Source organism: Suncus etruscus, chromosome 17, assembly GCF_024139225.1.
Source record: "Suncus etruscus isolate mSunEtr1 chromosome 17, mSunEtr1.pri.cur, whole genome shotgun sequence".
Taxonomy (NCBI): Eukaryota; Metazoa; Chordata; class Mammalia; order Eulipotyphla; family Soricidae; genus Suncus; species Suncus etruscus.
Genome location: NC_064864.1, coordinates 57,458,327 through 57,530,415, shown reverse-complemented (window position 1 = coordinate 57,530,415; position 72,089 = coordinate 57,458,327).

Sequence of the window (72,089 nt, the reverse complement as noted above, 5' to 3'; positions counted from 1 at the left end):
AAACTACTAATTTGGCCTCAGTGGAATCAAAAGGAGATACATGTAAGGGAGTTTCACAGGTTATGGTGAGCTGACTCTAGCATTCTTTTCAGAATTAATTCCATGTGGACCTTATGATAAATAGAAAATGGTGTTTTGAATAAAACATAAGTTTATTAATATAGAAAGATGCAAAATTTTACTAAAATTATATCAAAAAATTTTTTTAAAATAAAATGTAACTATAAAGGGTTTTTACAGCCCTGAAGTTATTGCAAATGATACTGTAATGATAAATTTCATTATGCTTAAATTTTTATTTTATTAAGTAAATATTATTTTATAGATTGTAATTATTTTAAAAATTCATAGAATGCATAATGTAAAGGCTAAAACTTAAAATAAATTACTGACTCAGTAAATAATAATTTATAAATATTGACACATTGATTGTAACAAGAAGGGGCTTGAGAAATAGCAGAGTGAGTAAAGCATTTGCCTTGCATGCAGTTGACCTGAGTTAGATATCTGACATTCCATATTGTCCCCCAAACCTGCCAAGAATTATTTCTAAAAGCAGAGCCAGGAGTAACCCCTGAGCACTGCTGGGTGTGGCTCCAAAACAAAAACAAATAAACAAAAATGATTACAAACATACCACATCAGTACTAACGATAGTAGAAGTTGAAGAAAGATATAGGAATAAAACTCACTGTAATTTCTGCTTCATTTCTCTATAAAGTTAAACCACTAAAATCAATTTATTGTGTATAATTACTATGTATACGTATAAATAAAAATGCACTTATATAAGTATGTGTATGACAGATGCATATGCACGTCTGGATTTTTGTGTGAGAATGGAAAAACCTTACATATTTGATGATGGAAAACAAATCAATTCAATCCCTTGTTGCTCTCTCTCAGACCTGCAGAACAAAATCAAAATGTAATCCTGAGGGGGGGGGTGTTCATCTTTCTTTAGTGAGCATGCTGTGCTCATCGAAAAGTCACTGATTTGGAGCTTATTAAAATGGACCTGTCTAAAATGGTATTTTTATAGACTAGAGACATTTTCAATGAGAAAAAACACTGTATGTCAGAAATTGGTCGACACTGTTCCTTTACTTGTTATTCTTGTTCTGTAATCTTACTTGAAATAGCCATCTTACATGTCTTTTATCTTGGGACCAGGGAAATATCAAACTATAATATAAGAGGAATTACTACCTGAAACACCCTGTCCAGACCTCATAACCAAAAAAAAATCAAATAATAATTAATCATCTCCCCCCAATAAGTTTTATTGCTACTGTATAATGGTAAACTGAATGAAGGCTCCCTAAGGATAAATATGTAATAGTTTTCAGGATATATTCCTTCTTTGGCAAAGAGGATTTTGAAGAAGTAATTAAAGATATTGAGATGAGGGGCTGGAGAGATAGCATGGAGGTAAGGCATTTGCCTTTCATGTAGGAGGACGGTGGCTCAGATCCTGGCATCCCATATGGTCCCCTGCCAGGGGCGATTTCTGAACATAGAGCCAGGAGTGACCCCTGAGCGCTGCCGGGTGTGACCCAAAAACCAAAAAAAAAAAAAGAAAAACAAACAAACAAACAAAAAAGATATTGAGATGATATTAGATTATCATATGGACTAAATGCATCACACGTTACATTTTAAAACAGAAGGCAACATATAAGAAGGGAAAAATCACTGCTTGCCTTCAATAAGACCCAGAAAAAATAATTTCTAGTATTTATGACTAATTACACTAATTATAACAGATATATATTATATTATTGTATTTATATTATGTATTATAATTATATATTATAATATATAAAATTATATATGATTTTAATTATAATTAAAACATATCACTTAAAAGTTGCTGTTATTAAATTTATAAAATATATGGCAGTAATGTTTGACACAATAGGTAGTCCTGGGAATCTGTTTTGTTGCTCTATAAAACTACCCAGGTTATCTTTTTTTTTTTTTTTTTTTGGTCTGTGGAGAGAAATATTTCTCTTATAAGAGTAAGGGCTTACTCTTGGATCTATACACATGGCTCATTTCTGAAAATTCTCAGGGAACTGTATATGTATATCCTTTTTTTTCTATAGTAATTGAATCTGTGGTTCTAGGCTGAGCCCAGGCATACACTGTAATCCTACTACTCTATTCTTATCATTTGACGTAATTATTGTCATATGAAAGAAGAAAAGGAAGGAAGGAAGGAAGGAAGGAAGGAAGGAAGGAAGGAAGGAAGGAAGGAAGGAAGGAAGGAAGGAAGGAAGGAAGGAAGGAAGGAAGGAAGGAAGGAAGGAAGGAAGGAAGGAAGGAAGGAAGGAAGGAAGGAAGGAAGGAAGGAAGATGGGAAAAAGAAAGAAAGATAAAACAAAAGATAAAGAAATTAAGTAAGGAAGAAAATAAAGGAAGGAAGAAAATGAAGGAAAATGAAGGAAGGAGGAAGGGGTGGAAGGAAGGACAGAAGGAAGGAAACACAAAAGATGTTAGAAAGGGAAGGAGAGAGAAATAATTTTCTGAATTAACATATAAGTAAAAGGCTATCACAGGTTTCTTGTTTGGTTTCAGTGTTTTTGTTTTTTTTAAGTGAGCTGTTTTCTTAACTCTACTGTCTATCCCATAAGAAACTCATCCCCACATAATGCTTTCTAGCTTTAAGTACATATGAATTTATTTTCTTGATTGTGATCTGGTCCCATGAACTGAGTACTTTATGATTCTTCAGTTACCAAGACTTACTACTGGTAAATGGAAATCACAACTTCTTTTCATGTGAAGAAATAATATAAACTAGAATTAGATGGGAAACTCTACAGTGTTGAAATAAAGAGCCATAGTTTGGGGTCAAAAGGAGGTAGTGATTGTCTGTGAAATAGGTAGTAATGAGTATGTGGAACTACTTAAGGATACCCGGTACTTGGATTTTGTACTACCATTTCAGGTCACTAAGAGAAAACCTTTCTACTTTATAGATCTACCCCTAAACTAGCTGCCACCTCATATATGCAGTGTAGAAAGTTACAAATAGACAAGACAACAGATTGCAAACAGATGATATCCTATGATGAGAAAAATCCCAAACGATGTCTCATTCTAAGGGTGAGTCATAATCTTTCCAAGTATTAAAAACGTATTGTGAAAACTAAGACCAGTAGATGAACACTGTCTAAAACTGGCTATATCTTCTAGACTTTGGTTTGTATAAGACCACATAGACAATCAGTTGTGGATTGAGCTTTGGCAGCACAATTAGGAGAGCACATTGTTTTTAATTTAGGATTAGCCATAATAAAATAAATTGATGAAATGATAACATCAACTTCTCAGATTTTCTTATTAACTAACTCAAAGCAGAGAGGCCTTTGAAATTAGCTGTACATGCATGCTTCTAGGAATCATACTGTGCTGTTGCACTGAGATAACAAAGAATGTGGGAAAAATCAGCTTCCTCCCATGAGGTCTGTTTGATTCCTTTCCATGAAGTTAGGAAATGCCCAGGGTCAAATATTCTTAAACTCCATGAGATACAGTTTTTCTTTACTCAGAAGTAACACCATGCTGTAGACTTCAGAGAAAGTGTCATTTCAATCTCCCAATGAGATTTGTCTTTGGTGGGACCAGAGAAAGAGGAGGAAGGTTCCAATTAAACTGAACCCTCAGGCATAAGACATCTCATTGGAGGCTAATGTCAAGAACAGACCACTTAAGACCACCTCAACTGAGTTTGATCTCAGGTGAATACCCCCTCTTAAAATGACCCTAAAGCTAATGATAGAACATCACTTCCATTGCCTCCAATGATCCCCTATTACTGTTAACCAATATTAGACATTTTATAGTTACTCTTTTAAGATGCTTCACAATGATAATAAGTAGAAAATATTCCATCAGCTTAAATACAAGGAGAGCATCTAAACTGATCTATCTGTAAGGAGGACAGGCAGAAAAGAAGGTTATCATGTGGATATTCTGTTATATTATTTGCAGAAACTTCTCATAGAATTGTATGTTCAAGGTAGTCACTTCCCATCTCCAACTACAACCCAAAGAATGATTGTTTCCTTATAGAAAATATTCTCTTAGTTAAAAGCCATATGGAGAGCATTTGATTCCACTTTTAACAAATGATGTTTACATAACAGTGATAAACTATTCTTATCTATAGGATTTTATAAATTATATACCAATGCTGATAAAGTTGAGATGCAAGAAAACTTGTCTTAGTGTCTTAATAGTTTTAATCAGAGTATTTTAGGCAAAAACTTAATCGTTTTAACAAATAACACTTTGAATTAATCATACCATTCCTCGGGTCAGTTAACTGTCTTCACAAAATTCAAAGCATTACTTGAAGCAGCAAAAATTAAAGCAGAACTGTATAATTTTGTCATGTGACAGAATATTATGCTTTCCTTAAAAGCAGCATATGAATACCTTAAAACATTGTAAAAGGTAAATCAGTCATGTTAAATTTAAAGAAAAGGATAAAATGTGTATGTAGTATCCTTATATAATAGCTTCTTTGGGAGAAAAATCTAAGATTTAAATAGGCAAGCACATCAAGCATAATAGGGAGTGAGGTAGAGAGATAGTACAGAGGGTAAGATGCTAGTCTTGCACACAGCAGACCCAGGTTTAATTTCCAGCACCTTGTATGGTCCCCTAATCCCTGCCATAGTTGATCTCTTAGCACAGTGCCAGGAGTAAACCCTGAACTCACTCAAGTTTGAACAAAAAAACAAAACCAAATCAAAAGCAAAAAAAAAAACAAAACACAATTGGGTTGTAATATTTATTGCAGAAGGCATTTTTGTTATTATTATTTTGCATTTTCCAAGCCTCAGAATAATCATTTGCTCATTATAATCAGGAAAATAATAATAAAAGTAAGCTGCTTTAAATGTAAGCAAAAATACAAGTTAGGAAAACAGCCCATTTATATCTCTAGGGAACAGAAACTGTAGGAAACCTTATATCCTGCTTTAAGACACATGCAAATAAAGTTCTAGCTTTTACATGCAAATATTCATGAATATGTAGAGTGTCGCTGTGCAAGCTCTGATGTATGCCAGTGCATGGAGGACTATTAGAAAGAGGATATGTGATCATCTTGTTGACACAACCCAAAGCTTTACCTTTTCCAGAACTCAATTTAAGCACAAACATATCATAAAGAGCTAATATAATATGGGATAATATAATAATATGGAATAATTTAACCATTAGGGGGATTGAAATAAATGAATTGGATGATGAGATTGTTTATTTCTGTTTCCAATGTTTCAGTAACTATTTCCTTAAAGGGTCAGAGAGAAATAAAACACTGTAAACTAATATTTGCACTGGTATACATTAAGGAGTAATGTATGTCTCTCACCATGTTAGAAAAGTTGGAAAAATAAAATACTATAATAAATTATTTCAGACAATTTGTTGTCTTATCTGTAAAAAGATAAGCAACAGCACAGCAGGGAAGAGATCCTTTAGAATGGTGCTTTGTTGACATCCAGTGGTAAGCATTTTTGCCATAATAAATTTAAGGAAATTTACTTATCTAGCTCAGTTTGGTATGCAGTCTTCACAAAGGTATAGCCCACCGAGTTTGCTCACTTAAGAATTTTAATAATATTTAATAATATTTTGCCCTTAAATATATAGAACAATTAGAGGATATATTTTAGCAATTTGTAAAAATCATATATATAAAGAGGATAATTTAGTTTAAAGGCCCAATGACCAAGTAATATTATGATGATCACTGGGTTTGGTCCCATAGTACCAAGTTGCAGCACTATTTATACATATTTCAAGTTCCTCATTTTTTTTCTCTCTGAGACTTTCTTGGCATAATATGTAATCTGAGACAGACGAGAAGATGCACTGTGATGGTAGAAGTGACTTTATCTATTGATGAATTCTGAGTCAGAATTATGAAAAATCTTGCTTTGGAGTAGAGGGAGGCAGCATCATGCAAAAAGATTATGCAAACTACTCAACTTATTCAACCAGTGTCATCCATATCGCTGATTCTTAAGGTTAATGATGTTGCATAGTATCATCCAGATGGCCTGATGACGGTGGTTTTAACTGTACCAATACTCAGGTGCTTGCCTGGGAAGTCAATAAATTGCATTGTCTTCCAGACCTCAAATAGCACATTAGTTCAGAATACATCCCTATGTTCTCAACTGCTAGTGGCCAGATTGCCACTCCTTCTGTGGACAGAGAATTTATTGGAGGCCATGGGCAGATTAAGATTCGGCCTATCATCAGACTGCTAATGTACTTCACAATTTCCACTTGGGCATAAGTTTTTGGCTGATTCCTATATCAGAGCACATGTGCCATTGAATATAGCCTTCCGGTATCAGAGAATATAAAATTAATTTATATTAAATATATATTTTATATAATTTATATCTATATTAATAATTAATGCTCCAAGTTATCAATACTGATCAATGAGTTTAGTTACTTGAAATTCAGTCTCAAGTTTGGCATATATTTAGGAAACTTATATTACCTGTTATTTTTCCCAGATCTTGATTTATTTTGTTACTGAGGGAGTATTTGCTACCTATTTGTGATATTTTTTCCCTCTGTGTGTGAGTTGTGTGGGGGTATTGTTTTAATCTAATCTTAGAAGCTATTAAAATCCCCTTTTAGAATAAGAACCCTAAAATTGAAGACTTTTTGTGGTCATGTGCATTGTCTGTTTTGTTTCTTACTGAGAAAGAGCCATGGCCTTCATGGAAACTCAAAAAAAAAACTTTTTCTACATATTATGCTACATATTAGAACAATAAAATATTTTTCTCTAAATCTTATATCAAAGCAGGAAGATGTAGTGTGCCTGTGCTGTTATGAAATTATTTTTGTAGTAAACGATAGTGGCACTACTTTTTTTTATTTTAATTTTTGGGCCTTGGTTTTTGAGACCAGATGTGCTCAGGAATTATTCCTAGATCTGTAATCAGAAATTATTTCTTGGAGGCTGGGGGGACAGTGGTAGAGGACTGCTGGACACACATATGGAATACCAGGGATCAAACCTGATTGGCCACATGCAAGGCAAACATCCTACTTGCTGTATTTTCACTCCAGCCCCAATGTTACTATTCTTGAGAATGACTTTGAAATGAAGGAAAGGTCTCAGCACTTCAAACATAGCTGACTGATTTGATAGTTATTTCTATAAAAATCTCCTTCTTACCTCTTTACTCTGTCTCAATCTCATTACAAATAAATAACTGCGGTAATTTTACAAGCCAACTCATTTGAAGTGGTAATAAGAATAAGGTATTGAATAAATTTAAAACGAAGTTAACAAACTTTGCCAGAGAGAAAAGTTTGATTAAATTTACATATTCCTGCTTTAAATAATGATGGTTTCCACCTCGGGCTTATACATCAGCATTCCTGGAGGTGTTAACATCATTACTGCAATGGAATAATCCACAAGAAAACACACAAAAGCAAGAGAATATAATATCCAAACCTCTGCTGGATTGGATGATGTAGAAATCAGCACTAAGTGTCTGATGGCACATCATTAAATAAGTGATCTTGCTTCCCCTTAGGCTTCCCTGAGCCTGGTATTCAGAAAACTATTCTAACCTTGAAAGCATAAATGTACCAAAGACTATGTTTCAAGTCCTAATAGACCATTGTTTAGCCATAATGAGATCCAGGGAGAGTTTCCCAAATTTTCATGTGATATTATTACATGACACATACTTGAAAATTCAGAATAGCAACTCAAGATGGTATTAGGACAGTCAGTAAACTGATAATCTTCAGGTGCCACCAAAGACACAGTTATCACTACAATCAGATGGTACTCAGTGGAACACAATGGGAAAATTTTGGATGTTCAGTATTGGGGTAAGGGGTGGAAGTAATCAACTAATTATATAATCTGAAAGTAATCATGATACTGTCAATAGCAATTATACCCATAAAAATATTTTGGACATCATAAAAATCTTATAATGTATTGAATAAATAATGACCCAAGGTATATGGAAGCACAATAATTGAACTGAACTCACCAGTAATATTTGCTATATCTAGTCTCTTTCTAATTGGCTTTTATTTTCTTAATTATAATTATGTGTTTAAAAAAGCAACTAAGAGTCAGAATATGGCCCTTTTTGTAGGTAGAGTTTTTGTCTAGCATGGGGGCATGTGCTCAGTTTCTAACACATGTCCCCCTTCCCTCAGACCAACTCTACCAAGTATGTCCTTAGTAGTCTCCAAGCACTTTGGGTCTGAACACCAAACCATCAAAATTAAAGCACTGGAGCAAGCATAAGGTATTCAAGCATAAGCTTGAATCCCCAGTAGCATTAGATGTGACCACTATAAAATTAAGTAAGTAAATAAATGACAAAATAAATACCTTGGTCTTCTTTCTAAAGAAGAAAGTACATTTTAGAGTTGTTAAAAACTTAAGTGATCATCAGTAATAAGAAAATGTGCTATGTATATGCTATGGAGTAGTTCTCAACTAAATATTCTCAATTTATATGAAATAAAACAAACAAAATGCAAACAGATGCTTAAACTATAAGAAGCAAATAGTGGTTACCAAAAGAGAATGAAGAGGTGTGGAGAAAAAACATAAAGGGGCTCAATTATCTAGAGACAAACAGAATCTAGCCTGCCTTGGTGGTCCTTTCAGAATCAAATCATCAAAGCTTCACAGCACATAGAGTTTATGGACTGGCCTTGAACCTCCTGAGCCCTGCTGAGTGTGTTCTCTATTTAAAAAAAAAAAAAAAGATAATGCAAGAAGATTAAAACCCGTTTAAAAATAACTGCTTAAAAAGTCTATTAGGACAAGAGAAATAGTATAGAGTTCAAGGTGCTTGACTTGCCTTGCCTTGCCTTGCCTTGCCTTGCCTTGCCTTGCCTTGCCTTGCATGTGACCAACCTGATCTGATCACTGGTACCATATTTTGTCCCCTGAATAGTCAGGAATATCCCTTGAAGAAGCTGGGTGTGGTCCAATCTCCATCACGACCACCAGCCCCCACCAAAAATAGGAACTAGTTTGACAAAGATTGATTAAATTTAAAAACTGCAACACTGAATTTCACCAGCATTTAAATGTGATAGTGACATTTGAAAACCATATGCCTAAAAGACATTAATTTAGACTTTTTTTTGCCATAAACAGAAATTCATCTCTTTTTGTACATTTATAATATTATTACCTTTCTGGAAAGAAATTAATTGCACTCTGAAAAAAAGACAGCCTGGACTCTAGATAATGCTGTAAAATGATATTTGTTCTACATAGATTTTTAAAAATTAAATGTTCATCCTAAAATAGGGAAAACATATCCTCCCCTTCCATACAACACACACACGCGCTCACACACACACCAGGATAATAGTAATCTGTCTTACCCAATAAACTCAGTATGGGGCATCAAGCCTTGCTGGCAAGGACTTCCAGATCCTTGCCAACACTCTCACCCCGTGGTTTCTTCAACTTCTCTGAGTTCCAAGGCAGAACACAACTTCCCTTGTCTTATTCCTAATCAGTAAATTTAGGCACAGTATTGGGATCCAAATTTTCCCAATTTGTGACCTCCTAATATCACTGATGTTATCTGTGACTGACCTCTGGAAGCCAGACTGAAACACAATATATGTTAGAACTCTGAGAGTGGAAATAATTATAGAAGCAGGATATCATTTTCCCTTATCAGTGGCTGGTAAACCAGATTGTGAATATTCTTCTATGGACAATTTTTGATTCTCTGGGTCAGAAACATGATGAACAAATTCTTTTAAAATCAGTTCTTCTGTTATGAGATGTGTCACTTTGGGCATGTCCTCAGACTCACTTACTCTCGATGTCTTTGCCTGGGAATTAATATCTACCCTTTGACATTCATTGAAAGTGTGATATTGCATGTGTAGAATGCTGGAGCCATGCAAGTTTATTATCAGACATATCTAAGGAAAAGTATGGACCTGGTGTTATTGCTGCAGAAATGCACAGATTCATAAGACACAGCATTTATTCATAGTGACCTGAAGCCCACCAAAAAAACTAATTAAAAAAACTAATTCAAGACAGTCTTTAATTAAAGGCTCAAATTTGAGGTGCCAATTCCATATGGAATGTCTCTAAACCCATATACTCATCCCTGGCTACAGGCGTTCTAGAATTACTAACTACCCTGCAATAAAATCTAAGGTGGTAGAATCAGTGGTGCCCTCTCAAGCCATAGCACCCACAATATTGGAAGGTCCTTAGGGAAAACTGTGTGTCAGATATGTGCTGCCATGACATGCCCCTTTTTTCAGGGACCACCAGTGTAGTTTTGTATTCTACATTCTCAGCCCATAAATCTCAGGAGCATCCATGGCATTGAACAACTCATTGTGGCCTCCATCATTGAGAAGTCCTCCCATGAGCTCATAAAAATGGGCAAAGTGTCACAGGCCACCAGCACTCACCACCACAACTATGAAGTAGGGTAATTGCTGATGCTACAGGTGGACATCAAGCACCAGTTGAACAAGGCACTGTGGTAGCTAAGCCCTGTGGTGGCCAAGCTGCAACAGAAAGTGTCCTAAAAGAACAAGAGCTGGATTTCAGAGGTGGGAGTTAGGGGGCTGAGGGAATGGGGCAAGGTACAGTGGCAAATTCTGGTGCCTGTTCTATTCTGGCAGCCATACTGGACTGTAGCCTCACCTACGTGCACATTGATAGTGGGGTAGCTTCGATGCCCTCTGTGAACCACACCCTGATGAATCCCTATTCTGACCTGCCATTTCTTACTGGTACTCTCAGTGCAACCCCAGGAGGAAAAAGAGGCTGAAGTTAGAGTGGAGACAGAGCCTCTGTCCACATACCGAGTCTCCCTCCACCAAAAGCCACTCCCAGCAGCAACCCCCAATTGGAGCCTTGAGTTCTGTGTTTGGGACCCTTAAACCCCTTTCACAGGATGGCAGCTCTGCTCTTCTCGAATCTCTGTACATCTCCAAATGTGCCACCTTTGCAGAGAGATATGACCATTAATTCCTACGACTCCTGAGTAGAGCTTGTAGAACTATCCCTATGAGGCCCTGAAACCCTATGAACTTAGCTATGGCAATGCCGGCTCCAGCATGACCCTGGAAGCTGATTTGAGTTGCCTTACATGGTTGGCTGACTCTGCCCCTGGGACCTAGCTTCCAGGACTTTGTACCTTGGCACAACTCTAAGCCCAGCCCACTCAGAACCCTTTGCTGCCAGTGGGCCTCACTCTAGAACTGAACTCTGCAACTTTGAGTATTCCCCTTCTTATATGTCCCCTGGCCCCAGGGCTGAAAGACACTCATGGAATAAAATGTTCATTTTCTAAAGGAAGAAAATATATTTGCTTAATTTTTTTCTCTTCCAATTTAGTTGTCTTTTGATATGGAAACTTCACCTGACAGTATTCAAGTGCTTATTCCTGGCTCTGTTCTAAAGAATTACTCTTAACAGTACCAGACATCTCCAGTTTTTACCTCGTTAAGCTCCTTTCTTTGCCTGTGTTTCTTTTTCATTTAAAGGAATTCAGAGATAACATCCCAAGGGAGCTTGATCAGAAATAAAACTATAATAAGAATGGGAATATTCATAAGTTAGCAATCTCTGTGAATTATTATGATATGTCTCTAAGATATTAGATGTCTTTTTCAGTGCGATGGTTGAGAAAAATATTCAATAATCTCAGAAAGTGACATATGCACAGATCTTGAAGGAAGAGTTGGAATTTACTAAGCAGACTAGATATGTATGTAGAGCATCCTGGACAAAAAATTATCTCACTGTAGGATTTTTATTGGGAGAATGGTGAAGCTGTGACACAAAAGGGATGATGTGGATCATCTGAGTTCCTTCAAGTTTAAGAGAGACTTGGATGCCTCAATATGGCATTGGCACTTGAGTCAGAATGCAAGTTAGGACCATGAAAGGATGCAAGACTGCTCACAGAGCTATTCAACTGCATTGGAAAAATCACTATGAGAGTCAGTAAAAGCAGGAAAAATTCAACTAACCCAGTAGAGGGAACTAAGGTCAGACAAGGTTATGTCTTTTCAGGCAACAATTAATGTCCCAAGCCTTGATAAGATGGCATAATTGATTTGTTTGATGAATTGTATATAAAACAAGAGATATTTATGGATGATGGTCAAATAACTCATTAGAATTTGTTAGAGAAATGCTTTGCTACATACACTTATTCATTTAATAATTAATTTCTTAATCTTCAAATTAAGCTGAGTATCTCATGTGATTCAGGTACAAGATTAATAGGGAGTTGAGCATCAAACTTGACTCTGCCAATATTCTAGAAGCCCTGACTTTGAGAAGGAAGCTCAGAGGAGTTAATCCAGTCCAATTCTGTTCCCCAAAGTTGCTGTTTGAAAAAAAAACTTAAAAGGAAAAGGGAAATGGTCCAGCTGAAAAATAGGGAAGGATGGTCCAAGCAGAGAGAAGCACAGAGACAAAAGTCTAGAAGCAAGTGAGACTGAAGTACAATTAAAATATGTCACACTAGACTATAATGTGGTCTTCAGTACTTCAAGAAGTGGGTAGAGGGAAAGACCAGTAAAGTAACTGGTAACATTTCTGCAAAAGAAATGGAGAAATGAATGAAGGTGATAGACAGTGGAAATTTTGACACCCAGTTTTTAAATTTTGAATCCCTTCTTGTCTTTGGGCAAGATAACCACCATGTGACAAAGGAAATAGGAGTTACCTACTTCCCTCCTCACTCCTTTCTTTCCTTCCTTCCTTACTACTTTTTATCAATACTTAAATCAATTCTTTCCTTCTTCGTTTTTCCTTCTTTTCATTTTTATTTTCTTATTTTGTTTCTATTTCTTTTCTTTGTTTCCTCTTTATCTCTTCCTATCCTCTTTTCTTATTTCTTTTCCTCTTTTCTCTCTCTTCCTCCCTTCTTCCTTTCTTCTTTCTTTCCTTTACTTCCCTCATTTCCTGTATGCCTTAGTTCTTTCTTCCTTTTTGTTCTTTCTTAAAAATGATAAATATGTTTTGTTTCCAGAAAAGTCTCTCTCTCTCTTTTGAGTACACTTGTTTTATAGTTCAAAATGTGTGGCTGTGAAAATATTACTCTTCTCTTGATTTGAGTCCATCTTCTTCAAGGCTGGTTGCTGCTCAAGCAAGCAGAGCTACTTTGTCAGATAAGATTAAATTGATAGACTTTCTTATGTCCTGCAATTTTACCTGCTATAAATTCTAAGAGGAGAAAAATATCCATCATTACCCAAGAGATAAGCTCTGCCATCAGTACTTTCAGGGTTGGGAGAATATACAAAAAGTAGAAATACCACTAAGACAACTCAGAGTCTTTAAGAATTGATCCTGGTAGGTGGAAATACAATTACTGTTTATTCTTGAACTTATTCAAGAATTTAAACAATGTCTATTTATATTTTCCTCTGAAACCATTGACCAGTGTATAGGTAAAAAATAAAACTAGAGAATTTGGATAATGAAAATCATATTTCTTCCCCCTTCCTGCAGCATTCATTTACAGAGCAAGGCATCAAGAATAAAGAATGGAATCACTGGTTCACAACACGTTTTTTGTTTTTTATTTTTCAATAGTTTTTATTTTGACCAAATGAATTACTATTTCACAGTAATATTTTAGGTGCATAGTAACATTGAATCAGGGGAATTCCCATCACCAAAATCGTCCTCCCTCCACCTCCATTCCCAGCTTGCATCTCTTATCCCCCACCCTTACTCCTGTGGCTCCTAGATAAGTTGCCCCCTCCATGTCTAGCTTACTACTTAGTGATCATACAACTGTTTGGTCTTGGTATCCTCCATTATTCCCCCCTCAATTTGAGAGGCAAAACTAGATGGTTCAAGTTATGAGGCTTTGTTTGAAGAAAAGCAATACAATGGGGGTAAAAATCAAATAAGACAAAAGTGGGCAGAGTCCTTCTAGAGGCTCTCAACATCAGTTTGAGAAAAGATAGGGAAAAAGGAAGAGAAACACCACAGCAATACAAAGAGAAATATCAAACAAAAAATCCAATGAGCACTATAGCAGTAAAGACAAGCACCACATAATAACCACGGTCCTGGAATTAAAACAAAACAGAGCACATAAAAAATGGAAACAACAACAATATCAAAACCAAAAAATAAATAAAATATAAAAATAGATAAATAAATAAAAAAGATTATGTTGTGCTGATTTTTTTCCTGCATAGGCACAGAAAATATTGGGGACCTTAGAAAGGGAATTCCCTTGGCCTAAGAGATACAGGATTTCTCCACCCTTGAAGTATTCTGTCATGGTAATAACTATGGACTCCTTGTATGTTTCTTTAGTATCTCCTAGGTGCTTTCATGGTGTTTGGAAGACTTCTGCTCCATCATGGGTGATAAAATCAGACCTCTGTATCTAGAGATCTTGGTATCTGCACAAGTCAGGACTGAAGCTTATGATGAAGTCTGTCTTTGCAGTTCTAAAAGTTCTGTTCCTTCACTGTCATTTTTATCCGTCTTTTGTAGTTGGTGGCCTTGGTCATTGTGCTGATCCCAGGATGGAGCCTGGGATAGAGTCTTTCGTTATGTTTCCAGAAGACCCATTCAGTTGCATTTGTCTCAGTCAGACCTCTGGAAATAGAGATCTTGGTTGTTGTACAGATCATAGACCAAAACCTAGACTAGGGCTTTTTTTTATTGGTCCCAGGATATGTTCTGCCTGGTTGTGGTTGTCACAGTCAGTCATCCGTAGATAGCAATCTTGGCTTTTGCCAAGATCAAAGGATGACAAGTCTTCTGATTTTGTCTTATCGTTAGATGGTGAGGTAAGACACCTGCACTTCGATCAAGTTGTTCCCATTTCCTCATTGTTAGGATATCATATCAGAACCAGCATATGTTAGTGCCTGAGCAGTATTCAGGATGCCCCAGAAGGGATTTGGTTCCAAGAGCTGTGTGTGGAGAACTGTGTCGTTTCTATGTCTGGGATCCGGGGTTCAAGGTTAGATGGTCTGTGTCTAATCACCTGGGAACTAATTTGGGTCCACATGACATATGTTCAAGGTGGGAGGTGCCCCTGTATTGTAAAAAAGTATGAGTTCTTCCAAGTCAATTGGATTGTTGGACTTGTTCTAGCATCCCCATAGGCACCAATCTTGCTGTGAACTGTTCAATAAGTAATTTTGCTGAAAGAGTCCCTCAGTTTAATGCTTATGTTTGAACCAGGTCATGGGAATTGTTGGACTTGTTCTTGCGACCCCCTTATGCGCTGATAACACAAGGTGGCATTATTTCTTGTTTGCATGGGCACATTAAAATGCAAAATACTATACATACAAATAAGTTCTTATCTAATAGAGATAGGAACACACAAATCTTGTGGTGCAATGGAACCTTACAACCCCTGAATATTGACATGATGACCTGGCACAGACCTCAGAGCTTTGGGTATTTTCCAGTCACCCCTGAACCAGGGAAGCCATCCATGAAACATCCAATGTTGTTTATGACATCACCTGGAAGCAATCCTCTACCAGGGAAGACTCTACTGCTATTCTGACATTGATTTACTCAAAATAGTCTTCCCTTAACACTGAGAAGACTTAAACAACAACAACGACCTTCGTACTAGACAGGGCTTTTTGAATTGCCTGTTAATTGCGAGTTGAAATTAGATGCTGCTCCGCACCATCCTGACTTCAATGTATAATATACAAATTCCAGGACCTTCAATACAGAAACTTGAGATCAACAACAGAGACTGTGAAAAATATAACTGTATGGGCACTACAGACAATGACCAGGATTGGACAAACTAGTTTGCCTGGAGCCTAGAAATGGTCTTATGTCAGGAAACTTCAGGGCTAGGGTCTCCTTGTACTTAGGCCAAAGTTTTTCCTTTCCATGACCCCCATTCTTTGGTGGGCTCATGCAAACTATAATTGCCACACTAACATTGTTTTTACAGTGCTCCTTTGACTCCAAATCTTTAAGAAACCACTAGTCAAATTATTTGGAACTGCAAAATAAAAGGTTTACATTAGTGTTAACATATATGCTTTTAGTTATACTAGCATTCTGAGGGATAAAGGAGGGGCATAAGGGATATATCCTTGGGAACAGGGATGAAGGGAGGACAACTCTGCTGGTGGAAAGGCCCTCATTTATTGTCACCGTGTACCTTAAATATCACTGTGTAAGATTTGCCGTTATATATTCTAATAAATGTCTGTCATTAAAAATTAAAAAGAAAAATAAAAAAAATAAGTAAAAAAAGTATGAGTTCTTATCATTAGTAGATAAGAGTTTGTTTTTAGTATGCTTTTGCAGGAAGAAATGGTGCTACATTGTATTGCTGGTGCATTTGGGGGTGGAAAGAGAAAAAAACAGAAGCAGGACAAAACATAAAAATATATATGCTCGGGGCCGGGCGGTGGCGCTGGAGGTAAGGTGCCTGCCTTGCCTGCCTGAGCTAGCCTAGGACGGACCGTGGTTCGATCCCCCGGCGTCCCATATGGTCCCCCAAGAAGCCAGGAGCAACTTCTGAGCGCATAGCCAGGAGTAACCCCTGAGCGTCACAGGGTGTGGCCCAAAAACCAAAATATATATATATATATATATATATATATATATATATATATATATGCTCACATATATATAAATAAAAAAGCATTTTTAAAATGAATTTAAAAAGTGATTAAGGGAACAAAAAGATGTAGGATACTACCTTACAGGTTAAGAGTTAGTATTATATAGGTCTTAAACTTATGAAGGAATTAAAGGGTTCCCCATTGTCTTTTGAGATTTTCTTGTGGGGTGTGGGATCCAGGGCACATTTACATCACACACCCTGGTCTTCTTGAGATTGAGAAAAGAATTGCAGGAGAGAGGTCTTGGGTAGAGTTCTTGCAGTGAGAATCCTTTTGGAGCTGAGTCCGGTATCACACAACAGTCCACATTAGGGAGAGGTGATAAGGAGGGTCATACAGCATGAGTCAGCAGGGGTGTTGGTTGAACTTTTGTAGGAAGCCAAATGTTGGGGAGTGAGGGTAGGGGGCTGCTTTAGGGCAAGAGTTGAGATGGTGGTACCATGATAAAGGAAGCAAATGCTCTGATAGTACTGGCGTATTTTATACATGAAACACGGTATTAATAATTTTTCAAACTACAGTGCCTTCAATCAAACTTAAAAAATATATAACAATCGGGGCCAGAGCTATAGTACAGCGGGAGGGTGTTTGCCTTGCATGTGACTGACCCAGGACTGACCTCAGTTCAATCCCCAATATCCCATATGGTCCCCCAAGCCAGGAGCGATTTCTGAGCACATAGCCAAGAGTAACCCCTGAGCATCACCGAGTGTGGCCCCAAAACAAAATAAGTAAATAAATAACAATAAAATGGGTAGCTAGAATCAACATCACCAAAAATGACTATCTTACCTAAACTTCTATGTAAATTCAATGCAATCCCTATTCAAATTCAGAAAGGTTTTAAGGACTTAGAACAATAAATTATAGAATTCATATGAAACCACAAAAGACCCAGGTTAGCCAAATCCATACTGAAAAACAAGAAGCTGGTGGAATCTCTTTACTTAATCTGAAGCTTTACTATAATATAGCCATAGTGATCAAAACAGCATGGTACTGGAACAAAGACAGAGTCTCATACCAGAGGGTTAAAATAGAATATCCAGAGATATATTCTCAAATATACAGTCAACTAATTTTTGACAAAGGAGCCAGAAACTTGAAATGAAACAAAGATAGTCTCTTCATCAAATGGTGTTGGAACAACTGGATAACTACTTGTAAGGAATTAAAGATTGATCCATACCTCACACCTTTCACAAAAGCCAAATCAAAATGGATTATAGACCTTAAAATTAAACCTGAAACTATAAAATTCATTGAGAAAAAATAGGCAGAACACTTCAAGACTTATATACCAAAAAAAGTCTTTGATGATAGAATGCCAATAGCAAGAACTTTAGCATCAAACCTAAATAAATGGGACTACATCAAACTAAAAATTTTCTACATGATGAAAGAAACCTTGGTTAAAACTAGAAAAAAGCTAACAGAACGGGAAAATATTTTGCACTCAACAAATCAGATAAAGGGTTGATATCTAAGATATACAAAGCACACAGAAAAGTGAGCTCCAAAATATCTAATAAATCCATAGAAAAATGGGGAGAAGAAATGAATATACATTTCTCTGAGAAAGATCAACAAATGGCCAATGAACACATGAAAACATGATCACCATCACTTATCATTAGGGAAATCTAAATCAAGACAACAATGAGGTACCACCTTACACCAATGAGGATAGCACACATCAAAAATAATGGGACCAATCTCTGTTGGTGGCGACGTGGTAAGAAAGGAACTTTCATCCACTGTTGGAGGAAATTCTGCTTGTTCCATCCCCTATGAAAAATAGTATGGAGGATGCTCAGTAAACTCAGAATTGAGCTGCCATATCACCCAGCAATCACACTCCTGGGTATATATTCCCAAGACAGGACATTCATCCCAATTTATGTATGCACTCCACTATTTATCACAGCACTCAACACAATAGCCAAGATGTAGAACCAATCTCTATGCCCAACAACAAATGAGTAGGTCATGAAGATGTGGTATTTATACACAATGGAATACTGCATAGTAGTTAGAAATGATACAATAATGGATTTTGCAGCAACATGGATGAATCTACAAAATATTATGTTAAATGAAGTAAGACAGAATAAGAAGCATAAATACAGAATGATAGAACTTATCTGAGGTATTTAGAGTATATATATTATATATACATATGAACAAATACAATGGTAAAGGGTATAAACTCCAAGCACCATAGATATCAGCATATAGTGAGAAGTGTTCAAATCAAGTGGAAGAGTCAACACAAAGCCTCAACTATCCCTTATACCATAAAGAAATAAAAAACAACAGAAACAGCCATTTAGAGTGAACAGGTATGCAATCAATTTCTAACTACAAAGGCCTATAATAATGTCCTAACGTATTTATCCACAGAACCAGGTGCAGAATATGATTGGAAGTCAGGGACTCCCACTGTAATTATTACTAACCATATGTTTTAATGCCTTAATTTTAACAGGTACAAAGTAACCCTTCAGCTTCTTTGTCCACAGTGGTTCTTGGAAACAAAGGGTGAACACCCTAATTTTACGTTTTGGTGTTTGGTCATACTAGATAGCATATACAGTGCTCAGTATGACAATGCCTCAATAAAAAATTCCAATTTACCCATTTCCTTTTGTTTATGTCTCCTATTGGAATCTAAAGCACATGATTATTCATACCACTGAAACATTCAACAACACAGTACAGATTTATGTTACAGGTCCCACCCATCGAATACGTTTTGCAAATTACCATTTCCTTTTTATTTCCCTTTTCTCTCTCTTTTTCCCTGCTTCCTCTTTCCTTCTCTCATTTCTTCTTCTTCCTCATCAATTCAATCTATGTTAAATAAAGCCCACACTGTCAGGTTCTCTTTAGGAAAGGAACCCAATACATAAGATGAGGCAGACAATACTATATAGGGTAGCCACCTCTTATAGTCCTCACTACCACATTGCTTAGTACTCTAGATGTAAAAGCTATGCTTATCTTAAAATGCTCCAGCCATTATCTAACCATGAAGCCTTCATTTAGCAAAGTCCAACCCTGTCAGTGAGGAAGTGCCTAGAAATTAGAAAACCTTCCAACCCGACAGACTGGCCCAAATTTTTTAAACTTATTTTACCGTATTTACTTATTTTTCTTTTTACTCTTATCTTTTATTTCACCTTTCCTTCTATCCTAATATATATCTTAGCTAATTATTTATTTTTTCTTAATTCAATTATTTCTTAAGAGTTTAGACCCATCCTATGAGGGTCAGGCCTCTAACAACAATTTAAGAATAGATCACTAATGTCTATCTTTATGTGGACATGAGTTTGTAGACAGTGACCTTCTTTCTGATTTCCAAAGCTAAATTGTAAACAATTCATGTATAAAGTATATATAGCCCCTCATATATATTATCCCTCCTCCCTTATTCAGAAATCCTTCTATCCTTTTATCCCCTGATCCTGATCTGATATACCTTCTTATTTAACCCTCTTTACCCTCAGTTTTTAACTCTTTAGATACCTAGGCCAACCTCCTACCCCAATAAGCAATCACCCTGCTTTCAAAGCCAAAGAACGATCTCTCAGCCCCACTTTTTGTGCCCAGGCAAGAAACTACAATCAACACTCCTGCTGACTCATGCTTTGTGGCCTTCTTCTAACCCCCTACCACCCAGAAATGTGAACTGTTATATGCTACCAGATTCGGTTCCAGAAGGACCCCAGCTCAAGGACACTACCTGATCCTTTACTGCTGCAAATCATTTCTCAAACTCAACAAGAGCATTGAGTGTGATGAAAATGTGCCCTGGATTTCACTCCCCACAAGAATATCTCAAAAGACTTAATGGGAAAGCCTATATTTCCTTTATATGTTTCATGCCTCTATAATAATAAATCAGTCTGTTTATTCCCAAATGTAAAGTAGTATCTTACATCACTTTTTATTTACTTTTTAAAATTCATTTTTATTTATTTCTTCTATTATTTTTATAGATACATATATATTTTCTTTAACTTCACCTGTTTTGGTTCTGCTTGGTACAAAAACCTACAAAAAAAGTATTTCCTGGGTAAAATCTCAGGTCAAAACCAGGGCACAGAGATTTTATAGCCTGTCATTCTTACCCCCAAATGCACCAGCAATATAATATGGCACCATTCCTTTTTGCAAAGGCATACTAAAAAGGGGGGGGATTTTATGTGTAGAAACAAGCTCTTATCTACTTGGTATAAGAACCTATGCATTTTATAATACAGGAGTGCCTCCCAGCATGAACATGTGTCATGTGGGCCCAACTTAAACTCCATGTGATCAGACAGTGACCATCCAATTATTTTCATATATAAAGTACCCCTCAGAAAAAAATTAAAAAATTATACATTTCTGGTTTTGCAAGGACTGAAGAGCCTCATAAGTTTTTGAGTTAAGATCTATCAAGATGACTAAATATCAAGAAGTGAAGAAAGGCATAAAGTCATTTTTTCATTTTATCCAATGTATAAAAGAGTCAGAAAATTGGAGTTATGCAAACTACATTCCTGATGAAAATTCTGGAATGGAGTCATATGGGGTCATGCCAGAAAACAGGAAATTAAAATAGACTGTGAGAAGCTGTGCCCATATCTGGGTATTTGCAGATGAAATTGTCTGGCCCAGTTACAGGGGCCTGATAAGTCAAACCATTGCTCTTTGTTTCCTTTACTTTTACAACTAATCTCATCTACTTCTGTCAGTACCTACTTTTTATTCTTGCAATAACTGATAGATGTCATGACTCAAAACAGGTTCTATCAATCACTTTCACAGTTTTCCTTAGTACCATATAGATTTTGGATGCCTCAACAATGTGGCATAAAAATCCACTAAGCATCTCAAAGTCTGACAGAGTGATGACATTTCAGAGATATGATAAAATATTAGGGGATAAATGAATGGGCAGACCAGGAAGAAAAACCATAGAGTAACCATTTGGAGTCAACGAAATCCCTGATACATGAAATCCTTCCACTTAATTCTGATTTTCTCCAAATTTAAGGCTTTCTGTCCGATTCTTGGACTGTGAGATCACATACCTATCTTTTGGAGACAATAATGAATAAATAAGACACAATATGGTGTTAACATATATCTTAACCTTGAATTGCTTAAACAACTTAAAATAAGAGACTTTTATAAATTCCTTATTCCAGAATTTGGGCCTGAAAGATGATTATATGGTCAACTGAACATGAGACATAGACTTAAAGCCTTCGTTTCCAAGAGTAGAACTGCTCTGAACTAATATATGAAAGAATCCCTCTTGCCTTTTGATATAAGACATTCCCTAAATCAATAATTACTTGAATTGGGCATTTGCTGCCAGCTCAATAGAAGGGCAGAGAAGCTATACAACTGATCATAGGCTTACATTTATAATAGCCATTTGAAACTGGAACCTCAGTTGAATTCAAATAAACCCAAATTTCTCTGGCTTACTATTTTGTACATAGGCAGTCCTAAATTCCAAATAAATGTATGTGTAAGTAACATACCTGTTTTTCTTAGGTAGTTCCTTTTTATCTCAAATTTTACTATATAGAGAAATCCTAGATATTTTTTCTAAGACACATTCCTTTTGGGATGAGCTAAATAAAAGAATAATGATACAAAATCCAAATTTTAAAATGTTTTCTGTGATCTGTTGGTATTTATGAAGAAATAAAGGAAAGGGTGAAGAATTAAGGGTGTTAAGAAAGAAGAAAGAAAAGAATAAAGAAAGGAGAGAAGTAAAAGTTACTTAATACCATATATAAAATTAATTTAAATGGATTAATGACTTAGATATAAACATTGAAACTACAAAACACAAAGAAGAATTTATAGGCTATATAAATTCATAGTTCACAGCAACAAGATTTCAATTCTATTAACACAGTAAACAAAAGGAAAAAGTACTACATCAAGTTAAAATATTGTGTACATAAAAAAACAAATCATGAATACCAAAAGATAACCTACTAACTAGAAGTCTTCATATCAAATATTTCCAAAATGTTAGCATCTGTAATAAATAATGTATACACCTATAAAACAAAAATACATATGCAGAATATATGAACAGATACTTTTTAGTGAAAATATAAGATGGCCAACTAGCACATAAAATTCTCATCTTCATTAATTTTTAGGGAAATGCAAATGAAAAATACAATGAGATATCACTTCCTACTTGCAAGAATATTCTATATTAAAAATGGAAGCAAAAGGTGTTGGCAAATATTGGAGAAAAATAAAGTTTCTACTCTGTTGGTGGTTATGTAAATTACTGCAGCCTCTATGGAAAACAAAATGTAGATTCCAAAAGTAAAAAAAATGACAGATCCTAGATATTTATCTGAGCGTGTGGAAATACTAATTTTAAAAAGATATATACATTCCTATGTTTTATTACCATTATCACAGTAGCCAAGACATAAAAAACAATTTAAATGTTCTCAGTGGAGAACTACTCATCTAATTAAAAAAGAGGACATATTGCCTTTTGCAAGAACATGGATGGAACTTTAAGTTATTATGCTTGGTAAGTAAGTAAAAAACAATTATTGAATGCTTTATTTCATTGGTGAAATATAAAGAAGCAAACCAGACAAACTAAAAGATGTCAACAAAAATAACTCACAATTCAGGACCAGAGAAATGTACAAGAGCTAAGGTACTGGCCTTCCATGTCAGCCTAACCAGGTTCTCTCTTTGGATCTACTCTCAATCTCCAAAACAAATGATCCCTGAGCACAGAATCCAGGTTAAATCCCTGGACAGCACCAGATATGGAAAAAAAACCAATGAAAAATTCAGGATTTATAGAAAATGTGATGGTTACTAGAGGAAAGGAGGGAAGAAGGAAGGGAGTAAGGGTGGGAGGGAGGGAAGAATAGCGGGAGGGAAAGAGAGAGGGGAAAAACAAAGCAGGTAGGTCAATCCAATCATAGAGTGATACTAGAACATTCATAATGGATGTGGTAAGGCATATATATATATATATATACATACATACATACATGTAGAAGTCAAAAGTTATACTCCTGAAGTATGATTTTTCATAAGTATATATTTTCATATTTTAAATCAATGGTAACTCACTAGTTTCACTCCATTTAATGTAATTTAAAACATTAATTTAATGAAAATAAAATCTGAATTTAAAATAAAACTTCAAAAAGAAAGTCTTAATACAAAAAATATCAATATGAGCCAATGTATATTTTATTTTAAATTATGTGATTCCAGGAATTTAAATTATTCCAGAAAACAAGAGTGAGGGGCTGTGGCTGGAGAAAAGCCAGGTAGATAAAATGCAATCAACCAGCCGGTCTAAGGGATGATATGTTTAGGGCGTTTTTGGAGTGCAGGAACCTTTCTCCATCCCCCCACTCTTTTCTTATACTTCTAGAAAACTGACAGCCAAAACCATGCCCCACAGAAGCAGCAGTATCAGTTAATAGTGTTTTGAATTTCTGGATCATGTGGTTGCATTTGTAGCCATACAACAGCTTCATTTTTGTTTAATAGTGTCACTCCCATAGAAACACACCAACTCCAGTGTGTAGATGAAGTTACTTATTATTCAGAAAAAAATGAAATAACAAAACACTCAGATAGCAATAAAAGTTTACTAGCCTTCTGACAATGACAATGACTTCATTGAAGATACAATAGTGTATTCTATGTCAAATATTTGATACATGTTCTTTAAATAAAGCAAATTTAATTTTAAAAAAGTAATCAAAGGTCCAAATCACAGCAATGGATTATGTGGAGTTGATGCCATGCAGACCTCTGAGAATACTCCCAAAATTTTCTGTCCACTGTATATGAGGTTGGAACACCATCTCTTATTTCTATCCCTCACTGGATGATTTGACAACTTCAGAGTGAATCGTTCCCTGTGTTTCTGAAAAGACTCTGGTATCAGCAATGGAAAATCCCACTAAACAGATTTAAAGAACGACATTGTTGCTATTATAAGTGAGAAACTGATATAGAGAAACTATACAAAAACTTTAAAGTTGTAGCTGACATCAAAGATAAACCCATCACAATGGTACAAACTCCTACTACATATATTTATAATAATCACAAATATATTCATTATAATCCTTAAATAAAATGCTAAATATTTCTGGAATTGGATTATAAGTGAAAAAATAATGAGGATGGTCTATACATGGAATTAAAATGGCCATAAATTCACAATACTTTAGGTTAAATAGAAGGGATATGTGTATATATTGTACTATTTTTTTACTTTTATAAATTGTTAATATTTTCCACAACAAAAAGTTATCAAAGATGAGAAAGGGGAGGAAGGAGTGTTTGCAGGAAAGAAATAAGGATTGAAGGAAAGAAGAGAATAAATGGAAGAAAATAGGGAAAGGAAGCAAAGATATAAACATTTTGGCCTTTCATAATTGAAAAAGTCAAACAGCCTATCTGGGTCTTGGCTTTCTCATATTAAAAATAGAATTAAAAAAGAGTTTAGAAAAAAATCTATAAAAAATAAAAATATTTTATATTTAAATCCTTAAATATTATATTCTATACCAGAGAACATAAAGCACACAGAACTTTATATAAAGTAATAAATTATTTTATCTGTGAATAGGTGCAGTGTATTTCAAATATAGCCAATATTAATAAAAAATAAAATATTATAAAAAGGGCTCAGTAAATAATTGCTGTAATGTGATTATTATGGAGGTAAGAAAAAGTATGCAAACCTAAGCTAGTTGACCAGGGAGAATATTAGGAGTATGCTTTCTAGGTAGTGCTGATTATTCACTGTTAAAATGAAAACATAAAGATTTACTTTACATAGAAATTTTGAGCAATCAATATGATTTTATTTTTCATATTAACATGAAGTAGTAAAATATCAGTTGAAGGTATTTATGATCTGTTAATAAGCTATTACTACAAGCTTTAGCAACTAATAATTTGTCATTTTTATAGCATATTATTCAGTAAAGGTTATCAAAAGAACCATTATATATTTAATTAATCAAAAATAAGACAAATTAAAAATAAAGGGGAATGTGGGGCCAGAGAGATAGCATGGAGGTAAGGCATTTGCCTTGCGTGCAAAAGGTCAGTGGTTAAATCCAGGTATGCCATATGGTCCCCTAAGCCTGCCAGGAGCGATTTCTGAGCATAGAGTTGGGAGTAACCCCTTGCGCTGCCAGGTGTGACACAAAAACCAAAAAATAATAATAATAAAAATTAAAAGAAAACATAAAGGGGAATGAAAAACTGGTATTATGAAATGTTTAAAGAGAAAAATAACTGGAAGACCATGTTGATTAAATCTAAGAGGAACTTGAATTGCAAGGCCCCAACTCACCAGCACACTGGCCAGCTTCCTGTGCAAGAAAAGTAAGTATAAGAGGCACATGTGCTCCTTGAGCTCATTCACCTGGTACATGAGCACGTGTTGTCCACATCTCCCCTCTCGAGTTGGGCACTTTCTTACTTTCATATTGGGATGTGTATTGGGATGCTCACTCCATTTTGGAAGAAGTTTGCATTCTCTTTCAAGAGTTACTCTCTCTTTCTTATCCTCTCCCTCCCCTTCTTCAGTATTTCCAAATAAAGCCTGTTTTTACTTCAAAAAGAAAAGTATAAGATGGCACCATTTCTCCCCTTTCTGAAGGAAACACCAATTTTTCTCATTTAGGGGATGAAGAACAAGGTTCTAGCAGAGTGTCCAGATAGAGGAACACTCTGGAGATAGGGACTGTGTTAAAATCATTCTCTCTGTTGGCAACTATTGTTTCTCTTGAAATTGAGTCATTGTGCACCTCAAGTTTTGTTTGGGGTTTCTGTTCCTGGCAGCAGTGATTTTTGGTCTATGTGATGACAAGAGTGATGTGGTAGTAAGGGTTGTACATGGGAAGCATGCACTACTGTCATCTTCCTACCCCCAAATACTTAAACATTATTGCCCTTCTTCAATGAATCTCTTACATCCTCAAAGTACCAGGATAGAAATGGGGGAGATTGGGTAGAAAATTCTGTATGAATGACATTTAAATTGATCCTACTAAGTACATTTTGCCAATTAACATTCAGGAACTAGGGACTAAATTTTCTCATTCTTCTGTTATAACCAGAAATCATTTTTAAATTCCTCCTTTGTTAACACCTTTCTTATATTTTTTAGTTTCACTTGGTACCTTTGAAACACAAGTTTAATCTTTAAAGACTTTGGCATTAATAGTTCAGGAACATCTTTCTGACAATCTATACATCTCACAAGTGAACTGAAAACATGGATTCCTCAACTGACCTCAAAACCTTACAGCAGAATTGCCTTGACTAATCAATAATAATTTTCTGTCATGTCCCTTATCTCTTTCACATAAAAACTCAAGCATCAAGAAATCGTTTCTTAGTATTCTAATGCATTATATTTTATTCTATTTTATCAATGCAGCTGAATCTAGTTATCATATAAAACCACCTCTCATTCAAGGTCAAGGCTGTCTGTCTGCATGCATTTTAGAATCCAAAATGGTTATGCAAGAATTGATATCTAAATATTTATTGACGAAACCTTGTCACCTATACTGATTTATTTGAATATCTTCTTGATAACTGGAGATACTTTAAATCTAGAACTTTAACTCTCTTGGCTCATCAAATAATGAATTAAAAAATAAATTACTTGGACCTTCAACCCCAAAAGACATATATTTACACAAGTGCTCTTTGATGCAGTTTCCCAGTCCTAAAATCCACCTACAGACTCTTAGAAATTTCAGAGACGTTGCAAAAGTAGTGTTCTGAATGTTAAATTATATCAGTATAAAATGCTTATTCTGAGATCTGTCGGGTTCATATCAAAACTGCTCTTACTCAGTTTAGGCTAATTAAATTTGTTGAAGCTATTGAATTTTACTGAGAGGTCACATATTAATTAACCACAGAAAGCCCTCATCAAATTGGGGCCACACTAGAAAATGTGCCACCCCCCCCAAAAAAAGCATGATACACTAGAATCTATCACTTGGGCCCCAATGGAGCAACTAACTCTTCAGGACTCTGTGGGAGTTTTCTGGTTCTCTGGAAGGCAAAGATTTTCCCTGGCAAGCAAATATACCTCAAAATAGTGAACAAATATGAACCTAGATTGAGACGTACCATAACAGGAAAAGAAAATTAAGAATTGGAGCTACTGAGAGGGAAAAAAAGTACACCAGAGGCAATTTGGAATCTGGTTTTTCAGTGTTTAAGAGTGTCCCTACCTAGCTGGATATATGTATTCAAGAGAATTTATTTTAGTTTTTTTTTTTTAATGTTCTTTCCTGTGATTCTCCCAATTTTGGGATTTGTGAACTAGACAGAAAGCATCCAAGTCCTAAGTTTTTAGCTGAAAAAATTTACACGGGCCATTTTCTTCTGAGCCTAAAGGTGAAAAGAAGCAAATTTTACTAGTTCTCCTTAATTTCAGCTTAAATTCTAGTTTCAGGTGAAATAATTAATCTAGAGAAAACTAAGTAATTATTCTAAGTATTTCTTCACTGCTAAAATGGAGACATAAAACTCGGCTTACAGAATTTGTTGGCATTCTACTTATTACATTTCTATGTTAAGTAACTCTAACTTTAGTAATATAAAGTAGAAAAATATCAGTTAAATATAGACTATGGTCAACTGAAGAAATAAAATGCAAGCATAAAGAAACCAGTAAAACTACAACAAAATAATTTCTGATAATATGCAAGAGATATGCAAGAATATAAAATCTCTAACCCAAATAATGTAAAATATGTAGCTAAATTAACCTTTCACCTTTGAGCTAGGTTTCTTACTATTAGAGAAAGAGTTTATAGGAGCCAGAGAAATAGCATGGAGGTAGCACATTTGCCTTGCATGCAGGAGGACTGTGGTTCTAATCCCAGCATCCATATGGTTCCCCCTACCTGTCGGGAGCGATTTGTGAGCGTAGAGCCAGGAGTAACCCCTGAGCACTGCCGGGTGTGATCCAAAAACCAAAAACCAAAATAAATAAATAAATAAATAAAAGGAATAGAGAAAGAGTTTATAACTAAGAAAAGAGAAAGAAGAGCATAAACCTTTTGGAATTTGACAAGTCAGGTCACAATATGAACTGACTTGTTCCTAAATGTATATATCAACAGATACACACTGATCCAAGTTTAGGCATTATGTATACACTGATTACTGCACATGCATAAACTTTTATGACAAATAGAAACAAGAAAAACCTGGGTCAGATCTTGGTTTCTAAGATATTTCTCCAATAAAATGAATCAAAGGTCTTTAGAAAAATTACATGTTCTAGTACTGAAATAGACTAAAGAGAAAGGACTTGTCAAAACAAAACAAAACAATTTAGGGTTAAAACTAAATGACCATCCAGTGGCACAAGATAAAATAATTTAAACACAAGATAAAACAAATTTAAAGTAATAAAATAATAGAGTAGAGGATCATAGATCCAAGTATGAAATAAAGATACATAAACCTATGCCAATATAAATAATCTATCAAATAAATCAATGGGGGACATACTATTGTTACAGAATCCCAAATAATGATCTAAATATGCAGAAAGAAAATTTTGATTCACTCCCAAATTTGAATATTAACTGGGCTGAGAAATTCACTTTTTAAGGCAAAAAAATAGGAATTTTATAAAGATAGCTCTGAAAACACCATCTTACTTAAGTGAGTAAAATTGTCATTCTCTGCATTAAGTTGTGTGATAAAAGCACTCCTACTATGACCTAATAAGAAGGACATTCATTGTACCTTTGTGATATTCTTCCTTACATTCAAAATCAAAGTTCAGGCATGAAAAGATCCTGAGTTAATCTACCAGTTCTAGGACCATTAGTCTTCACATATGTAAAGATCATTTAAAAAGGAAGTGGGACTGAAACACCCGTAACAATTAAAAAAGTTTACATTGATATACAACATCAAGGCAATGTTGCTATCTGGATGAACATTTGAGACAGACACAAAGGGGCATCATATAGAAAAAGAAGAAAAATCCAAATAAAGTCTGAGTTTAGCTAATTATGATATAGTAATGATTATCTTTTGGATAAATGATCCCCAATTATCTAAGAGATTGTATTAAGAAATAAAGTCAGTCAATATACAAGAACACTTTGTTTGCAATCTTTTGAAAGTCTGAAGTTAAATCAGAATAAGATGTCATGTTTAAAAGTTTAACTTCTTATTAAATTGCTTTAAAACCTTTTTCAAGAATGACAGAAGGTTGTCCTCAGGAAACTTCCCAACTGGGTAGATGAATGCTGCAATCTGATTTTGGCCCATGGCATTCAGTAAGTTATTCTGAGTAGGAGATGGCAATTCAGTTGTTCTCTTAATAGTAGCCCGAGGAACTCCAAAAACTGCATGTACCATCACAATGATCCTGCCCCACACTGCTCCATCATCTCACATGCAGAGGAGAGAGACCATAGTCTGGAACAGCAAGAGTCCACATATATCCTCATTCCTCCTGACAACTGGGCTCCATGGTGGGCCACACAGCATGGGACTCTGATAACACTGAGAGGGTGGAGTCTGGTTGTGAACCAGCTGCTCAATTAATCTTTTCTGCTTCAACAATCTAAGCAACTCATTCAGCTGGATGCTTAAATGCAAGGATTTTAACTGAGTCTTAGGCATACTCAAATGTATGTCATTCCTCCCAAAGAGGCGGAATCACATACTTATCCAATTTGCCAGCTGACAATTTGGCCATCTCGCTGTCTGCGTCTCAAAACCAATTGCAACAGACACATTGCTCATCCTGAGTGAGACTAGATGAATGTGTCAGAAGCCAGACCATTTTCAGGCTCTATTTGTTAAATTCCTCTGTGTTTTCTCTGTCTCTTTTAACAGTATAATAGAAGAGTCTACCTTCAAAAGATGTTAGATGTCCAATCAAATTCAAATTATGCTTTCTAGAAATGTCACCCATCTCACACCAGCTCCAAAAATTAATCCACGAGAAGACTTAAAGATTGTCACGTATTCACCCTGGAATTTATCATTGTTTTTACCTTCTGATTTCTTCCATAATGCCAAAAAGGTTTTTTCTTCATCATATTAATATATACCTACTATGAATGACCTCAGTGATCCCTGAAATATCATTTGATCAAATGAGCTCTGTTTGAGTTCTGTAGAACAGATTTCTTTAAGCATGAATTCCAATTTAGAAAGCCTATATACAAAGCAGCATCAGAGCCTGGTGTACCTAGCAAGGAAAGTTTTTTTTTTTTTAAAGTTTTCAGAATGTTTCTTCTCTACATCCTGCATGTGTCCCCTGGCTTTGTTGGAGAACTGTCCCCAGATACTTCTCAGCTCTCTTCCTTCCCCCCACAGATACCTGGGCATAGATTCATTACTCTTTAGATGACCAGATTTTCTTGTCCTCTGAGCTCATTCACCAGACCAGCTTCTGCATTAAGGGTTTCAACAAAACCAAGAGAAGAAAAGTAGAGAAAGAAGAGAAATTTTAAGCCAAATATTGGTTTCTTATTTTCTATAGATATACAGAAATGTATACAGAGTGATTCCCAGCGCTGGCATTTTTAGAGTATTTGATTACAGAATACCAACTACAACAATGATGGAGCAGAACTTCTGGAACCATAAAGGAAGATTCTATCCTAGACTTTTTCTGAGGATCTGTGCAAATACCAAGATCTCTAATGACAGAGGACTGATTTTGACAACCATAATTGAGCAGAATGTTTCCTGGCATTATAAAAAGACCTTGTGGTTCAATAATGAGCATATCCAGAGCCTGTCATTTTTCCCATGACAATATGCTTCAAGGGTAGAGAAACCCTGTATCTCACTTAGGCCAAGGAATACCCTTTCTAATTTTCCCAATACTTACTGTGCCTATGCAAAAAAAAAAAAAAAAAAAAAAAAAAAAAAAAAAAAGATACCCTTCAACAGATGAATGGCTAAAGAAATTGTGGTACATATACACAATGGAATATTATGCAGCTGTCAGGAGAGATGAAGTCATGAAATTTTCCTATACATGGATATACATGGAATCTATTATGCTAAGTGAAATAAGTCAGAGAGAGAGAGAGAAAGACGCAGAATGGTCTCACTCATCTATGGGTTTTAAGAAAAATGAAAGACATTCTTGCAATAATAACTTTCAGACACAAAAGAGAAAAGAGCTGGAAGTTCCAGCTCACCTCATGAAGCTCACCACAAACAGGGATGAGTTTAGTTAGAAAAATAACTACGTTTTGAACTATCCTAATAATGAGAAAGCCTGTCTAGAGTATGGGCGGGGGTTGGGTGGGGAGGAGGGAGATTTGGGACATTGGTGATGGGAATGTTGCACTGGTGATGGGTGGTGTTCTTTACATGACTGAAACCCAAACACAATCATGTATGTAATAAAGTTGTTTAAATAAAAAAATTTAAAAAAAGAAAAAGAAAAGAAAAAAACACAAAACATTGCCACACAAGCCCTACTTTCCTTGTTTTTTGGTTGTTGTTGTTGTTGTTTAGTATTTGTTTATTGTGGCTGTTGTATATATTTTTGTTGCTTCTTCTTTTTTCCCCCTTTCTTCTTTTTGTTTTTGTTTTTTTTTTGGGGGGGGGATGGGATCACACCTGGCAGCACTCAGTGGTTATTCCTGGCTCTATGCTCAGAAATTGCTTCTGGCAGGCTTAGGGGACCATATAAGATGCCGGGATTCGAACCTTCTACATCCTTCTACATGCAAGGCAAATGCCCTATGTCCAAGCTATCTCTCCGGCCCCAACCCCCTTTCTTTTTTTAAATTGATATTGATAGCTCCTAGAAAGACTCCTCCCAGATTTTGTTTTCCCAAAAGAACCATAGAACTTGAATTATCTTGTCTGTCTCATAAATTGAGGAGGGAAAAATGTGGATGGTACCAGGAGTAAGCAGACAAATGAACATTTAGTGACTTTGGGTCACTGACAACAGAATCAAGATCTAGAACAAGTTATATACAAAGGGGACCTGTTACTCTAGCAGTAAAAGGGATAACGAGGAGGGAGCAAGTATGGGATGCAGGCTGGGAACAGGGGCTAGGGAGGAGAACTCTGGAAGTGGGAATGGCCCTAATTTATTGTCACTATGTACATTAAATATAATTGTGAAAGGCTTGTAATTCACATTGGTCACAATAAAAATAAATAAATAGGGGCCGGTGAGGTGGCGCTAGAGGTAAGGTGCCTGCCTTGCAAGCGCTAGCCAAGGAAGGAGTGAGGTTTGATCCCCAGGGTCCCCCCAAGCCAGGGGCAATTTCTGAGCGCTTAGCCAGAAGTAACCCCTGAGCATCAAACGGGTGTGGCCCGAAAAACCAATAAATAAATAAATAAATATATAAATATATTTTTAAAAAATTAATAAAACATGCTGGCACGGTGGTGGTAGAGATAAGGTGTCTGTCTTGCCCACACTAGATAGCTTAGGATGGACCGCGGTTTGAATCCCTGGCATCCCATATGATTCCTCAAGCCAGGAGCAATTTCTGAGTGCATAGCCAGGAGTAAACCCTGTGCATCACTGGGTGTGGCCCAAAAATGAAAAACAAACAAACAAAAATTTAATAAAAAGAGGACACAAGCAAATAAAGATACATACCCTGCTAATGAATTGGCAGGATTAACATCATGAAAATGGCAATACTCCCCAAAGCATTGTACAGATTTAATGCAATCCCACCAAATACCCATGATCTTCTTCAAAGAAGATCAAACCCTCCTGAAATTCATTTGGAACAATAACACCAATGAATAGCTAGTGCAATTCTTGGGAAAAGGAATATGGGAGGCATCACTTTACTCCATTTTAAATGGTATTACAAAGCAATAGTTATTAAAACAGCATGGTATTTGAATAAAGACAGGCCCTCAGATCAGTGGAATAGACTTGAGTATATTCAGAAAATCTTCCCAAACATGCAATGAATTAATCTTTAATAAAGGAGCAAAAAAAGGCAAAATAAAGCAAGGAAAGCCTTTTCAAGTGATGTTGGTACAAAAGGTCAGTCACATACAAAAAAGCAAACTCAGACATCTATCTAACACCATTCACAAAGGTCAAATCTAAATTGATTAAAGACCTTGATATCAGACCCCAAGCCATAAGGTATATAGAACAACACATAGGTAAAACACTCCATGACATTGAGACTAAAGGCATCTTCAAGGAGGAAACATCACTCTCCAAACAAGTGAAAGCAGAGATAAACAGTGAAACTATATTAAGCTTAGAAGCTTCTGCACCTTAAAGGAAATAGTGCCTAGGATGCAAAACCACCCACAGAATGAGAGAAACTATTCACCCAACACCCATCAGATAAGGGGCTAATATCTAAGATATACAAGGTACTGACTGAATTTAACAAGAAAAAATAACATTTAACCCCATAAATAAATGGGGAAAATAAATGAACAATTTCTCAAAGAAGAAATACAAATGGCCAAAAGGTATATCGAAAAAAGTTTCATATCACTAATTATCAGGGAGATGCAAATCAAAACAACATTGAGGTACCATATCACAGTACAGAAGACTGGCACACATCACAAAGTACAAGAACAATCAGTGCTGTCAGGGATGTGTGGAAAAAGGAACTCTAATTTACTGCTAGTGGGAATGCCGACTACTCCAACCTTTATGAAAAACAATATGGAGATTCCTCAAAAAACTGGAAATTAAGCTCCCATATGATCCATCTATACCACTCCTAGGGATATACCTTATGAACAAAAAAGCACAATACAAAAATTCCTTCCTCACACCTATATTTATTGCAGCACCATTTACAATAGCCAGACTCTGGAAACAACCAAGACACCCTTCAACAGATGAATGGCTAAAGAAACTGTGGTACATATACACAATGGAATACTATGTAGCCATCAGGAGAGATGAAGTCATGAAAATTTTCTATACATGAATGGACATGGAAACTATTATGTCGAGTGAAATATGTCAAAGGGAGAGAGATAGACACAGAATAGTCTGACTCATCTATGAGTTTTAAGAAACATGAAAGACATTATTGTGATATTGCCCACAGAAATAGAGATGAGGACCAGAATGACTGGCTCATGATATGAAGCTCACCACAGAGTGGTGAGTGCAGTTAGAGAAATAACTACACTAACAACTATCATAACAGTGTTAATGAGTAAGAGATGTAGAATGCCTGTCTTGTATATAGGCAGGGGTGGGGGAGGAGGAATATGGGGTATTGGTGGTGGGAATGCTGCCCTGGTCAAGAGGGTTATTCTGTTTAATGACTGGGACTCAACTACAATCATGCTTGTAATCGTGGTGCTTAAATAAAAATATTATTTAATAAAATAAATTTAAAAACAAATGAAAAAAGTGTACCTTATTTACCAAGCCACTAGGTGACACTGCCTTTACTTCAGTTTGCAATGACCTAATTTAAAAAGAGCTAATATTCTTGGTAGATAAGTCTATAGTCTTTTGAAATTAGAGGGTAAAGAGAGGTGGCAAAACTATTGGAGAATTAAAAAGAAAACAATGTCTGCCTTAGGCTTGCCCACAAGGCAGAAGGCAAGTACCTGCTTCTCCAGTAACAGGTGTGAACCATGTGGCTTTTCCAGGTGCAAGTTCTGGGTAAAGATACCTCTCATATCAATTTGAGCAAAGTATCATCAGAAAGTGGAGTGCATGTAAGGCAAAGTATTGAAAGTATAAGTATAAGACGGAGGGAAGTTACCCAGGACCAGTCATATCCATATAATCAGATATCAGTCTGATATCTGATATATAATCAGTCACATATAATGGGATGGAACAGACTGACACTCATCAGTACACATGACAAGTAAGAGCACTTACTCTAGAGACAGACTATAAAACAATACAAATTATAATGAGTCTTTTTTGGTTGGTATATTTGATTTCATTTTTTTACTTTCTTTCATTATGCTCCATGGATAGTTTTTTAGTGTAAATGCTCATTCATGCCTTTTGGGGTGAACACTGCTGTATCCAATAATGTATAACAGGAAAGGGCTGATAGAAACCAAAGCAATAATACAGCAGGTAGGTCACTTGCTTGCACTTAGCCAACTTAGCACCACATATTGTCACCTAAGTCTTTCTAAGAGTGATAGCTGAGTACAGAGCTAGAAGAAAGTACAGCCAGATGTGATGCCCCAAAATAAGGGGTACTTGAATTAATAAGTAAATAATAGAGAAGGCAGACAACTGCAAATACTGGAAAAAATTGTAGACCCCACTTGTTTGATTCTTTCTGGCCATATTTTCATGATAAATAGAAATAATAATGGAGAAGGAGGTTTATCCTCCCCAGTTAGCCCACCAGAGGAGGAGAAGCTGAAGAGACTGTCCAAGAAGAGACTATCTAAAGAAGATTGGCATCCCACAAATTTCCTCCACCTCCACTCAGCAGGACTTCTGTGTTGTCTTATTACCCCACTGTAGATAATAATGGCTGCCACAGTCCCCAACAGATGGTCTTTCAAGTAGAGGCAGATTAAAACTACCACAAAGAAACCCTGGGGAGAGGATCTCAAAAAATTTCTTCCAAACTACCCTCTGCTGCTTCTGCCAGCTGTCTAGCCCATGATACAACCAATAATAGCAACATACACATTCCCACATCCACATACATACAGTTTTTTGTTTATTTCTTCTTTAACAAGCTTTCTTTCACTACTATAGTTTTTGCTATATTTCCTTGAGATTCTCACTAGCATATAAAGTTCTAACATATTGTTATCTTGTTAAAAATTCAGTTTCTAAGGCATATAAAAACTTTATAAAATATGACCCATTTTTATGAAAAACTAAACTGCTAATTATTTATTTGTTGAAACATGTTATATTAAGCATATACTGGAATAAATTGTTTACTTTTCCCAACAACCCTTTTTTTCAGGCCACACCCATTTGATTCTCAGGGGTTACTCCTGGCTAAGTGCTCAGAAATTGCCCCTGGCTTGGGGGGACCATATGGAAAGCTGGGGGATCGAACTGCTGTCCTTCCTTGGCTACCGCTTGCAAGGCAGACACCTTACCTCTAGTGCCACCTCGCCGGCCCCTTTTCCCAGCAACCCTATGAAGCAGATAGTCTAGAAGTTACTCTACAAAAATTGATGAGCAAAGAGATTAATTGTCATTTTTATATCAATTAATTATCATGTCATGCTTAAAGCAGGACCTGGGTTCAAACTAATAAACATTTATTAGCTTCTGTTACTTGAATTCTAAAACCTTTAGAACTGTTAAGAAAGTGGATATATCCCAGAAGTCATGGGAGATTTGGATGCTTAAGAAGTTAAAGACTGGAAAAATAAAAAGAAGTTAAAGACTGGGCTGGAGCAATAGCACAGCGGTAGGGCATTTACCTTGCACATGGATGACCCAGGACAAACCTGTGTTCAATCCTCAGTGTCACATATGGTCCCCAAGCCTAACAAGAGCAATTTCTGAGCACAGAGCCAGGAATAACCCAAATGTCAGAGGGTATGGCCCCAAAACAAAGAAAAATAAAGAAGTTAAAGACTTGAGGCCTGAGAGATAGAAGAGATAGAACAGTAGATGGGGATTGCCTTACATGTGGCTGACCTGGGTTTGATCCCTGACACCCCTGAGCAACATCAGAAGTAGTCACCCCACTAAAAGAAAAAGGAAGAAGTAAAATGTGTAGAGAGCTCAAGGGTTAAAAAAAAACCTCAGATATTTTCTTCTCAAACATCAAGTCTTTTATCAAAGAAACCATGCAATGCAATCTCATGAGGTAAATTGGATAGCAATGAATAAAATACCAAGCAAGAGAAAGCATCTAAATTCTGCCTCTCATAACCATTCCCATTTGTCTCCCCACCTCATTTCCTGTGAAAATGCCAAAAGTCATAAATTTATGCCAAGGATGATGAAAGTCTCAAAGTAAGCAAACACAAAGGCCTAACTAGTGCCTTTCTCTGTTCTGTCTGTGAAAAGTCCTTTTATCTGAGAGGAGATGGTCTTTCTCCACCTTTTCACTTTATTCATCTTTAATATATTTAGGTACTTTAAATTACAATGAGCACAATTTTCATGGGAAGATATATATTGTTTTTATGGGTCACCTGAGTAATTAGCTGTGAACTAACAATTCAGCACAGACTGAGGAGAACATCTGTCTCCAAAAGAAACCATCCCTGCAGAGCTCAAAAAAGTCAAGGAGAGAAACAATTCAAGGCTCTCTATCAGCAATTATCTTGGAAGTCAAACACTCTCTCCTCTAGGGGCCCACAGGAAAATTGAGCCATTGACGAGCCATTGAATGGGGCTGAAGTAACTTAATTAACTGAAGGGTGTGAAATTCAAGAAGATATAGCAGGTTGGCACATTTAGAAGGTCTCTTTCACATAAGCTGTCCTTTTTGTCTTCAAAAGAAAGGGTCTACTCATGGATTTTTATTTTACAGTCAATTAGTGATGATTTTATATGATTTCAATCTATATAAATAAATTTCATACATGACTTAGCCAATTTTCATTTATATAACTGTTTTCAACTGTCATCTAAAAGTGAATTAAATTTTATTTTGCACTTGAAAAAAAAAAGAAAGTGTCTAAAGTCTCTTCCCTCTTAGTCCCCTTTACAATAGAGAAGGGAACCAGTAAGTTCTGGAACAAATGTTTGTGAAGTATGCCAGTGGGAGAGACTCTAAGGAAGTTTAGATTCCTAGGGAACATAACATACTCTCTAAATTCCTCTCTTTTCCCCAACTTCATGACATGCTCACCACCCACCAAAATGGTGACTAGAAATAACAAGAATTCTGTGTTTTCTATACCTATCCCTTTCCATTGTTTCAGAATTCCTGTTCTTGGATGCACAGAATGTGAGTTAAAGGAAATGGGAGACAAAAGATGTAACTATAAGTGTAGGATAGAGACAAGACCAAAAACTTCAAATTTGGAAATTTTTAATTACTGCCTATGGCAATCACTTTGACTATCAATTCATAGCATTATTCTGAGTATTATTTTATGTCTTCTACATAAAATGAGACTAAGAATTGTTCCATTAATAAAAAGTACCATATCTAAATGCACAAATATTTCTTATACCATAATTCCCTAGTAGTTTCCTTCTCTCAATTTTTTCTAACTAATAATAATAGATTTCATTTATATAAATGGTTAGAAAATATACATCTGCTGATGTTTTCAACTTATAAATTCATAATCTAATTTAGTAGTTTAATTGATAAATTCTTGCATCTGACCCAATTCGGGGAAAGTAGAGATGTCCTGCACCAGAGAAAAGTGTTGCCACCCATGAGGCAGACAGGAACAGACTAAAAAGTCAGCTTATATCTCCTTTTTATTAACTGTCTTCAGCTCAAAATGATCCTTATGCAGTAGTATTGTTTGGGGTGGCATACTCAAATCCCCTAGGAGTATATTGTGATGAAGTGGACTCAGTACAGAAAGTAATGCTATTTTAATATTTGGAACTCAATGTAAATCAGCATATTTACATACAAGTGAAAAAGTCCTGTGATCTCAACAAAGGAAAAGACATTTAATAAATTTCAACACCTGTTCAAAATTAAAGATAAAAAAACAACAGAATAAGAACAGGAAGAAAAACCTTTGATTTGTTCAAAGATATATTCTTTTTTTTTTTTTTTTGGTTTTTGGGCCACACCCGGTGACGCTCAGGGGTTACTCCTGGCTATGAGCTCAGAAGTCACTCCTGGCTTGGGGGACCATATGGGACGCCGGGGGATCGAACCGCGGTCCGTCCAAGGCTAGCACAGGCAAGGCAGGCACCTTACCTCTAGCGCCACCGCCTGGCCCTCAAAGATATAAAAAATTATTATAGCCAAGATGCATTTTAATGCTACACATAATTACATCATATATGAACAATGACAATATTTCTTCTAACTTTCTATAGATTGCTTTTATGTTTGTTTCTCAGTATTTCTAGCAACCCCTTCAATGATGTCAAAGATAATAGCAATGTGAGTGGACATACATTTTTGGTTCCTTCTGATGCAAGAATATAAAGTCTAGAACTACTATTACTTATTTTTTAATTATAAGCACAGATAAAAATTTATCTGATGATTTTTTGAGATTAGTGTTTATCTTTTGGGAAGGTAATACAAGAAAGGGGTAGAAGAAAACCACATATATGGTAGAAACAGTCTGGATCTCTCCTAGTTTTAGTTACTTGAGTCTAAGTGTATTTAAATAAGCTGTGTGTTTGAGATTTGTGCATATACTGAGTATTTGATAACCCCCAATAAGAAAATTAAGTATGTAAAACATATATTTTGGAGGTATATATATATATATATATATATATATATATATATATATATATATATATAAAAAACATACTTTTCTTGGTTTATTTTGTTTATTTGTTTTGGTATCACACCTAGAAATGCTCAAGTCTTATTTCTAGTTCTGCACTCCGGGATCATTCATTCCTGGTAGGCTAAAACAGATTATATAGTCTATGCTGGAGATCAAACCTGGGTCAGTCCTATCCACTGTACTATCTCACTGACTCATTTTTTTAAAGTTTAATTTCTGACATCTCTCTTTCCTATTTGCCCCACATCTTGGAAATCTAACAAAAAAGCCAGGAAGATAATCCTAAGAGGTAAGCACATGCCATGCATGCTCATGATCATTCACTTTTCATTACATGGCCTCAGAACCATTATGGATAGCCTAAAGGTTCCCTGAGCACTACAACACTAGACCTGATTTAGCACACCCCGCATACACATCCCTCCAGGATCCAGGGACTTCTAAGCACCACCAAGGAGGTCTTTATGAGAATAAAAGACCTGAGTGTTCACTGTTTTGGTGCTAATGGGAAATTCAAATCACTCAAGCTCCTGCCCAAGGGTGGAAGAGGTAACCCAAGCTCACTTCCTAACCAAACTACTATAAGAAACTTGAGCTCATCCCTGTTCCTGATTCTCTTAATCTAATTATCATAAATATGTATGGAATAAATGGAGAGACATTTGGTAAGCCTGAGGTTAAAAATAGATCATTTGAACTGGTGAAAAAAGTAGATGGGAGAATGGTAATACCACATTCACAGTTAAACAAATCTACTGAGAGTTACGGAAAAAGATGTCATCTGGTAAATACATAAAAGTTGCAGAAATTCTGAAATAAAGATGTCAGGAACTTCACTTCTCATTTTATGAAACAGCAGGCAAGCAGGTCTCTCTGGAAATGTTCCACCCTCTGGTGAGCACAATACAGCTCTATGTAAAAATATAGAATATATTTTATATACAAAATCTATAAAAATATGAACAGATAAAAAAACACAAACCCTGCTGCTCTGTGGTCATCAGTATGGCCTCTCTAGAGGATGTTTTCTTCTAAGTTAGCTTAGTGATGCATTGAAAGAGGTAACCTGGGGCCGGAGTAGTGACACAAACGTTAAGATGTCCCCCGAGCCAGGAGCCATTTCTGAGTGCATAGCCAGGAGTAACCCCTGAGAGTTACTGGGTGTAGCCCCAAACCAAAAATAAATAAAGAAAAAGGGAACCCTAGAAGGAGGAGGTGCAGGACCAGGACTACTATCACTGCACAAGGATGTTCCTAATTGGGTATAAGTTCTGTCAGAATTGTGGGGTTCCTCTGGGCTACCTATAGAAGCCCCAACAGTCCAGAATCAATGTTGGTATGGGGGGGTAAAGTATAGTATAGGGGTTTAAGTAATTTCCTTGCATGTGCCCACTCAGTTCAAATCTCCAGCACCACATTTGGTGCCTCCAGAGATTACACCTGAGCACAGAGCCAGATATAGTCCCATAGCACTTAGAGCTGATGTGTCCCAAAGATATCTCTAAAGAGAAAGGCTTTTTTGAAGGATGATTTTCCATGGTAGCCTCTGCAAGCAGCCACACAGCCTTCCCTACTTCCTCTTGCATTCCCTCATGCATGAGGAAACCCTTTTCGGGTGTCCTGGGTAGAAGCAGCAGCTCTGCAATATCAAATATACAGTCTCCTGGGAGGGATGTCCAGGCCTTCTCCAATGACCTCTAGCCTACAATGTCTATTAAAAATGTAGATGCAACTAGAAAGATAATCCAAGAGTTAATGTACTTGGCTTGCATGCAGTTAATTCCAGTTCTACCCCTGTGTGGAGTAATTTTCAACCTATTCAGGATAATCATTCTTTGCATATGCTTATCCCATCTGGGCAGGAAGAACCTCTGAACTGGCCTCCTAACCTTATTTGTTTCTCACCATGGAGGTGGTCATACTTTTACCACAGCTTGCCTATCGGCCTGCGATTGAACCTTTTGCCTGCTGGAAGACAGCTTGTGGTGGAAGTTCCTGAACCTGTTTTATTTCCCTAACCTATGTGGATTAACCTGTGGGACTCCTGTATCGGAGTCACTTCCAGAACCATGTTCCCTAATCCCCCTAGGATAGGAATATAAGTTTTTTTCTACAACCCTGGCCCATATATGGCTCCCCAAGCATGGCCAGAGGTTACTCCTGAACACAGAGCTCTGACTTTATTAGGTAAGTGATTTAACAAAAACAAAATAAACACACACACACACACACACACACACACACCCCTCATGAATGCAGGTTGAATTTGAAAATTTGAAGGTACCATACTTGCTATAAGTTTTTTCATACCTAATCTAGTCTATACTTCCACAGACAGTAGAATTGAGGCACAAAGTTTGAACATGCACACTTGTTAAGATCACATGGATCAGAAGTAGACAAGCTCAATTCAAGTTCTTGATTCTATATTCATTGCTCTTTCTAAAATGTCCCACAGACTTCTCCTTATAAAACATTATCCTAAAGTAGCCACCTGGTCCTATTTGAAAGTATGGTTTTGAATAACCAAACAAGCTCATCGTCATAGAATTATTTTGCTATATAGCTACAATACTGATTTTCTAATAGAGGATTATAAATAATAATTAAAATAATCAAATTATTTTTGTGTATAAACTTTATCTTTTGGAGAGGTTTACTTTCAAATGCAATCAATATACAGTCAGAATATTTGGTCTAGTGAAACTTCCCAGGCCATCCTCACCATAAATATCTTTGCTAATTAGTCTCATTGCAACACCAGTTTATAATCATGTGAACATTTAAGTGCGTACTTAGCGATGGCTGTCTAGTGGCTAAAAGTAGCTAATGCAGCTTCCAGAGGTGCCTAAAATTACCCCAAAAGAACAGTTTTAACACTAGGAAAATACTCTCACTGATGCAAGTGTCTAGCAATTTGAGGAAGGAAATCCATCAGCTCTTCAGGGTACCCTGGCCATTTTTGCAATTTAGCATTTGGAGAAATGGTTGGCACTTGCATACACCCCAAAAAATGAGCCTAATTTCGTTTTATGCCCCATCTCTCACTCCACTAGTACAAGCTCAATTTTGCAAAAAGCATCAATCTAATGAAAGCACTAAAAGAACAGGCAGGCACAAAGAAAGGAGGGGGGGGAGGGAGGGAGAGAGAGAGAGAGAGAGAGAGAGAGAGAGAGAGAGAGAGAGAGAGAGAGAGAGAGAGAGAGAGAGAAAGAGAGAGAGAGAGAGAGAGGGAGGGAGGGAGGGAGAGAGAGGAGAGGAGAGGAGAGGAGAGGAGAGGAGAGGAGAGGAGAGGAGAGGAGAGGGGAGGGGAGGAGAGGAGAGGGGAGGGGAGGAGAGGGGAGGGGAGAGGGGATGGGAGGGGAGAGGAGAGGAGAGGAGAGGAGAGGAGAGGAGAGGAGAGGAGAGGAGAGGAGAGGAGAGGAGAGGAGAGGAGAGGAGAGGAGAGGAGAGGAGAGGAGAGGAGAGGAGAGGAGAGGAGAGGAAAAAGACAGATGTCCCTTTAGATGGAAGGTAGGTGTAGAGCTTTACGCCACCAAAAATAAACAGTAGTTTTGACACCAAAATTAGTCATTTGGAAGGGCATCCAAGGAATATTCAATGAACTCAAAACTTTCACAGATGTTGGAGAAATTTACTCACGTAGAAGTCTCTTCATTTACAAGTTTTAGCATGAATTTGCTTTAAATGGTAAAAGGCTTTTATCTGATTTTCTGCTGAGTCATACAAAAAATCTTATTTTTTTTTTAGGACACACTTTAATACTCTGAGGAAGTTAATAATGTGTATTCACAAGATTTTGTACACAGTAGATACTTGCAAATTTGTTTAGCATAAATTGACATTGAGTCTGCCTAAGCACACTGTGAGCCCAGCACTAAGAGTTTATTGGCACTGTATTAATCATCCACTCTGTGTATTCTGGAGCAGTGAAGAAGTTTGTCTTCATTTCACAGAGAGCAAATGAGTAAACTCACAGCAGATTCGGAGTGAGCTAGTAATTGGTGAAGCCACCTCTCTGATTTCCAGGACATCAGAAATATCATATTATATATTGTAAGTAAGATAAAAATAAGACATTGCAGTGATTGAGTATTTGAAGAAGATCGCATGTAAATTGTGTTGAATTCTGAGATAGGAAGGTATGATGAAACATGGCCAATGCACAATAGTTTAGCTTTGACCTTTGAAGCCAGCTTTCCAAAGGATTATACTGTTCTTGAAATGCCATTTCTGATCAGTTACTGATGTGTCAAGTGAGGGATTGTGCCTCCACATCACTCTGCCCTTTCAGATTGTTTGCCATGCAGTTCACAATCTGATAAATAAATGAGGAGGAATAAAGAAGATGAAGCAGAAAATGTAGGTTGATGATAGAGATTTACCAATAGAAAAGCTGCCATCTACACTACAGCTACCCTTTTACAACTGGGCTTACTGTGTGGAGAAAATAATAAGCTCTCCATTTGCTTCTCTGGGTCAGTTTCCTCATCATAAAAGTGAAAGCATTAAAAAATAAAGTTTTCCTTTTGAAAATGTCTTCCATGCTTACAAGATTACTCCAAGAACTGAATCATGTTTTCCATGTGCAGGACACCTGAGTTTGATCCCCAGCATTGCATGGTTTCCTGAGAACCACCTGGAAGTTTTCCTGAGCACAGACCCAAGAGAAACTCATGAGCACCATTGGGTGTGGCCCACAAAAGTCAGAAATAAAAAGAAAAAATGCATTCACTTGGCGCTGTCAGCTCATTTCTACCCTTTGATCCATCTGCAAGTCCTTGGTCCTCTGCTTTCCATATCAGAATTCAGCACCTTCCAAACATCTTTACAGTCACATAAAATCCTCCATAAATCTAAGTTAGTAGAGATGAGAGGAAAACAGACAATAAAAAAGCCATTAGTCTGGAGAAAGAAGTTTTGTTTTTGGAATGAGGAGATGTTCCTATATATGCGTCTCTGCTGAGTGTTTGTTCACTTTTTGCAGTGATCATGTGATCTGGTAAGATCCAAGAGAGCAGAACACAGCAGCACAGAACAAATATTAAAGTGTCTAAATACTACCCAATTCTATAATCCCACAGATGCAAAATGGGTATTTCTCACTTCTTTGATGATCAATAGACTATTTTATCAGGATCGTTTTTCTAATTAAGTACATTGAAAAAAAAAGTCATATATTTTCTAGTCATGCTCAAGTGGAATATTATAGAAATGTTTAGAAAGGGTGAAATAAAAGTGAAATAGATACCTAGTTATTATAACAGTTTTATATTATTCAAAATAATTTGTCAAGGATAATTGCTTGAATATTGGGGCCCAAAATTAAGGATCCCATGATCAACTCAATCCCAGAGGCACCTGACCCAGGAAGAATCTATTGGAATTAAAAATAGAAATCTTATATACGTGGGTTTCTATTGTAAAATTGACATCAAATTGACATCAAATTCTTTCTTTACTAAATCTTAAACATATTAGAACAGAAACTTCAGAAATCACTCCTGAAAATTCTTAGCCATCTGTTGCCAATCTGGGTAATGCTAGTTGGTTAAGACAGACTTCACTAATGTACTGAAAATGGATACTATGTAAAGGTGAAAATGAAAATTTATTCAAACAGGTGATGCTGAGCCTCAGATTTGCAACATGCACCTAAAAAATTAACCTAGCTTCAAAGATACTCATAAATACTCATCCCAAAATTGTGTGCTATTCCAGTTCAACAATCCCAGATTTAAAGCGCATGCGCCCTGGAAAGACCAGCTCACTAGATGAAGCTCACCACAAATAGTGGTGAGTGCAGCTAGAGAAATAACTACACTGACAATTATGATAACAATGTCAATGAGTGAGAGAAGTAAAATGCCTGTCTCAAATACGGGTGGTAGGGAGAGATGGGGGACATTGGTTATGGTAATGTTACACTGGTGAAGGGTGGGGGTGTTTTTTTATGACTGATCCCCTGGCATCCTGTATGGTCCCCCAAGCCAGGAGCAATTTCTGAGTGCATAGCCAGGAGTAACCCCTGAGCATCACAGGATGTGACCAAAAACAAACAAAAAGATATTATTTAAAAAAAAAAGAAAAGTGCTTGCCCCATTTCCTCTACCATCACAATCTGAAACTGTCTCTCCAACCTTATCCTGGCCACTCCACTCTCCAAGTTTACCCTGATCAAGCCAGAAATTGATTTCCAAGTTCCTGGGTGCTCAAATATATTTCACAACTGATGAAGACTCAGAAAGTTATCCAAGAGAGTTGTCACCACTTTTTGACAATTCTTCAACTACTACTAAAAAAAAAAAAAAAAAAAAAAAAAAAAAGGTTTTCTTCTATTTTAAAAATCACTCATAGATAAATCAAAGTAGCTCTTCTAAGGAACACCCATGTCTATACAGCTATTCAAAAATAAACAATGTTATCCCAGGGAGGTAATTATATTTTGTAAAATGCAATGGCATTTGTTGACAGAATTCTTCCATTACCAAAGTCTCCTTTTCAAGTCAGAATCTGACTTGGTCTCTGCCTTTGGTTTTAAAACAATTTTGTGTCCTTAATATTGTCTTATCAAAGGTTAGCAAAATTAGCACATTTGAATCAGAATTTTTCAGGGTTACTATTTTGATTTTTTTTTCATCAACCCTAAATGAACATGAATGAAAGAACCAGAAGCTTCTCTCTGCCTCAGTGCTTACTCCTTGCCTTTTTTGCATTGATCTTTACTCCTCTAAAATATCCCCAAAGCAAAATATCCACTTTTCAATCCTTAGCTGGAAATCAGCAACCATCACTGGAGGATATCAAATGCTGGAGTCTGGAAAAAACATTTTGCACATCTGGTCAATTTGTTTTGTGCTGGAGGGACATTTAATCAATGTTTGTCAGACTCACTTACACATATATCATCCAAAGTCATTTTGAAAGAACCATTTCATGCCCAGGGAAATTTTCTTTTATATTTTATTCTAGATACTTATAAGATATTCTGTAAATTCTCTTGTTCCAGGAGAAAATCATTCAAATCACCCACATATCAGAACTTTGACATATAAGAACAAGTAATGCTCTAAAAATATTATATTCATAGGGCTGTGGATAGATAGAAGAGATAGATAGCTCAAAAAGTTAAATATCTGTTTTTGCATGCTTGAAATTTAACCCCTGGTATTTTATATTTCCTTTGAGCACTGCCAGGACCAAGTCCTGAGCACTGAGTTAAGAGTATCACTGGGAATGTGCCATATATACTATGATAAAGATGGCGAACAATAATCCTATTGTTCATTTAAAATGAACCAAAGGCAGTAACAGGTAAAGTGAGGAAAGTAACCAATTTCTAACAAACCAACTTCCTAAATCTTTAATTATAAAGCTTGACATATTCCTTCATGTTTCTCAGATGGGACCAGTTCAGATTATAAATAGACAAAAATTGAGTTATCTTTGTCCATTGAGTTATCTCTGTACCTTCTTATATATATAAGGTGAAAATTATTAAAATACCAAATAAGAAAGAGGCTAAGAATAATTTTGTTTCCCCCATTTTTAGTGATTGGTTTCTAGAATGATATAAAAAAATTTCTCATAAAAGTAATATTAACTTGAGGCTATAGAGATAGTACAGATAAGGTGCTTGCCTTGCATGTGACTAGCTGGGTTCCATCTCTAGTATTCTATATGGCCTCCAAGCACTTCCAGAGCTTCCTGAATGCAGAGTCTGGAGTAACCCTAAGTATCACCAGATAGTGTCCAGAAACAAACAAAAAGTAAAAATAGATCACATTCAATAGCATACTTCAACCAACTAAACAGAGTAGGATTACTCACCATTCACTATGTTATCTGATACTCCTATTCATCTTATAACATAAGTGTAATTATTATTCCCATTCTATAGAGCTGGAAACTTGGGAAAGCATAGTGTTTCTTGGTGTCAACAGTAGGATTCAAATCTAGTCTTTAAGAAACTGAAGATGGGATAATTTACTAATCTTCCTTCAAGAAACACAATGCATAAAAGCATTTCAACAACTTAAGAAAATAGGAAATTAAAACAACCCTTAGTCTATCCTATCCTAAAACTTTTGAAACATTTTATATTTTCTTCTATGAAGCTCTCCTCATCTGTATGGTATTAATTAATATTTTCTTTTTAAATTAACCTATCTAATATTTCCATGTTTCTATAAAAATATCAGGATAGTATTAGTATTTACTGAAGGAATAACATTTCACGGTGTGTATAGATCATGTTTTATGATCTATAACCCTCTGATCAAGCAATTCGGTTGTTTTCAAGTTTCGATAATATTAAAAATATCACTGATTTAGAATTCAAACAATTTGTAGGCCAGGTTATTATTTCAATAAGAAAATGAGAAAAAAGTCATTGAACATATTTGTGTTATATATATATATATATATATATATATATATATATATATATATATATATATATATATATTTATATTTACGTATAGTTAGAACTGATTTCCAAATATGGAATCACTAAGCCAAGAATAGAGCTCTTGTTTCCTTTTCTTGTTAGCATTATATATTTTATTGACTTATATATTTAGGTAAAATATTTACCATGGCATTAATATTCATGTTTAAAATGCTACTTTACAACACCACCACTAGAGTTTCAATATGTCTCTCGTCCCTGGATTCATTCTCACCTGGCTTCCTCAGGTTTGTTGGTAAATGTGTTTGTTTTCATTAATCACTATATATTTCCTAGCTTTGTTTGTTTATATTTTGCATATAAGAAAGAACATCTCGTATTTGTCTCTCTCCATCTTACTCAATTCACTTATCATGATGTTCCCCACTTAGAAATATGAGTCTTAACTAGTTCTTAGTAACCTATTACAATTATTTGTAAAGTTGTTACCAATATCTAAGACTGCTTTTCATTAGTGCCAAATAATATTATGTATTATTCATAGTTTTTGGTTTTAATATAAAAATAAAAGTGGATGCATAGTGTATAAGCCTGCATTTCTTTTTTTCTTTTTTCTTTTTTTTTTTAGTTTTTGGGTCTCACTGGGCCACAGTCAGGGGTTACTCCTGGCTCTATGCTCAGAAATCACTTCTGGTAGGCTCAGGGGACCATATGGGATACTGGGATTCGAACCGATGACCTTCTGCATGAAAGGCAAACGCCTTACCTTCACGCTATCTCTCCGGCCCCTAAACCTGCATTTCTAAGATCACTAATATGACCAAAAACTTTTTCCATTTTTAAATTATTAGGTCTATTTAAATACTTTCACTTACTGAGTAAGTAAACTGAGATCAACATAACAAGTCTAATATAATAATTAGTTCTGGAATCAATTAGTTTTTGCTCAGTATTTGTTGAATAAGTAAGTACTTTTTTAAATAAAGCAATCATGTCAGTTCGGATATTCTTCCACTAACAACAATAATTTTCTTACATGCCTCTGCTTCTCTTAAAAAGTTTTGGGGCCGGAAAGATGGCATGGAGGTAGGGCATTTGCCTTACGTGCAGATGGTGGTTTGAATCCCGGCATCCCATATGGTCCCCCGAGCCTGCCAGGAGCGATTTCTGAGCATAGAGCCAGGAGTAAATAACCCTTGAGCGCTGCCGGGTGTGACCCAAAAACCAAAAAAAAAAAAAAAAAGTTTCCCCCAACCCTACTTCAGTTCAGAAATAATATTACCAGTTATTTCTTCATTTCAGAAAAGCAGTGTATCTGAACTCATAAGCAGAATATTGAAAACTTCTAACTAATCAGACTGAGTCCAATTCTAACTTCTTCTATATTGAGTTGTATGACTATTATTCTCAACTGTCCTGTCCAGCACTTTCCTAACTGAAAATAAATGTCAAATTAGAAGTCACATGGGGCACCAGAGTCCAATATTTTCCCTCTATATATGAAAGAGAAAATTGATGCTACTGAATAGTAAGACACAAGCTTATTATAGAGGCCCAGAAACTTCCTCACCATGTCAAAGTGTGGTAAAGTAGAAAGATTCTTTGAATTCCTAATATAAAGAGAAATGCTTGGGGCTGAAGAGATCCCATGGAGGTAAGGGGTTTGCCTCGCATGCATATGGTTGGTGGTTTGAATCCAGGCATCCCATATGGTCCCCTGAGCCTGGCAGGAGTGATTTCTGAGGTAGAGCCAGGAGTAACCCCTGAGCACTGCCCAAAAACCAAGAGAGAGAGAGAGAGAGAGAAACGCTCTTATACTCACTAGAGCTATATTACACTACTTCATCTGACTCTACATAGCCAACAGATGGGTGGGTTAATCCACTTTTCTCTGAATGAAAAGGATGTCACTCTAGTCATTAAGAGCATAGACTTGTTAGACATATTGGGGTTTGAAACTTGCCTACACATAGAAACCTGTGATTTAATTCAAACTCAGATAGACCAAGGCCCATAAATCTGAATATCTGCACACAAATTTTACCTCCTTGTCAAGTGTCTATAAGCATTCAATACAAAGTTCTTATCATATGCCATGTGTTATAAAGTATATTTACCAATGTTAGCAGTAATTTATTTCATCATTTTTTAATCAACTAGAAGATAGATCTTTGAATCACAAAGAGTGTGACAATTGGATTACTCAGAGGCGGGTGATCAAACTCCTTCTGCCAATTAGGAATGACTTGCTCTTTACCTTTAAGGGAACTGACTCTCTTTGAGGACTTCAGAACTCTGTAGATATGAAAGCACTTGCACTTCTATACAACACACTGTGTGACTGAGTTGGTCGTCCTCTCTCTACAACAAACACTCCATGGTGCTAATGGAAATTTAATCTATGTGGCCTTTGATATTTAAACTGAGCCCTGAATAATGGCCTCAGTTTTTGGCTCATTATCTCAAGCTCCAGTGAGCTCTTCAAACTATTATTTTCCTGATCCCCTCTACTTAGAGTCCATAAAGTGGTGAAGGTGTTTTTAGAAGAAAATGCTAAGGGCTGATACTGAAAACCCCCAGCATAATTAAACACCAGAGATTCACTAAGAACCTTAGGGATTCCAGGTCACAAATTGCCTCATGATGTTTTACAAAATATTCATCTCTGTTCTGCAGAAGCTGATTTATCCCTTTGTTCTCAAATGTGTCTGCCTTCATTGCTTGGCCAAATTATTTCTTTGGATAATTGGGAGATAGAGAACTAAAGAAAAGAAACTTGATGTTGCATGTTGATTAAGAATTAACTACAGAAAACAGAAGTTCTTATATTTGGTATCAGAAAGCAAAGGAGATAATATGCAGAAAATTTCTCTTTAGTATCACTGCATGACATGTGGCTACAGAGAGACTTGGCTTTGATGGGTTTTATGTTGTTGTTGTGTTGTCTATTTGAATTTGCTTTAATTCAATTCAGATAGATGATGCTTAGTTTTGACCTTGTATTTGATTTATTTTTGCCTATATGTAAACAGTATCTACTTCTATTTCTGCCCTCCTGCCTGCTTTTTTTCTTATATAGAATGAGAAATAATACATTAGGTCCTTAGAGGCAGGCCATTGCTTATGTTAACTTATAACATTTTTTTCCCAATGTGTTCAGTACAATTCCCCATAAAGTTACCCCATATGTGACCAAAGCAACTTGCCAAAGGAAATTAAATACAAGAGATGGAGTCAAAATGCATATCGAATATTCAGTGAATATTCAAACCAGAATATAGAAAAAACAAAAATAACACTTTGCAAATCATAAAACAGGTTTGATATTATAAATGGGAGTTTCTGCAAAGCCTTTAGCTAGAGACTAGGTGTAAAATGAGGGTGGAAAAACATACTCTGAGTCTGGAAAAGAAGAGAAAAGTCACACACAATTTTGTATCCTGTATAGTGGTTAACATAGAGTTTCAGGTGGATCATGGATCAGGTCAAACTAAATGCCAATGAATGCCTGAAATCCTGTCTTGAATGCCAGTCTCCACATAGTTTATTGGAGATGAATTTTGTGATGATTTATTTATATCTATAGGGGAGACAGGCCAATAAAGATTAAACAGCAACAAGCATGTCACATATTTGACATCTGTGTGATTCATAGCAATACTCTATTCCCAAAAACCTTGCGATTTCCAGTAATATGATAAATAGTCCCTGGAAATGCACTGCACATCATTTTTGTCTAGTGTTTTAAGACTGAATAATGTGTTTTAAATTGCTAAGAGAGTAGATACCTTAAGAGTTCTTATTAGCAAAAACAACCCCAAATGTAAATATGTGAGACTATGTCGACTGCATTTGTAGTAATCATTCTGAAAAAATACACATGCTGTACATCTGAAATTAATGTTATATGTCATTCATGACTCAGTAAAACTAAAATTAAAAATAATATTTTAAACATTGAAATAGCAAAAAAAAATGTAGTTCCTATCATTATTTTATGAAGGCAAATCTTCTACCATCTATAGCCCTGTTTTGTTACGTATAACCTTCATTGTACTTTAACATTTAACTAGTACTATATTAAGCTAGTTTCTTAACAACTCCTCTAAAAATTTCATTTAGGAATGAAACTTCTACGAAGTTACTCAAAAATATTGGAGGAAAAGTAGATATTTTCTAATGAAACAGGTGAAACTAAAAAACATGACTTTTGAGAACTATTATTAAAATAGTTTTGGCTTATAGATCTGCACTTTTTAGACAAGAAATGGATGAGTTCTTCTTTCTGTGCCTTCATTCAACAAACATTGAGTGAACCCAATAATTGTTAGTATTGCTGTAGAAGTTAAGGATATTTACAATCTTTTTTCTGGAGAAACTCATGTATTTTATAAAGATAGATAACAGCAAAATAAATTCAATAAGGCAAATGCTAAATTGAGTTTGAATAACATGTTTAAAAGCAGTAAGATAAAAGCAGCATACTCTAATGAGGGAAGCCCTAACAACCAGAAATAAGGGTTCCAAGAGAAGATAATTAAGACACATTGAAGAAGGGTCTTGAAGAATTTCAGAAAATTTACAGATGAAGAAAAGGGTAAGAATTCAAGGCAAAAGAAACAGAAGCAAGGAGATGATAAAATGACCAAAGTTCATGTTGGCAAGAGGTTACTTTGGGGGGAAAGGTATACAATGGCCAAGTTTTACCAATTTGTTCTAAATTTTTAACACTCAATTAACATGAGCCATTCTCTTTTTGAAGTTTGATATGTCCTATACTGCATTTCAAGTCATTTTATCCTAATATGTATATAAGATAAAATTACTAGGATTCCTTTGAGAGCAGTAAATAAATCCAGAAGAAATTCTTTAACAAATTGCTTGTAGCTTATGCTAACATCCTAAGTAGCTCAGAAGTGGACAATTTGGAGTTTAGAGAAAATGAGAAACTGAAATAAAAATAAGAGGGAGGGGCTGGTGAGATAGCATGGAGGTAAGGTGTTTGTCTTTCATGCAGGACAGTGGTTCGAATCCTGGCATCCCATATGGTCCCCTGTGCTTGTCAGGGGCGATTTCTGAGCATAGAGCCAGGAGTAACCCCTGAGCACTGCCGGGTGTGACCCAAAAACCAAAAAAATAAAAATTAAAAAAATAAGAGGGAGAGATTTTCTCAAAGAAGAAATGCAGATGGCCAAAAGGCATATGAAAAATACTTAACATCACTAGTCATCAGGAAAATGCAAATTCAAACAACAATGAGGTTTCATCTAACAATAAACATCACAAAGAACAAGAACAATCCTGGTGCTGGTACTGTGTGGATATGGGGAGAAAGGGACTCTCATTCATTGCTGGTGAGAATGCCAACTAGTCCAGCCTTTTTGGGAAACAAAATAGATATTCTTCAGGAAACTAGAAATTGATCAGCAATACTTCTCCTGGGGATATAACCTAGAAACATAAAAACACAATACAATAATTCCCTCTGCACCCCTAAATTCATAGCAGCACTATTTACAACAACCAGAATCTGGAAACAACCCAAGTGACCAAGAATAAAGCAGTGTCTAAAGAAACCATAGAACATCTAAAAATGGAATACTATGCAGCTATTAGAAAAAATGAAGTCATGAAATTTGCTTATACATGAATGAATATGGAAATTATTATGTTGAGTGAAATAAGTTAGAGGGAGAAGGATAGATATATATTAATCTCACACATTTATGGGATTATAAGAAAAATAAAAAGTAATCTGGTACTAATATCCATATACAATAAAGAGAAGGGCCAAGAGAGCCAGTCCATGGTAGAAAGCCTGCCACAAATAGTGGAGCATTGCAGTTAGAGCAGAGAAGAGACCACTATGACAATGGTAGTTGGAACTGATTATTTGGAACAATAATTGGGTGTTAGACAGAAATAAAGTGATATGCAAGGTATCCTTTCAGTAACAATAGTGCAAACCACACATAATGTCTAAAAAGGAAGAGAGAGGAGTAAGTATGCCTCTGAGGTGAAGGATAGTGTTGTACATTATAAGACTGAAACTCAATCATGAACAACTTTGTAATCAAGGTGTCTAAATAAATGTAAAGAAAGAAATTACACACACAATTGGAGTTAGAAAAAAGCACAAGAAGGGAGGAAAGTGTCACATGCTCTACAAAATTACATAATTTTAGCCTATATGAGTTGTAGGTCTTATCCTGACACATGGTAAATGCAAAAGGATAAAGCAGGAGACATTAATTCAGTGGGCATCTCTGCTTCTGTCTGAAGCCTCCTAAAAGGTCAAATGCTGTAATCAGCATTTTGACAGGCATCAATAAATGTCTTAAAGACCTGAGTAACTTCAGTGCACTCACTATAGACATACAGTAATGTCCAACATCAGATACAGTGACCACCTAGGTAGTGTTTCCAAAGACAAGTGTGTAATCTAGCAAACAGGACTTTACAATGTCTAAGTTGATGCCAAAGTTTTTGGAGACTTTGTCATGAGTTGCCCCAGCAACCCATTTCTGACCTAAGAAATTGGTTTGGTATGACTGCCCCCTTCACATGAGAATAGCTGCATTTAAAAGCAATGAAACAACAACCACATAGATTGTTGTGATTAAAAGGTTTCCAGAGGTCTCCTGCTGGTTGCACAGTGACACATGGAGAAGGAATCAGAATCTAGAGAGTGAAGAAGATTTTTAAAGCACTTTGCAAATTGCTTCTGAACAAAATACCTTATTATCATAATCACTCTGATTGCCAACTTATAAATTACCATCTGAAACAACAAAGTGTTCCTTAAATGTTTAAAAAACAAAAATCAAGGGGGAGGTCCTTAGCAGAAATTTGCCTGGTATTTAAACATCATAAATTCATATTTATACATCCCCTTCCAGAGTATTACAAGAGCTTCTATTTTTTTCTGCCTACTCTCAGAAACTATGATTTTCTTCCTTTCATTTTTCTTCTTTCCAATGCAGGATTGTTCATTCTCTAACTCAAAGATTCTGCACAGCTTTTCACTCTTATATTCTGAAATCACACCTATATTTTACAAGGCCACTGGCCTCCTGTGACTTTTCTTACTTCACAGAAAACCCAACATGGTTACAGCTTCATTTTCTCTTCTCTGTGCTCATCCAGGGCATAAGTACAAATAAATCTTGCAGCAATCTTTGGGTTCTTCTATGGAGTGTGCACCCAATCTGCAGTCACTGAGTTTCTGCTTTCATGTCCTCTCAGACACTGTGCTGTCAGATTCATGTGACTTCCAGATGGAGCAGTTACCCCTCTCTTCTCTTTCTTCATTGCTTGGTCCCTTCCTCACTCTGACTCTCCATCCCACACTGGAAAGCTAGGTGCTTCCTATTACAAAAATAAATCTGTACTAAACTAATCCAGGGAATCCAGTGGATAATCTCAAGAAAGACTTTCTCTTTAGAAGGAATCCAATTTTATGGCATGAACATTCTAAAAAAGTTTTGTCTTCAACAACGAAGTTGGTCATCCTTCCACTTCAACAAAAGTTGCCATTCTTCTTTTGGTTCTGCTAGATAAACATAATAACAAATTCTGATTCTTTTTACAATGGGAATTTACAGTGATTGATAGGAAGATGGAAAAGGAAAATAAGGTGAATGCTGAGGAAAAAACTATAATAAGGAGAAAATTAATGAAATGGTCTAAAAGTAATTTCATTAAGATTCTTCTCTATGAAGGGCAACAATGATTCCTCTTCTAGATTAAAATAAATAGAAACCCTGGTTTAAAAAAATCTTTGATTTTCATCCATGTATGTGGAATTAGCATGCAGACTTCAAATCAGGATGAGTTGAAAAGGGAAGCTAACCTAGGGAGAAACAATTACATATACATATGAATTCACACACACACACACACATATATCAGTAAAATAAAGTCCTCATTCTCTTAGCTTAGCATTTATAGAGTTGACACAAAGCCAGGAAACCTTAAAGCAAATTATTCATAACTCATTGGTCAAATTCTTAAATCTCCATGAAAGGAAGCTCAATGAATGACATGAGAACTTAGAGGTCTGTCCTGGTTCTACCTCTATAGGGGTTTGCTACTCTCTGTGGAATATTTCAATCTTATTCTTCACTTTTAGTATTACCAACTTTATCTTAGCTTTCTCTTTCCTCCAGGATGTTTGTTTCCTCTTTTTAATATTGCTATACTGTAATTTGTGGGTAGAGCATATATTGGAGAAGCTTATTTGATCACTTACTTTGTCCAAGCTATTTCTTTGGTTCTCTACCTATCTTCTTTTCAGTTTTCACATTGGATAACTCTTAACAAGACTACCCTAAGATTAGTGCAAACTTAAATTCATCCCAAATCTTGAACCTAAGACCATCGATTAGCAGGGTTAGCAACAGAAAAAATTTAACTCTTCCCTATTAACACATATTCCATAGTCATACTTTTCCCACAATAAACCATCATTCCTCTCAATTTCAAGCCTTTACTCATTCTATCACTGCCACCCTAAGGAAACCCTTTTCCGATGCCTGCCCAGTGGGGCCCAACTGTGAAAAATTGTCAGTGCTGCCTGTGTGTGTCTGTCTACTGTCCTGTTGCGTGAACCTTTTGGGAGTGGGCCAAAAAGAGGCTCCAGAAAACTCGCTCTCTCAGAGGCCAATTCTAGGGCGGGAACACCAAGGAACTGCTCCATAACGTGAAAACCAGCTATAAGCAGTACTTTGCAGAAGCCAGGTCCCGTTTGTGATGTCAGACTGGGAAAATCCATGAAACTACGCCTGCCCTTGGGGCCTGACTGTGAAAAATTGTGAGTGCTGCCTGTGTTTGTCTGTCTACTGTCCTGTTGCGTGAACCTCTTGGGAGTGGGCCAAAAAGAGGCTCCAGAAGAGAACTTTGTCTCCACTTCGCTACTCAGCCAGCAGTCCACTCTTTCTAAGAAAAGAACACCATTGCAACAAGAAGAAAAAAATCCCACTAAGAAGTGTGCTGGATCACTGAAGCCCAGCATTTCTCTCCAGACTGTATTCTCTGCTGCATGCTCGGACCTAAGATTTGATCCTGTGTGAGGCTTCATCCACGGAGGACTCCCCTCCCTTGGAGGCAAGTCGACCCATCCAGAAAGGGCAGAACCAGAGGAGTGTGGCTGCTTGCATCATTTAGCCAACGAATACCACCACAACACGTAGAAAAATCCACAATACAAGTGTGACAATGGGGAAACAACGCAGGCCAGCATCAGACATAGAGAATGAAGATGACAATTCTGATGACCAGATAATGAACAACCAACTAATCAACCTCTCAGATAAGGACTTTAGACTAGCAATATGGAAGATGCTCAACGAACTCAAAGAAACCGTGGATCGAGTTGAACAGAACACTAATAAGAACCAAGAAAATATGAAGACAGAAATTACAAAACTCCAAACTGAAATAACATGTCAACTAACAGGCCTGAAAAAGTCAGTAAAGGAAGTGAATGACAAAATGGATAAGCTCTGGGACAGGGTATCAGAAGCTGAGAATAGACTTGGTGCTGTGGAAGATGAGATAAATAGCAATTCCATACAGTGGGAGAGATTGGAAAAAAAACTTAAAGCAAATGAACAGACAATGGAAAAATTAGTCAAAGAATGGGAACAGATGAAAATAGAAGTCTATGATAAGTTCAACAGAAATAACTTAAGAATCTTGAGAGTCCCAGACACCCAGGAAGAAAATTTCCAGGAAGAATCAATGGTCAAGAACATCATTAAAGAGAAACTTCCAAAGCTAAAGAATATATGTGATCAAATCCTGCATGCTTGAAGAGTACCAACCAAAAGAGACCCTAGAAAAAATACCCCAAGACAAATCCTAGTCACAATGATGAATTCCACAGATAGAGACAGAATTCTGAAAACAGCAAGATCAAAAAGGGAAATTACATTCAAGAGAGCATTTTAGATATTTACAGCAGACCTGTCAACAGAAACACTCAAGGCCAGAAAGCAGTGGTGGGATATTGTGACAAGACTGAATGAAATGAATGCTTCCTTCATCTAGAATACTGTACGAGTAAAATTCACTTTCCAGTTTGACAGAAGAATACATGGTTTCACAGACAGAAAACAGCTCAGAAACTTTACAGACTCAAAACCAGTCTTAAGAGAAAAACTGAAAGACCTAATTTAAGACAAGACTAACCAAAAGACACACCAAATTTCAATATAAAGATGGCATTAAATCCCAGGACAATTCTTTCTCTCAACATCAATGGACTAAATGCACCAGTTATGAGACACAAAGTGGCTAAATGGATCAAAAAACTCAATCTAACTTTCTGCTTCCTACAAGAAATGCACCTGAATAGTCAGAACAAACATAGACTCAAAATAAAAGGCTGGAGAAAAATTATCCAAGCAAACAACACTAATAAAAAAGCTGGAGTGGCCATACTAATATCAGGTAATGCAAACTTTATACTCAGGGATGTTGTAAGGGACAAAGATGGACATTTTATATTAATCAAGGGGTATGTAGAGCAGGAAAAAATAACTCTCCTAAACATATATGCAACGAATGAGGGGACAGCAAAACATTTAATACAACTGTTGACAAATCTGAAAAATCATATCAATAACAACACAATAATTGTGGGGGACCTCAACACGGCTTTGTCAACACTGGATAGGTCAATCAGACTGAAACACAACAATAATATACTAGACCTGAAAAGAGAAATGGAAGAAAGAGGCCTAGTGGATATATATAGGACACTCCATTCCCAGAAACCTGAATACACATTCTTCTCCAATGTACATGGGACATTCTCCAGGATAGACTACATGCTGGCACATAAAACATACCTCCATAATATCAAGAGGATAGAAATTTTGCAGACTACCTTCGCTGACCACAAGGCTCTGAAATTATTTGTGAATTCCAAAGGGACACAGAAGAAAAACTTTAACACCTGGAAGTTAAACAGCCTCATAATGAATAACCAGTGGATCCGAGATGAAATCAAGGAGGAAATCAAAAGGTTCCTGGAAACAAATGACAATAAAGACACAAACTATCAGAACTTATGGGACACAACAAAAGCAGTACTGAGAGGAAAATTTATAACTTTGCAAGCACACATCAGGAAGGAAGAAGGAGCTTACCTGAGTAGCTTAATGACACAGCTAATAGAACTAGAAAGTGCTCAACAAAAGGACCAAAAAATAGGGAGACAGAAGAAAATAATAAAGCTGAGAGCAGAAATCAACAAAGTGGAAACCCAAAAAACAATTCAAAAGATTAACGAAAGCAGAAGTTGGTTCTTTGAAAAAATAAACAAGATTGATAGACCACTGGCAAAACTAACAAAGAAAGAGAAAGAGAGAGAGAAACTTGATAACTCGTATTAGGAATGAAAAAAGGAGAGATCACTACTGATATGAGAGAGATTCAAAGGGTAACCAGAAACTACTTTGAGAAAATCTACACCACTAAAAATGAGAACCTGGAAGAAATGGATAAATTCTTGGACTCTTATAATCTTCCACGGTTGAAGGAAGAGGATATAGCATATCTAAACACCCCCATCACTATTGATGAAATTAAAACGGTAATCAAATGTCTGCCCAAAAACAAAAGCCCAGGCCCAGATGGATTCAGTAATGAATTCTTTCAAACTTTCCAAGAGGAACTACTACCAATCCTGGCAAGACTCATGAAATTGAACAAACGGAAACACTTCAATTAGCTTTTATGAAGCCAATATCACCTTAATACCTAAACCAGACAGAGATGTTACGAAAAAAGAAAATTACAGACCAATATCGTTGATGAATACAGATGCAAAGATCCTCAAAAAAATCCTGGCAAATAGGATTCATGCCTCATTAAGAAGATCATCCACTACGATCAAGTATGTTTCATCCCAGGAATGCAAGGATGGTTTAGCATCCGTAAATCTATCAACATAATGCACAACATCAATAACAAGAAAAATAAAAACCACATGATCATACCAATAGATGCAGAGAAAGCATTTGATAAGGTCCAACACCCATTCTTGATCAAAACTCTCAGCAAGATGGGAATGGAAAGAACCTTTCTCAATATAGTTAAGGTCATCTACCACAAGCCAGTGGCAAATATTATATTCAATGGAGAAAAACTAAAAGCCTTACCTCTAAATTCTGGCACAAGACAAGGCTGTCCTCTCTCACCACTCCTATTCAACATAGCACTGGAAGTACTTGCTATAGAGATTAGGCAAGAAAAAAATATCAAGGGAATACAGATAGGAAAGGAAGAAGTCAAGCTCTCACTGTTTGCAGATGACATGATAGTCTAATTAGAAAACCCTAAAGACTCTACCAAAAAGCTCCTAGAAATAATAGACTCATATAGCAAGGTGGCAGGCTACAAAATTAACACACAAAAATCAATGGCCTTTCTATACACCGATAGTAATAAGGAAGAAATGGACATTAAGAAAACAACCCCATTCACAATAGTGCCACACAAACTCAAATATCTTGGAATCAACTTGACTAAAAATGTGAAGGACCTATACAAAGAAAACTATAAAACTCTGCTCCAAGAAATAAGAGAGGACACGTGGAAATGGAAACACATACCTTGCTCATGGATTAGCAGGATTAACATAATCAAAATTTCAGTACTCCCCAAGGCATTATACAGATTTAATGCTATCCCTCTAAAGATACCCATGACATTCTTCAAAGAAGTGGATCAGGCACTCTTAAAATTCATTTGGAACAATAAACACCCTAGAATAGCTACAGCAATTATTGGGGAAAAGAATATGGGAGGAATTACTTTCCCCAATTTTAAACTTTACTACAAAGCAATAGTTATCAAAACAGCATGTTATTGGAATAAGGACAGGCCCTCAGATCAGTGGAATAGGCTTGAATACTCAGAAAATGTTCCCTAGACATACAATCACCTAATGTTTGATAAAGGAGCAAGAAATCCTAAATGGAGCAAAGAAAGCCTCTTCAACAAGTGGTGTTGGCACAATTGGATAGCCACTTGCAAAAAATTGAACTTAGACCCCCAGCTCACATCATGTACGAAGGTAAAATCCAAATAGATTAAAGACCTCGATATCAGACCCGAAACCATAAAATATATAGAACAACACATAGGCAAAACAATCCAGGACATTGAGACTACAGTCATGTTCAAGGAGGAAACTGTACTCTCCAAGCAAGTGAAAGCAGAGATTAACAGATGGGAATATATTAAGCTGAGAAGCTTCTGCACCTCAAAGGAAATAGCGCCCAGGATACAAGAGCCCCCCACTGAGTGGGAGAAACTATTCACCCAATACCCATCAGATAAGGGGCTAATCTCCAAAATATACAAGGCACTGACAGAACTTTACAAGAAGAAAACATCTAATCCCATCAAAAAAATGGGGAGAAGAAATGGACAGACACATTGACAAAGAAGAAATACAAATGGCCAAAATACACATGAAAAAATTCTCCACATCACTAATCATCAGGGAGATGCAAATCAGAACAACTATGAGGTACCACCTCACACCACAGAGAATGGCACACATCACAAAGAATGAGAATAAACAGTGTTGGCGGGGATGTGAAGAGAAAGGAACTCTTATCCACTGCTGGTGGGAATGCAGTATAGTTGAACCTTTATGGAAAGCGATATGGAGATTCCTCCAAAAACTGGAAATCGAGCTCCCATACGATCCAGCTATACCACTCCTAGGAATATACCCTAGGAACACAAAAATACAATACAAAAACCCCTTCCTTACACCTATATTCATTGCAGCACTATTTACCATAGCAAGACTCTGGAAACAGCCAAGATACCCTTCAACAGACGAATGGCTAAAGAAACTGTGGTACATATACACAATGGAATATTATGCAGCTGTCAGGAGAGATGAAGTCATGAAATTTTCTTATACATGGATGTTCACGGAATCTATCATGCTGAGTGAAATAAGTCAGAGAGAGAGAAAAATATAGAATGGTCTCACTCATCTATGGGTTTTAAGAAAAATGAAAGACATTCTTGCAATAATAATTTTCAGACACAAAAGAGAAAAGAGCTGAAAGTTACAGCTCACCTCAGGAAGCTCACCACAAAGAGTGATGAGTTTAGTTAGAGAAATAACTACATTTTGAACTGTCCTAATAATGAGAGTGTATGAGGGGAATGGAAAGCCTGTCTAGAGTATAAGCAGGGGTCGGGTCGGGAGGAGGGAGATTTGGGACAGTGGTGATGGAAACGTTGCACTGGTGATGGGTGGTGTTCTTTACATGACTGAAACCCAAACACAATCATGTATGTAATCACTGTGTAAATAATATATATATATGTATATATAAAAAAGAAACCCTTTTCCCTTCTTTAACTATCTGTTCTCTGTAGTGAAGCATGATTCCAATCATCTTCACACATCATTTCCTGGTCATTACATCTTTAACCAACTGCCCAAAACATACCACTTACTGTTAAGAAGTCAATGACTTTTGCACCTAACACTGAAAACAGTGGTTAGACTCTAGTCTGTAGCACCACTAGGTTTTTCCTGAGAAACACATTAATTACAAAAAGATTAAAAACATATGATATTCATACTATAGTGCCAAAAGTGGCATAGCATATAGGGAGTTTGCTTTGCATGTTGCTTACCCAAGTTCAATCTCCAGCACTTCATATGATCACCTGAGCACATTCAGGAATGATCTCTGAGTGCAGTATGAGGAGTTAACCCTGATATGACTCAAAAATAAAAAACCATCAAAAAGAGATGCCCATAAAATGTGGTTATTTTTACAATATGAAAAATATTTAAATAAACATTGGTATATAATGGTGGCCATTCTCTGTGTACTTCTCAGGAAGGAGAATATACCTGGTTAAAATAAAAAGAAAAAATCAATTTTCTCTTCTAGAAATGAAACCACTGGACACGCTTTGATCAGAAACTTAAAGATAAGAGTTACCAAATTATTAAGAACACAAAGCCATTAGAGTCTCTGGGAAAAAGGGAAAAAAAGTTTGATTCTTAGGCTTCCTCCCTATACCATGTATTTTCCACTCACTATCTTCTAAGGGTCTGAGGTATTTGATTAGGCTCACTTATCACTCTCGCATTCCCTGCACTCTTGATCAATTAAAAATGAACAAAGAAAATTAATTTTAGCTAAAGTTCTCTTTATCCCCAGTACTACCCTAATCCATGGACACAGAAATTGGCCATTAAAGAGTGATACAACAAAATTTTGTTGATGTGTAATTACAACAAATAAAAAATTTCAAATCAATTTAATATTCACATAACAAAGGTCAAATTCACTGTATGTTACAACAGATATTTAAACACTATATATGCCAATACTATCTTCTAAGTTTTCTAAATTAATTACTTTTCCATTCACTGACCTCTAATGACTTCAACTTCCTTGCTATTCATCCAATTTTCTAGGCATTCTCATGAATAATTAAACTTATTCTTGTTTATCTATCACTAGACAAATCTGGATAGTATTTTGGATAGTATTTTCTCTCTAGCCTTCCAGGTCACTGGCCTTGCATTTATGATACATGCTCGGCTTCTATGAACTTCTATAGACAATGTCATCAATTCCTCTTTAACTTTCTGTTTCTGGTTGGTTTAATATAATTTATTGGCAAGAATAAGAGATTGGGGGAATATATAATATCTCATGCCTCTGCTCTCTGCCTACCAGCCATAGTTTGGCTGTGACTATGATTCTCCATTCAAGGTAACAACTCCTTCTGTGAAAATGTTCTTTGAAACTACAACTTTTATTAGGCACATTCAAACATTGGGGTTTGAATCACTTCCTACAAAGCTCTTTTTGAGGACTTTACCATCTTCCATAAATTCCTTTAATTTTATCATTTCTTGGGAAAATTCCTTTTCAGTAAACTTTCTTTTTTTTTTAATTTATTTAAACACCTTAATTACATACATGATTGTGTTTGGGTTTCAGTCATGTAAAGAACACCACCCATCACCAGTGCAACATTCCCATCACCAATGTTCCAAGTCTCCCTTCGCCCCACCCGACCCCCGCCTGTACTCTAGACAGGCTCTCCATTTTCCTCATACATTCTCATTATTAGGACAGTTCAAAATGTAGTTATTTCCCTAACTAAACTCATCACTCTTTGTGGTGAGCTTCCTGAGGTGAGCTGGAACTTCCAGCTCTTTTCTCTTTTGTGTCTGAAAATTATTATTACAAGGGTGTCTTTCATTTTTCTTAAAACCCATAGATGAGTGAGACCATTCTGCGTTTTTCTCTCTCTCTCTGACTTATTTCACTCAGCATAATAGATTCCATGTACATCCATGTATAGGAAAATTTCATGACTTCATCTCTCCTGACAGCTGCATAATATTCCATTGTGTATATGTACCACAGTTTCTTTAGCCATTCGTCTGTTGAAGGGCATCTTGGTTGTTTCCAGAGTCTTGCTATGGTAAATAGTGCTGCAATGAATATAGGTGTAAGGAAGGGGTTTTTGTATTGTATTTTTGTGTTCCTAGGGTATATTCCTAGGAGTGGTATAGCTGGATCGTATGGGAGCTCGATTTCCAGTTTTTGGAGGAATCTCCATATCGCTTTCCATAAAGGTTGAACTAGACAGCATTCCCACCAGCAGTGGATAAGAGTTCCTTTCTCTCCACATCCCCGCCAACACTGTTTATTCTCATTCTTTGTGATGTGTGCCATTCTCTGGGGTGTGAGGTGGTATCTCATCGTTGTTTTGATTTGCATCTCCCTGATGATTAGTGATGTGGAACATTTTTTCATGTGTCTTTTGGCCATGTGTATTTCTTCTTTGTCAAAGTGTCTGTTCATTTCTTCTCCCCATATTTTGATGGGGTTAGATGTTTTTTTCTTGTAAAGTTCAGTCAGTGCCTTGTATATTTTGGAGATTAACCCCTTATCTGATGGGTATTGGGTGAATAGTTTCTCCCACTCAGTGGGTGGCTCTTGTATCCTGGGCACTATTTCCTTTGAGGTGCAGAAGCTTCTCAGCTTAATATATTCCCATCTGTTAATCTCTGCTTTCACTTGCTTGGAGAGTGCAGTTTCCTCCTTGAAGATGCCTGTAATGTCCTGGAGTGTTTTGCCTATGTGCTGTTCTATATATCTTATGGTTTTGGGGCTGATATCGAGGTCTTTAATCCATTTGGATTTTACCTTTGTACATGATGTTAGCTGGGGGTCTAAGTTTAATTTTTTGCAAGTGGCTATCCAATTGTGCCAACACCACTTGTTGAAGAGGCTTTCCCTGCTCCATTTAGGATTTCCTGCTCCGTTATCAAAAATTAGGTGGTTGTATCTCTGGGGAACATTTTCTGAGTATTCAAGCCTATTCCACTGATCTGAGGACCTATCCTTATTCCAATACCATGCTGTTTTGATAACTGTTGCTTTGTAGTACAGTTTAAAGTTGGGGAAAGTAATTCCTCCCATATTCTTTTTCCCAATGATTGCTTTAGCTATTCGAGGGTGTTTATTGTTCCAAATGAATTTCAAAAGTGTCTGATCCACTTCTTTGAAGAATGTCATGGGTATCTTTAGAGGGATGGCATTAAATCTGTATAATGCCTTGGGGAGTATTGAAATTTTGATGATGTTAATCCTGCCAATCCATGAGCAGGGTATGCGTTTCCATTTCCGTGTGTCCTCTCTTATTTCTTGGAGCAGAGTTTTATAGTTTTCTTTGTATAGGTCCTTCACATATTTAGTCAAGTTGATTCTAAGATATTTGAGTTTGTGTGGCACTATTGTGAATGGGGTTGTTTTCTTAATGTCCATTTCATCCTTATTACTATTGGTATATAGAAAGGCCATTGATTTTTGTGTGTTAATTTTGTAGCCTGCCACCTTGCTATATGAGACTATTGTTTCTAGAATCTTTTTGATAGAGTCTTTAGGGTTTTCTAAGTAGAGTATCATGTCATCTGCAAACAGTGAGAGCTTGACTTCTTCCTTTCCTATCTGGATTCCCTTGATATCCTTTTCTTGCCTAATCGCTATAGCAAGTACTTCCAGTGCTATGTTGAATAGGAGTGGTGAGAGAGGACAGCCTTGTCTTGTGCCAGAATTTAGAGGGAAGGCTTTCAGTTTTTCTCCATTGAGGATAATATTTGCCACTGGCTTGTGGTAGATGGCCTTCACTATATTGAGAAAGGTTCCCTCCATTCCCATCTTGCTGAGAGTTTTGATCAAGAATGGGTGTTGGACCTTATCAAATGCTTTCTCTGCATCTATTGATATGATCATGTGGTTTTTATTTTTCTTGTTATTGATGTTGTGTATTATGTTGATAGATTTACGGATGTTAAACCAGCCTTGCATTCCTGGGATGAAACCTACTTGATCGTAGTGGATGATCTTCTTAACGAGGCATTGAATCCTATTTGCCAGGATTTTGTTGAGGATCTTTGCATCTGCATTCATCAGTGATATTGGTCTGTAATTTTCTTTTTTGGTAGCGTCTCTGTCTGGTTTAGGTATCAAGGTGATATTGGCTTCATAAAAGCTATTTGGAAGTGTTTCTGTTTGTTCAATTTCATGAAAGAGTCTTGTCAAGATTGGCAGTAGTTCCTCTTGGAAAGTTTGATAGAATTCATTAGTGAATCCATCTGGACCTGGGCTTTTGTTTTTTGGCAGACATTTGATTACTGTTTTAATTTCATCAATGGTGATGGGGGTGTTTAGATATGCTACATCCTCTTCCTTCAACCGTGGAAGATTATAAGAGTCCAAGAATTTATCCATTTCTTCCAGGTTCTCATTTTTAGTGGCGTAGAGTTTTTCAAAGTAGTTTCTGATTACCCTTTGAATCTCTGTCATATCAGTAGTGATCTCTCCTTTTTCATTCCTGATACGAGTTATCAAGTTTCTCTCTCTCTTTCTTTGTTAGGTTTGCCAGTGGTCTATCAATCTTGTTTATTTTTTCAAAGAACCAACTTCTGCTTTCGTTGATCTTTCGGATTGTTTTTTGAGTTTCCACTTCGTTGATTTCTGCTCTCAGCTTTGTTATTTCCTTCTGTCTTCCTATTCTTGGGTCCTTTTGTTGAGCATTTTCTAGTTCTATTAGCTGTGTCATTAAGCTACTCAGGTAAGCTCCTTCTTCCTTCCTGATGTGTGCTTGCAAAGCTATAAATTTTCCTCTCAGTACTGCTTTTGCTGTGTCCCATAAGTTCTGAGAGTTTGTGTCTTTATTGTCATTTGTTTCCAGGAACCTTTTGATTTCCTCCTTGATTTCATCTCGGATCCACTGGTTATTCAGTATGAGGCTGTTTAACTTCCAGGTGTTAAAGTGTTTCTTCTGAGTCCCTTTGGAGTTCACAAATAATTTCAGAGCCTTGTGGTCAGCGAAGGTAGTCGGCAAAATTTCTATCCTCTTGATCTTATGGAGGTATGTTTTATGTGCCAGCATGTAGTCTATCCTGGAGAATGTCCCATGTACATTGGAGAAGAATGTGTATCCAGGTTTCTGGGGATGGAGTGTCCTATATATATCCACTAGGCCTCTTTCTTCCATTTCTCTCCTCAGGTCTAGTATATTCTTGTTGGGTTTCAGTCTGGTTGACCTGTCCAGTGTTGATAAAGCCGTGTTAAGGTCCCCCACAATTATTGTGTTGTTGTTGATATTATTTTTCAGATTTGTCAACAGTTGTATTAAATATTTTGCTGGCCCCTCATTTGGTGCATATATGTTTAGGAGAGTGAATTCTTCCTGCTCTACGTACCCCTTGATTAATATAAAATGTCCGTCTTTGTCCCTTACAACCTTCCTGAGTATAAAGTTTGCATTATCTGATATTAGTATGGCCACTCTAGCTTTTTTATGGGTGTTGTTTGCTTGGATAATTTTTCTCCAGCCTTTTATTTTGAGTCTATGTTTGTTCTGACTATTCAGGTGCATTTCTTGTAGGCAGCAGAAGGTTGGATTGAGTTTTTTGATCCATTTAGCCACTCTGTGTCTCTTGACTGGTGCATTTAGTCCATTGACGTTGAGAGAAAGAATTGTCCTGGGATTTAATGCCATCTTTATTTCAAAATTTGGTGTGTCTTTTTGGGTAGTCTTGTCTTAGATTACGTCTTTCAGTTTTTCTCTTAAGACTGGTTTTGTGTCTGTGAAGTTTCTGAGCTGTTTTTTGTCTGTGAAACCATGTATTCTTCCATCAAACCGGAAAGTGAGTTTTGCTGGGTATAGTATTCTGGGTGAAGCATTCATTTCATTCAGTCTTGTCACAATATCCCACCACTGCTTTCTGGCATTGAGTGTTTCTGGTGACAGGTCTGCTGTAAATCTCAGGGAAGCTTGCTTGAACGTGATTTCCCCTTTTGATCTTGCTGTTTTCAGAATTCTGTCTCTATCTGTGGGATTTGTCATTGTGACTAGGATGTGTCTTGGGGTGGTTTTTCTGGGGTCTCTTTTGGTTGGTACTCTTCGGGCATGCAGGATCTGATCACATATATTCTTTAGCTCTGGAAGTTTCTCTTTAATGATGTTCTTGACCATTGATTCTTCCTGGAAATTTTCTTCCTGGGTGTCTGGGACTCTCATGATTCTTAAGTTATTTCTGTTGATCTTATCATAGACTTCTATTTTCGTCTGTTCCCATTCTTTGACTAATTTTTCCATTGTCTGCTCATTTGCTTTAAGTTTTTTGTCCAATCTCTCCTGCTGTATGGAATTGTTATGTATCTCATCTTCCACAGCACCAAGTCTATTCTCAGCTTCTGATACCCTGTCCCAGAGCTTATCCATTTTGTCATTCACTTCGTTTACTGACTTTTTCAGTCCTGTTAGTTGACATGTTATTTCAGTTTGGAGTTTTGTGATTTCTGCCTTCATATTTTCTTGGTTCTTATTAGTGTTCTGTTCAACTCGATCCATGGTTTCTTGGAGTCTGTTGAGCATCTTCCATATTGCTAGTCTAAAGTCCTTATCTGAGAGGTTGATTAGTTGGTCAGTCGTTATCTGGTCCTCAGAATTGTCATCTTCATTCTCTATGTCTGATGCTGGCCTGCGTTGTTTCCCCATTGTCACACTTGTATTGTGGGTTTTTCTACGTGTTGTGGTGGTATTTATTGTCTATATGATGTAGGCAGCACACTCCTCTGGCTCCTCCCTTTCTGGATGGGCTGACTTGCCTCTAAGTGAGGGGAGTCCTCCGTGGATGAAGCCTCACACTGGGTCAAATCTTAGGCCCGAGCATGCAACAGTCTAGAGAGAAATGTTTGCTTCTGTGATATAGCGCCGTTCTTAGTGTGATTTTTTCCTTCTTGTTGCAATGGAGTTCTTTCCTTAGAAAGAGTGCACGGCCGCGTAGCGAAGCGAAGCGGCCGTGCTCCTCTGGAGCCTCTTTTTGCCCCACTCGCAAGAGTTTCACGCAAGAGGACAGTAGACAGACATAGACAGGTCACACTCACAGTCTTTCACAGTTGAGCCCCACTGGGCCGGTGTACTTTCGCGGATTTTCCCCGCCTGGTGTCACACACAGGGAGCCGGCTTTTGCAAAGCTTAGCCGGTTTTTATGCTCTGAAGTCCCTCCCTGAAAATGGCGTCTGGGCGAGCGAGGTTTCTGGAGCCTCTCCTTGCCCCACTCGCAAGAGTTTCATGCAAGAGGACAGTAGACAGACATAGACAGGTCACACTCCCAGTCTTTCACAGTTGAGCCCCACTGGGCCGGTGTACTTTCGCGGATTTTCCCCGCCTGGTGTCACACACAGGGAGCCGGCTTTTGCAAAGCTTAGCTGGTTTTTATGCTCTGAAGTCCCTCCCTGAAAATGGCGTCTGGGCGAGCGAGGTTTCTGGAGCCTCTCCTTGCCCCACTCGCAAGAGTTTCATGCAAGAGGACAGTAGACAGACATAGACAGGTCACACTCCCAGTCTTTCACAGTTGAGCCCCACTGGGCCGGTGTACTTTCGCGGATTTTCCCTGCCTGGTGTCACACACAGGGAGCCGGCTTTTGCAAAGCTTAGCCGGTTTTTATGCTCTGAAGTCCCTCCCTGAAAATGGCGTCTGGGCGAACGAGGTTTCTGGAGCCTCTCCTTGCCCCACTCGCAAGAGTTTCACGCAAGAGGACAGTAGACAGACATAGACAGGTCACACTCACAGTCTTTCACAGTTGAGCCCCACTGGGCCGGTGTACTTTCGCAGATTTTCCCCGCCTGGTGTCACACACAGGGAGCCGGCTTTTGCAAAGCTTAGCCGGTTTTTATGCTCTGAAGTCCCTCCCTGAAAATGGCGTCTGGGCGAGCGAGGTTTCTGGAGCCTCTCCTTGCCCCACTCGCAAGAGTTTCACGCAAGAGGACAGTAGACAGACATAGACAGGCCACACTCACAGTCTTTCACAGTTGAGCCCCACTGGGCCGGTGTACTTTCGCGGATTTTCCCCGCCTGGTGTCACACCTTCAGTAAACTTTCTTAAGAAACTCTTTGAGCTATTTCTTGCAGAGGCTCTTCATAATATGCCTTCTTCAACTCCTTATAAAAATGAAATTTTCTCCTGAGATTGTCTTTTGCCACTCTATTAAAACTAATTCTGTGAAATAGTTTACATAATCTAATTTATTTAATTTTCAGTTCTATAAGTAATGGTAGGTTTTGAGACTGAGCATACATGAATGGAAAATATTGTCAGCTTGTCTCTATTTGCCATGAGAATAGATAATATGAGAACAATGGAGAGCAAGCAAATTTAAGCAGGACTTCGGGGATATTTGAAAACCTGAAAATTGCAGGCTGAAAGGAATGTAAAAAAGATTCTATGAAATAAAATTTCTGGGGAGTAACAGTTAAGCCAGAAACTTCACTCCAATATGACAGGAGGCTCAACGAAGAAATGTCTTCCACTTGGAAAGAACTCATAAATGTACATGTACAAGTTATTCACAGAAGCATCCTGTAAACCTACTTTATTGAGATTTCAGGCTGGAAAAGGGAGCCCTTTCAAAGAGTTTAATGGTTTAGATCAGTGTTTTTCAATCTTTTTGTGCAAAGGCACACTTTTTTCATGAAAAATATCATGAGACATACCACCATTAGAAAATTAAAAAAAAATTTTAACTCTTTGCTTACATTGACTATAAAGTAATTCTCTTGAATAGGAATCAAATAAACACAAAACTTATTTTATAATTACTTTATTATGAAATAACAAAGTATTTTATAATTGTTTATATTTTTGTTTACTTAGTGCGAAACCTGGGCCTGTTTGGCTGAACACAAAGCTGGTATTCTGGCAGGAATCGATGAAAAACACACCCGTAGCTCTTCATCAAAAGCTCTCAGTCTCTCTCTCTCTCTCTCTCTCTCTCTCTCTCTCTCTCTCTCTCTCTCTCTCTCTCTCTCTCTGTCTTTAGTTTTTATAGGCTGTAGCATGCGCTTCGGCTCACAAATAAACTAATCATGCCGAAGCCGCATGTTACGGATGGAATTGGAATTTTTCTTACGGCACACTAAACAGTATCTCACGGCACATTAGTGTGCCACGGCACAGTGGTTGAAAAACGCTGG